This window comes from Ascaphus truei, chromosome 11, assembly GCF_040206685.1.
Source record: "Ascaphus truei isolate aAscTru1 chromosome 11, aAscTru1.hap1, whole genome shotgun sequence".
Classification (NCBI taxonomy): domain Eukaryota; kingdom Metazoa; phylum Chordata; class Amphibia; order Anura; family Ascaphidae; genus Ascaphus; species Ascaphus truei.
In genome coordinates, this window is record NC_134493.1 from 10,534,929 (window position 1) to 10,607,017 (window position 72,089).

The 72,089-nt window shown below is 44.3% G+C and overlaps 1 protein-coding gene across 1 annotated transcript; it reads right to left on the reverse strand.

Annotated features, from left to right (window-relative positions):
* Positions 1-25,734: 25,734 nt before the first annotated feature.
* On the reverse strand, positions 25,735-30,251 carry LOC142463038 (hemoglobin subunit alpha-3-like). The gene is made up of 3 exons (XM_075565247.1): positions 30,066-30,251; positions 26,927-27,131; positions 25,735-26,158 (listed from the first exon to the last, which is right to left on the reverse strand). The coding sequence occupies exons 1-3, from the start codon at positions 30,158-30,160 to the stop codon at positions 26,030-26,032; spliced, it is 429 nt and encodes a 142-aa protein (XP_075421362.1). The 5' UTR covers positions 30,161-30,251; the 3' UTR covers positions 25,735-26,029.
* Between the last annotated feature and the right edge of the window lie 41,838 nt (positions 30,252-72,089).

Genomic DNA, 72,089 nt, shown 5'->3' on the forward strand with positions numbered 1-72,089 from the left:
CCCATCTCCCCCCCACTCACCCCCCTCCCTCCCCCTTCCCCCTCTCCCGCTCCCCCTCCCCCCTCTCCCCCTCTCCCCCCCCCCCTCTCCCCCTCTCCCCCCCCCTCCCCCTCCCACCTCCCCCCCCTCCACCTCCCCCCCTCATCCCGACAGAAGCTCCTACCCACACCCTCACCAGAACGATGGGAAAACAAGCACCACAAAAAGGAAGCTAAGTGTGAACTAGCAAATGCCATGTATATGCTGTAAAAATCATTGTATACGGAACCAATAAATGCCATGCCCATACCGCAAATACTAAAGCATATAGAAAAGAAATGTATGATGACCCCCCACCTTCCCTCCGACCCCCCCCAACCCTACCCCCACCCCTCTTCACCCCTCACCCGTCCACTATCACCCCAGCAGAATTTTGTCAACCTGCACCAGGTAATCTATAGAGCAATATACTCCCTTATATGCCTCTCCGAATTGGTAAAACTGTCCGGACCATACAAATAGCGTAAATGGCGTAAGAGCACACAACCCGAACACCTCCCCAGATACTCCCCCTCCTCACCCCCTCTCCCCCCACCCTCTCACCCCCCCTCCCCCTCTCCCCTCCCCCTCTCCCCTCCTTTACCCCTACACACTACCCCCGCCTATGCAAATGTAATACAACACATACCAAAACCAAAACACGGTAACAGAAAGGGGGAAAGCGCAATACGCTAGCAATCTAGGGTCTGGACCCCTCGGTTGCGCACCGGTCCTTGGCACCGGAACCTCCCCAGATGGGCAAATTTGCCCAAATGCCGGCCATCATTAGGCCTGGCAACAGTATATTAGGACCTGGAAAGGGCCTAATCCTACCTACTCTTTATCCGCTGACCCTGTCCCAGCGGATCTTTACCCACCCTCCCTCCCCCTCCCCCCCCCCCCCCTTGGCAGCTCACAAGCAACCATCAAAGAAAATACGGGCAAGACACACCTCTACCCCATAAAAAAGGTAGCCCGAGACGTAATAAACCCCCAGGAAGTGAAAGCAAGATCTCCCCTAGTGGGAAAGGTGAGATCCCGAGTCCCCAAACCACAAAAAACCCACAATGACATCCACAGCCCCAATAAAGATCCATTCACTAAACGTCAAGGGACTACAAAATAATAGAAAACGGAGGCTAGCTCTCCTAGACATGAAAAAATCGGGGGGAGACATCATATTCTTGCAGGAGACCCACTTCACATCACAAGACCCCCCAAATGTATTCCAAAAAATATTCCCGACATGCTATTTTGCATCATTTAGTAGTAAGAAGAGGGGTGTGGCTATCCTTTTCAGACAAGGCACCCCATTTAATCATGTCAAAACAAGAATGGACCCAGAGGGTAGATTCCTAGTGGTATATGGCTCCCTGGCGGGCTCAGCAATCGCCCTGATTAATGTATACGCCCCGAACGAGAACCAAACATAATTTCTACAAACTGTTCTCGAGGGTATTGACCCGGGATATCTGTCATCGATGATAGTGGGAGGAGTCCTGAACATGGTCTTAAATCCCGCCGAGGACAGATCAACCACTATGGGTCCCCCCCGTACAACCCACTCCCAGATCAAGGGGAAAAGGTTTAGGGGGATCCTGAGCGAAAAGGTTTAGGGGGATCCTGAGCGAGTTCTCACTGGTGGATGTCTGGAGAACCCAGCATCAGGGCCAGAGAGACTACACATTCTACTCAGCACCTCACCAGACCTACTCTCGAATAGACCGTTTTTTGACCACCAAAAATGTGATGGCGGCAGCCATTGAATCAGACATTGGCTCAATCACATGGTCCGACCATGCCCCGATCACCCTGACACTGTCAATTCCCTTTGAAAAAACAACAAACTACACCTGGAGACTGAATGATTCACTTTTAAATCATCCGGAGAAAGAAAGAGAAATTAGATCCTCACTTAAGGACTATTTCTTCTTCAACATGGGAACAGTCTCCTCTCCAGCAATCCTATGGGAAGCCCATAAGGCAGCCATCAGAGGGAAATTTATTTCCATCGCATCCCACAGGAAAAAAGCCCGCCAAGCGCTAATCAAAGAACTTACAGACAGTATAAAAGCAATAGAGCAAGCCCATAAGGCAAACTCCTCAAAAAAAGTATACAAAACATTGCTAGCTACTAGAACAAAACTTAGGCAAACCCAGCTGGAGGACGTTGAAAAGGCCCTCAAATGGACCAATCAACAATATTATGACAAGGGCAACAAGGCCGACAGACTCTTGGCCAGCAAACTAAGAGGGATACAAAAAAGATCCCAAATAACGGCGATCAAGAGTAGGTCTGGCGAGATACAATATAGTGACTGCAAAATTGCAGCAGAATTCACAAAATACTATACAGAACTATATAACTTAAGAGATAAGAATGGCCGACCTGAACCGATAGCGTCAGAATTTATAACACAATACTTAGATAAATGCCAACTCCCCATACTGACGGAGGAGGAAAACACAGTCCTCAATGCTGAGATCTCAAAAGAGGAACTGGAAGAGGCGGTCAAATCACTAAAGCTCACTAAGTCTCCTGGCCCTGATGGCTTCACAAATGTCTACTATAAAAGATTCTTGCCTACCCTATCCACGCATCTCCTAAAAACATTCAACCATTTTATGGAAGGGAACCAAATCCCCTCAACAATGTCTCTGGCCAGATTGGCTATAATACACAAAGAAGGCAGAGACCCGATGCAATGTGGAAGCTACCGTCCAATCTCCCTCCTCAATAGTGATCTCAAATTATATAGTAAAATTTTAGCAAACAGGTTAAACCCCATATTACCGAGGTTAATTAACATAGATCAAGTAGGATTTGTCGCGGGGAGACAAGCCTCAGACAATACCCGGAAAATAATCAATATTATTGACCATGTCCACCTCACAGACACCAAAGCACTACTTTTAAGTCTAGACGCAGAGAAGGTGTTCGATAGAATAAACTGGCAATTCTTGGACCATACTATGCGTAAATTTGGCTTTAAGGACGCATACTTAGAGGGGGTCCGTAGACTATACCAAAACCCGTCAGCAACGGTAAAACTACCAGGGGGCAATAACCAGAGATTCGAGATCACAAATGGAAATCGGCAGGGATGCCCCTTATCTCCTCTCCTCTTTGCGCTAACGATAGAACCACTGGCATCAGCAATACGACTCAATAAAGATATCCAGGGAATAGAAATTGGAAACAGGCAGCATAAAATCTCCCTATTCGCAGACAATGTCATATTAACCCTTTCCAAACCCCAAATCTCCCTACCCAACCTTCAAAAAGAACTCCGGGATTTTGGAAAAATCTCTGGATATAAAATAAATAATGACAAATCAGAAGCCCTGAACTTAAGTCTGCCAGAGCCAGAGGTGAAACTCCTCAAACTAAACTTTAATTACCGTTGGAGCTCCTCTTGTATCAAATACTTGGGAGTTAAGATATCGAGGACCTACCAATCCTTATACCAACATAACTATCCGACCTTGTTCCATAAAATCAAACAAGATTTAGAAAAAGGGGAGGATACCAGATATCATGGATCGGGAGAATGATCTCGGTTAAAATGAACATACTCCCTAGATTATTGTACTACTTCCAGACTCTCCCGGTCCACATCCCTGGCTCGGAATTGAAAAATATCCAAAAACTGATTTTCCACTTCATTTGGCAGGGAAAAAAACCTAGAGTCTCCAGAACAGTTCTCTTGGCCTCAAGGGGGAGAGGAGGAATGGGAGTCCCAGATATCACAAGATACTATCTGGCCATCCAATTGCGGCAGGTGGTAGTCTGGAACGCTAACCCAAATCAATATTGTTGGCTGGATATAGAAACACAATATGCCGGGACGCCTTCACTGCCAGCCTGCCTTTGGTCCCTGAGCAAGGAAGACATGCAGAACAGCAAATTCAAATTAGGATCGATGAGACACACATGGGAGACCTGGACGAAAAGCAAACTCAAATATAAGCTCACAACACCACAATCCCAATTTATACCAATTCACAAAAATCCGAAATTCCCTCCTGGCTGTGAGCCCAGACAATTTGACCAATTCCAAGCCAAAAATATCAGAGCGATTGCCGACCTTTTGAGCTTCGGGGAGTTCCTGAGCTACCAAAACTTACAAACCAAATATGAAATAGTAGGGCTGAACGTCTTCAAGTACCTACAAATTCGGCACTTTATCCAAACATTATCCCCAACATTGGAATTTCCCCCTCTCACAGGTTTCGAGCGGCTCTGCAAAGAAACAGCCCACTAGAAAGGTCTGATAACGCAAATCTGTGCGGAACTAGAGAGGGCCACAGAAGCCCCCACACATGACTATATGCTGCATTGGGCAGCAGAATTGGACAGAGGATTGGGAAAGGATTTGGGAAAATGCCTCAGGGACCTCTATATGTATGTACCACAATCAAAGAAAATATATACAAAATATTATTTCGTTGGTATCTTACCCCAGTTAGAATAAATCAAATCTATCCTCTGGCCTCCGACTTGTGCTGGAGAGGCTGCGGTCAAAAGGGGGACATGGCCCATATTTGGTGGACATTTCAGAAATATTGGGAAACAACACAAAATTTAATAAGAGAAGTCACAGATCTCACAATACCCATTGATCCGCTGACCTACCTGCTGGCCAGACCTTTAGAGACACTGGACCGACCAACAGGTAAATTAGTCTCCTTCATTCTTACGGCGGCTAGATGTGCGGTGGCAGAGGCCTGGAAGAAAATGTCTCCCCCCTCTAAACAAACAACAACAAAAAGGGTACAGGATTTCATGGAGATGGAGAGACTGTCTGCCTTCCTGAAGCGGTCCACCACCTCCTTCAATAATACATGGGACCCATGGCTAACGCATATGGCTCACCTACGCCGAGTTGCCCCATAATAGTAAAAGAGTCTCCATGACTAAACAGAGACCCATGCTGTGGACTCCAAGGAAAAGGTGAACAATGCCCCCCCCCTCCCCCTTCCACCTTCTCTGTCCCTTTCTGTTTCCACACTCGTGTCACCCCGGCAGGCCCTAAGGGGTCAGGGGGACGTTGAGGCTTTCTCTCCCTCCCAAGATAACGTGAGAAAAACCTGTATTAGGCTCAATTACTGTAAAGCTGACGATAAATGTGAAATGTTATATATGCCTAATAAAAAAATTTGAAACAAAAAAAGACACAGGATCTTGACTCGCAGCTAGGGTGCGGCGATCAGAAGTAAACAGGTAAGGAAGGAACACACCGCAGGGGGCGTGTTCCGCGCATCGTTACAGTGATTTTGTGAGTGTCAGTCTGTGAGTGTCAGAGTCTGTGAGTGTCAGAGTGTCAGAGTCTGTGAGTGTCAGAGTCTGTGAGTCTCAGAGTCTGTGAGTCTGTGTGTGTCAGAGTGTTTGTGAGTGTCAGAGTGTGTGAGTCTGTGAGTGTTAGTCTGTGTGTGAATGAATACAGACACCAACCCACAGTCAGTCATAGTCACCCACCCACCCAAGTGTCAGTCACCAACCCATCAGTCACTCACCCAAGTGTCACCCACCCAAGTGTCAGTCAGTCACCCACCCACCCTAGTGTCAGTCAGTCACCCACCCACCCACCCAAGTGTCAGTTAGTCACCCACCCCCACGCTCTCTATCTCTCTGTGTCTGTCTCTCTCTCTGTCTGTCTCTCTCTCTCTCTCTCTTTCTCTGTCTCCCTCTTTCTCTGTCAAATCTTCCCCCCGGGCCCTAACAAAGTTTATCATCCAACGCCCATAGGGGTGATAGGTGCGCTATGGGTTGGGGGGGCTGCTCCTTTCATTTGTCCTGGGCCCCATGATTTCTGTTGGTGGCCCTGAAGGTAGGATATAGAGGTGGGCCAGAGGAGGCAGCCAGATATACCCTCTGGTCATAGAGTGGGGTGGTTATACGATATTACAGGCTGAGGGAGTTTTGGGCTACATTTCAGCTGCCCATGAACATTATTCAGGGTAGCCATACCTTCTGGTAGTTGTCGTATGTATCACTCAGAAAGCTACAGTAGTAATTAGCGGTATTGATGGTAGTTTGTCCTGTTTCCAGAGACCTGCTAGGGCTCACCGTGCCACGATGATAATATGGGTTATTAGCTTGTTTTCTGCTGTAGTGTGGCCCTGAAGTGGTTGTTTAGTAGAAACAGCCACGGATCTAGGGGGATGTCTGAGCTCATTATCTGGCGGATCCAGGATCTCACCTGCCTCCTTAGAGCCTGCACACAGGGGCATGACTACCACATATGCAGAAAAGAAGCCACGCCACCACAACCTTTAGGACACATAGGGGAGTAGCTTTGGACATATTTAGCTATATTTTCGGGAGTATTGTACCATCGGGTCCTTACTTTATACACATTTTCCTGGATGGTTGAACAAATTGAGCTTTTGGCTACCGCTTCGAATATGTCCTCCCAGTCCTCGTCCTCCAATTCCTCACCCAGGCCGGTTTCTCATTTTTCTATAAATTTAAGCTTAACTTGGTCTTCAGTTGGTAGGGAAAATTGGCCATATAGTTTCGAAATCAGCCTCTCGTGGGAGTCTGCTCCCAGGCGAAGTCTCTCAAACAGAGAGACAGGACTAGTGGGCTTCACTTTAGTATAAAAGGCTTTTAATTGGTGATAGCGAAAGATCTTTCCTGGTGTGACTCAACTATTTTTGACCTAAATTATCAAAAGGTGTCACTTTAAGATAAAGGCTAAATTCAATGAGTCTACAGATATTTGCTTGTCGCCAATCGCAAAAGATTGTTTGGGTAGTCACGGGGAGAAATCCCGGTTTCAAAAGAAAAGGGTCATCAGAGAGTTTAGATTGCTAATCTTGTAATTGAACTTGAATCTTTCCCACAGCCCGAGAGTGTGTGTGATCACTGGCAAGGTTGGTTGCCCCAACAGGCCTATCCGGTTAGATTGCCATAGAATATTTTCTATTGGGGTAGGACGTATTAGATGTGCCTCCAAGGCGACCCATCTCTTGAGTGACTGATTTGCGTGCTTTGCTATCCACTAACTTGCTTGAGCAGCCCTGTAATACAAGAGGAGGCAAGGAAGTGCCATGCCTCCTGCTCCGGTGGGCCTGGTTAACAGATTGCGGTTGAATCTGGGTCTTTTGTTATTCCAGATACATTTGGAGTTTGGTTATATCTGATATATCACATCCCTTGAAGAAGTACGCGCATGCGTACGAAACGCGTCGGGAAGTTTCCAGTGTTTTTAGTGCTGTTCCAGGTTTGGAGAAGTTTGGAGAAGTGTGTATCTGGCGATTTTTAGTCAAGTCAAGCGGTTGACTTTTGAGGACATTGCGGCTCACCAGTGGAGGACTAGTGCTCTAAGAACGTCCGGTGTGGATCTCCAGCGGACGTGACGTCACATCCGTTCGGAAGTTATATCACCTGAGGGATTCAGCCTTTCACCCCTGTCACGTGAGGACGCCAGTGAGAAGATCCCGGTCGCCATCTTGGAAGCCCAGCTGCATGTCCCCAGTTCGCTGCTTGTTTTATCTGGCATCTTGTGAGTAGGGTTGTAATTTTGCCCCTCCGGATGCGTGTCTCATTCACCCTCCACCTTATTAAATCAGCATTTCTTTATTAATAGGCCTGTGCTAGTGTTACGTTTCATGTGTGTTTGTCTTGGTTTGTATGTCCTGTCTGTCTTGTGTGTTTAGCCCACCTTTTCACCTCTTAATTTGAGTTACTGCACCATAATTTGTTTTTCTTCTTTTTTTCATATCACATCGTTGACGTGAGCATCCTTGATTACCAACTTTAATAGGACTCCATTTGGACATTACATTCTATTGGTTTGGTTTTCATTATTCACTGTGGCGCCGGTTCTTCTTTTTTTCTAATTGTGCTTTGACTGACTGTACTGTCAGTGTTTACCTGGCTGCCAGTTTTTTAACATATAAGTGTTTTAATTTATATACTAGCGCTGTTTTACACCATTCTTTTTTCTATATCTGATGTTACAATAGGTATAGGGAGGGTCTGGAAGAGATAGAGCAATCTGGGCAGTAAATTCATCTTCACTGATTGAACTCTCCCCATCCAAGATATATTAAACTTCCAAGCCCCTAAGTCAGCTTTTAATATCTTCAGTATTTTAGGATAATTAGCCTGATAGAGCGAGTCATAATACTTCATAAAGAAGACTCCCAGATATTTCAGTGAGGAATGCTGCCATCTGAAATCAAAGTTTCATTTGATTAGCTTAACTGTCTCCTGCCTTAGGTTGATATTTAGTGCCTCCGACTTACTATTGTTTATCTTGAAACCTGAAAGTTTATTGAACATAGATAGTTCGTTGAACAAGTTTGTCAGGGTTGTTAAGGGTTTTGATATCGTTAAGATAATATCGTCCGCGAAGAGGGCCAACTTATATATCTGCTCCCCAACATTAGACCTGAGATATTAGGGTTTCGGCATATGTGTGCCACCAGCGGCTCCATACAGAGGGCAAAAATAAGTGGGGAGAGTGGGCATCCCTGTCTTGTACCACTTTTAATCTGAAATTGAGAGGGAAAGCCCTGGCTTTTTACTATTGCAGTAGGATTTGTGTAGAGGGCCATGACTGCTTTGAAGAATATTCCTGAAAAACAGAAGGCCTTCAATGTTTCCTCCATATATATATCCAATCTATATATCTGATATCTATCCAATCACCTTTCTGTACTGCCCATGCCGTGAGGTCTATAATTCGCCTAATATTGTCTGCAGCTTGTCTGTTGTCTGCAGCTTGTCTGCCTAGAATTAAGCCCATCTGATCGGTGTGGACCAAAGAGAGGAGAATCTTTACTAACCTATTGGCCAAAATCTTAGAAAATGTGTTAATTTCAGAGTTATTTAAAGATATTGGGCGGTAGCTTCCACATGCTGAAGGGTCTTTCCCCTCCTTGTAGATAAGAGAGATCGAAGCTTGCCGCATATTTGTTGGAAAAACAGTTTCAGCCATAATAGAGTTGAACAATCTAAGCAGATGGGGGGAGAGAGTGTCACTACATTTTTTATAGTATAAGTTGGAGAACCCATCTGGGCCTGGAGCTTTGAGGCTTCAAAATTCTTGATTACTAGTTTAACTTCTAACGTTATAAATTGGTTCAGAGCTCCTTGTTGGGCCTCAGACAGAGAGGATAGATCGTCAGACTGGAGATAACTAGCTATTTTAGCCCTGGCTTGAGCATCGTGCAGTACTTTTTTACCATTGTATAATTTAGAGTAATAGTCTTGGAATTCTCCTACTATTGCTTTTGGGTTTGAGGTTAAGGAGCCCGACTGCAGTCTAATTGAGCGGATATTATAAGAGGGGCACCGGTTTCATAGTTTAGCTGCCAGGAGGGAGTCTGCTTTATTCGCTTTTTCGTAGAACTTCCTCTTTGACCAGTTAAGTGATTGTTCTGCTTTCGCAGTTAAAAACATATTGAGCTCTGCTCTAGTTTCCTTAATGCAGTGATTCCCAACCAGGGTTCCGTGGAACCTCTGGGGCTCCTTGAAGCAGTCTCAGGGGTTCCTCCTATGGACCACAGATCCCCCCTCCCCTGGGGGTAGGGTTTTTTGGTATTATTTTGTAGGGTGGATTGAGAGAGAGTGGGGTAATTGACGGAAGGTAGGGATGTGAGGAAAAGAGGGAGTAAGAGTGAGACACAAGGGATAAATACAAGCGAGGCAGGAGGGGGGAGAGTTAGTGAGATGGATGGGGAGAGAAATACATGGGTAAAGTGTGGGAAATAGAGGTGGCTCGTGAGGTGTGAAATGTTGTGACTGACCCTTGTTGAACCTAATATGTGTCAGCCAGATAGAGATATGTGTCAACAGAGATAAGAAAACCCCCGATTGTAGCCTTCTAAGCCTCCCACATTGTTGCCAGCGATGACACACTTCTCTTGTTGGTCTGGGGAAAAGCCTCTTCTTCCCTAATAACATCCTTCAGAACTTCTGGGACCTTGAGAAGGAATTCATTTAGTCTCAACGCTGCCCTCGGTACCATAATGTTCAGATTTGTGATTATGGAATCTACTGGGGCATGATCTAACCAGGTTAAATTGTGGATATTTCAGTCGGAGACCTGGGGGATCAGACCTGTACTTATAAAAATATAGTCGATGCGTGAGTATGTTTGGTGAGGGGATTAGTAAAATGTAAAATCTCTGGCCTGTGGGTTCACCTCTCTCTATATATCTACCAAATTAAGTGAGAGAAGGCCTTGTTTAAGGGCCCTGATCTCCTGGGACCTATTATTTTGAGGACCGGAGTTTGGGGCAGAAGATTTGTCTAGGCCGGATCTAGTGCAAGATTAAAATCTCCTCCCAGGATAATTTGACCTTTCGCCCATATACCTAAGGTAGTGAAAAATGAGTTGAAAAAGTCCACGCTATTCTCATTTGGAGCATACTGTGACTATGGTTATTTTCTTTTCATATAACTCTCCTACCAAAATTATATATCTGCCATCCCTGTCCACTTTCTTAAGTTTGTGTGGGAAAGCGACCCGATTGTGGAATAATATTGCCACCACCCTTCTTTTGGCCATCGCGGAGGAGAAGAAAAACTCCCTGTATTGTCTATCTAGATAGCTTGGGATATCTGGGATCTAAAGTCGGTCTCTTGTAGAAGGAGGATGTCGGCTCCTTTTTTCTTAAAATCAGCCATTGCCATTCTTCTTTTTTTGGGGCAGTTTAGACACTTCACATTGAGCGAGATTACCTTAATAGACATCATAAATATGGATTAGCGGCGCTGACGAGCATGGTCGGTCAGGTTTGGGCTGCCCAATCAAGCTTCCGTTATATTCATCACCTATTTGCTGTTCTGGGATAGGGGACAGGGATGAGGTGGGGGGGGGAGTGGGAACCTAAAAAGGATGGACAGGACAAACCGAAAATAAAAAAAGAATGAGCAAGGGTGTGCCTCTAGAGAGACACTCCTAATGCCCAACTGCACTTGGGTACAAAATCTGTGGTAAGGGTGAACCACCAAAAAAAACAGGGGCAACTGTGTCTTCACGGACACAGACATATTTTGGGGGCAATGGCCAAGACTCAATGGTCTTTCGACCCCTGCTCCCATCCGAAGCCTCCTTGGGCTTTGGGCATTTTATATAGAAGAAGCCATACAATACACACCCCTGGGGCAAACATTTCGCTTGAACCTGATTGTATCACTCTAATATTAACTTGACCTTTGGAACATAGTAAAATAAAACAATTTGTAGTATTTTAACACTTATTCTCGTCAGTCTGGGTCATCTGGCACCGCATCCATACCAACATCCATAAGCATAGCATAACATTTAGACCCTTAGAAAATCAGTCAGGTTATCCATATATACTAAACCTTCATGATAGTGAAGAACGGAAGAGTCCCCGTTCCTCAGCATCGAACTTCCAAACCTGCTTTCTCCATCTGAAGAGGGGTCTGTCCAGCAGACCCCCCCCCCCCTCCGGCTCAAATTTTTTAGAATGTCTGGAAACATCATTTGGAACAGGTCTGGATGGTAGTCTGGTGAGGGGGGGTGTGGAGTATCTCCTAACAGGAACTGTGTAAGGAATCCACTACTGGCTTTGACTTTTGCCTTGCAGACCTGTGCAGTTGCAGGCTTCCTCTGGCAATCTATGGCACAGGTGCTGCCTCTCATTGCAGCTTTTGCCCTGTGCTACTTCATTGGAGGAATTCTCACACACCCTCCTCCTGTGATTGGATCTCCGCCCTTTATATTCTAGGCGTTGGCTCTGAACCAGCGCCGAGCATAACTATTCCTACCTCTATGTTACTGTCTCTGCCACAAACCACCCCAGGCCTCTCTCCTAGCGTTCTTACCTTCCAAGTTCCTGAGTATCCAGAGGCCTGGTCCTGGACGTCTGTGCTGAAGCGTTGTTGCCAGCACTGGCCTGCTGCTATCTCCTTGCAGTGGCCTACCCTGGATGTCTGTGCTGAAGCGTTGATGCCAGCACTGGTAACTGCTGCATTCCCTCCTAGCAGTAGCTACCCTTCCTGTCCTGTGGCCTGCCGCTATTCTCCTGTAGTGGCCTATCCTGGACGTCTGTGCTGAAGCGTTGATGCCAGCACTGGTACTGCTGCATTCCCTCCTAGCAGTGGCTACCCTTCCTTTCCTGCGGCCTGCTGCTATCTCCTTGCAGTGGCCTGCCCTGGACGTCTGTGCTGAAGCGTTGATGCCAGCACTGGCCTGCTGCTATTCTCCTGCAGTGGCCTACCCGGGACGTCTGTGCTGAAGCGTGTTGCCAGCACCGGTACCTGCTGCATTCCCTCCTAGCAGTGGCTACCCTTCCTTTCCTGCGGCTTGCTGCGATCCTCTTGCAGTGACCTGCCTTGGACTTCTGCGCTGAAGCGTTGGTTCTTCCCGACGCTGCCCTGCGGTGAACTTCGGCCAGCCTGCTGTCTCCTCCTGCTGAGATCGGCGTCATGGGCCGAGGCCGCTCCTCGCGCAGAAGCCACCCCCGCGCTCACGCTCCTAAGCTGAAGCGGGGAAATCCTGACTACCTGTTGCCGAACTCCTGCTTCCATAACGACGATGCTGCCTTCTCCAATCCTGACCCTGCGATGTACGACTACGAACTGCGCACTCCGGATCAGTCTGCGTGGACTCAGGTCGGTGATTATATAACCCCACCTCAGCCCCGCGGTCCGGTCCCGGTTTGTGGCGAGCATCGGCGTAACAGTATGCTCGGCCCGTTAAAACCGGACCGCGCCGTGGCGGGGGATGGCAATTTTCCAACTGAAGTTATGTCCCGTCCTGCGTATCAGTCCCACTATGAAGGCCAGTATTTGTGTGAAGTACTACCCCTGATTGATGAACTGTGGACTTATGAAGGTTTAACCCCTTTGCAAAGACAATGCCGTTGTGATCTCTTTATTAAGGCTTACTGTATCCTGAACTTAAAACAGTCTCTAGCCGAATGTATTCGCTCCCCTGATTCCCCTTTAACCTGGGATAATGTGAACCCTATGGAACTGGCCGACGCCCAAGAGGCAATCTATGCCCTGGCCTCATCACTGGACATTCATCTAGTAGAACAGAGCGCCCTCCTCATGTTGGCCCAGTCTCAAGATACACTCCATGTACTTTCCTCAACACTAGACACTCACATAATAGAACAGGATCCCCTCCTTGCCAGCTATGCTGCTGCTTGGCAGATTCTCTGTGCTACCAGTCCTGTTACTAAACCTGTGGGGTTACCTCTCTCTCCTAAGAATGGTCAAACCATTTCTCTGTCGCTGCCCGCTAAGGAAGAAGCTGCCACGCTCCCTAATCCTGAGTTAACCTCCCTAAGTTCTGTCCCTGAGGTTATTTCGGTCTTAACCCCTGCTAGTCAGGCTTATGCGTTCCCCACTGTAAATCCCTGCAGTCCCCAGGTCAGTGTGTCTTCCCTAGCACCAGAGAATGAATCCTGTTTGCCCTCTTTTCCTAAACCAAAAATTCTAAGCTCTGTTTCCGAGGTTTTTTCTGTATTAACCCCTGCTAGTCTGCTCTGTGAGGTTCCTACTGCTAACCCTAGTATTCCGCAGTCTAATGATAGGTCCCTAGGGCAAGAGGCAGAACCCCCTATGACCCCACTCTCGGAGACTAGCTTCTATTTCTCTGATTCTCAGGTACAGAGTAATTTAACCCTTGGGGTTTTTCCTATGTTAACCCCTGCAGGTCAGCCCTGTGAACCTTCCTTGGTAGATCCCTTTAGTTCGTCAGTCAGGGACACCTCCTTAGCCTCAGAGGATCAACCCCTTTTGTCCTCTGACTCGGCTAAAATTCTCGGGGCTATGCCCCCTGAACTTTCGGCAAATATACTGGCTCCAGTAAAAAGTATTCTGGAGCCGTTTGTTTCTCTAAACCTGTTCGCAGAATCCCTACTCCTAGGTATTTCACTCACCCCGTCTGCCACTCAGAGAGCTGAGACCCCTGCTTCTGAGCATAGACCCCTTTTCGTGGAATCTGTTGTCGTTTCTGAAGTCCCAGACACTCTTTCCCAAATACCCACTTCAGAGGCCAGCACAGTCGTGGTTGCCCCACTTGCACTGTCTGAGTTCTCCTTTTCTCAAATCCTAGGGTTTAAAGCGAACAGTACATATTATGCTCCTTTCCAAGTGACCCCTACTGAGATCAGCGTATCTGCTGTTGCTCCCTCAGTACCATTAAAGTTAGGGCCCTTCTTTTTGAAGGATCAGGCTTTCAAGTTTGAGACTCCCTTTATCCCTGACTTTGTAAATCTGCAGTCCCTTCTCACTGTAGTTAAAAGTTCTCCAGCAGCCGCTGAGTTAAGCTTTGCCGCTGTCAAATCTTCTGTTATAGAAGCAACCTTGCCTAGCTTACTTCTGTCTGTCCTATCTGTGATGCCTATCACCTTTACTAAAATTTCTGTTTTGCAAGGTATTTCTCCTATTAAATCTGTGATACCTGCAATTCCTTTTATCAGTTCCAAAACTCCTGTCACTAAGTCTCCCATGGAGTCTGATGCCCTCACTAGGGATTCTCAGGGACCCAATTCTGTAACAAGCAAGATGTCCCTTGTGTCTGTTGAAGAGTTTTACCCAGTTTCTCTCACGGATCATGCCACAGCCTCCGGGATGATCAAAAATGACTTTAAGTCTGGGATGCCCATTCCTGTAATAATACTGTTTCACGCTGATTCGCCCACAGTATTCGGGGTATCCACTACTGACTGTATGTCTACTACCACGAACTCAGGGGTATCGCATTTGGAACGTTCCCTTTTTTCAGAAGATCCCGTCTTTAAAATGGACTTATTTTTCTCTGTGTCTTCCACAATACTTGGGGTACTTGCTATTGACTGTCCTGTCCCAAAACTAGGGTTACCTCTCAAAAAGGTGCCTGGAGCTACCGATGTTAAAGACCCTATGTTTAAAACAGTAACAATTTGCATTGCTTCTCCCACAGTATCATGTGAGACCTGGGTACCTGGGACCTCCACTCCGAAGCCAAGCTCTAGTTCTCTGTCTTCTTTCTCTGTGTTGGAGGCACCCAGCTTTAACCCCAAGACTTTTTTCCCTAAGGTTGATGCACCGCTTAACCGCCTGCCTTGTTTTTTGGATAAAATCTGTTTTCTCACCTTTCAAACAGACTCCTTACTCGCAGGTCTCTGTGCGGTGCCCAAAGTGCCCGATCTGTATGGCAATTGGCCTCTCCCTAAGACGAAGACACCCTTACTGGACCTCGTCGCTTTACCTGAAGCGTCCGTTCCTGTTCTCTATGGATCCACTATGGGTATAGACATGCTTATTATGTCCTTCGCCAAGGCCACAATTTCGGATTTGATTCTCTCTAAAGATCACAAACCAAAGGAAGCGGATCCTTCTTCAACTGCCAGTACCATGACCAAGAGTTGCATGCACACTGCTACAGACTCTCGCAATTTGCTTGGGATAGCAACCCTGCTTGGTATCAAAAGTACTGCTGCTATAGTGTGTAGTGAACCCTCCCGCCCCATTCCCTTGCTAACCACCACCCGGAATTCCTTGGAAGCTAAAGACTCTCGCAACTTCCTCCGTGCTGATTTCACCAAAGACATTGCCTTCTCTGAAGGTCCCTCTGCCATTTTTGTCCGACAATCTGTGTCCTGTGTCCCGTACTCTTGGACTATTACTATGCACCGGACACCTGGCTACTGTCCTTCCGATGTTCCCATTCCGGAGCCCTCAGGTCCCATTGTCCATGTACCAAGAACTGCAGTACCACCGCTGTCTTTCATGGCACTCGCCAATGTACATCTGGATTGTGGACCTAATTCTCGCCGGAGACACTTCAGGAACAACTCAATGTCTCCCAGACCTATGAATGGTCCTGTTCACCCAGGCTTCTCACCCAGTGGTGGGGGTACTGTAAGGAATCCCAACAAACTATGGTCTTTCAATGCCACCTCTCGCCTAAGGAGGTTTAGGAACAATTCCATGTCCCCCAAATCTGTGATGGATCTTGTTCGTCCGGAGGTCTCACCTGAAGGGGGGGGTACTGTAAGGAATCCACTACTGGCTTTGACTTTTGCCTTGCAGACCTGTGCAGTTGCAGGCTTCCTCTGGCAATCTATGGCACAGGTGCTGCCTCTCATTGCAGCTTTTGCCCTGTGCTACTTCATTGGAGGAATTCTCACACACCCTCCTCCTGTGATTGGATCTCCGCCCTTTATATGCTAGGCGTTGGCTCTGAACCAGCGCCGAGCATAACTATTCCTACCTCTATGTTACTGTCTCTGCCACAAACCACCCCAGGCCTCTCTCCTAGCGTTCTTACCTTCCAAGTTCCTGAGTATCCAGAGGCCTGGTCCTGGACGTCTGTGCTGAAGCGTTGTTGCCAGCACTGGCCTGCTGCTATCTCCTTGCAGTGGCCTACCCTGGATGTCTGTGCTGAAGCGTTGATGCCAGCACTGGTAACTGCTGCATTCCCTCCTAGCAGTAGCTACCCTTCCTGTCCTGTGGCCTGCCGCTATTCTCCTGTAGTGGCCTATCCTGGACGTCTGTGCTGAAGCGTTGATGCCAGCACTGGTACTGCTGCATTCCCTCCTAGCAGTGGCTACCCTTCCTTTCCTGCGGCCTGCTGCTATCTCCTTGCAGTGGCCTGCCCTGGACGTCTGTGCTGAAGCGTTGATGCCAGCACTGGCCTGCTGCTATTCTCCTGCAGTGGCCTACCCGGGACGTCTGTGCTGAAGCGTGTTGCCAGCACCGGTACCTGCTGCATTCCCTCCTAGCAGTGGCTACCCTTCCTTTCCTGCGGCTTGCTGCGATCCTCTTGCAGTGACCTGCCTTGGACTTCTGCGCTGAAGCGTTGGTTCTTCCCGACGCTGCCCTGCGGTGAACTTCGGCCAGCCTGCTGTCTCCTCCTGCTGAGATCGGCGTCATGGGCCGAGGCCGCTCCTCGCGCAGAAGCCACCCCCGCGCTCACGCTCCTAAGCTGAAGCGGGGAAATCCTGACTACCTGTTGCCGAACTCCTGCTTCCATAACGACGATGCTGCCTTCTCCAATCCTGACCCTGCGATGTACGACTACGAACTGCGCACTCCGGATCAGTCTGCGTGGACTCAGGTCGGTGATTATATAACCCCACCTCAGCCCCGCGGTCCGGTCCCGGTTTGTGGCGAGCATCGGCGTAACAAACTGGAACTGGAACTGCTAAACATTTCAAGCTTTGATCGCTTCAACTGAGGGCTGTTTCGCCGGGGATTCCAGGCGGGGAGATCCTCTCACGGGGACAGTTGACCAGGAGGGGTCCAGAGTGGAAGGGCTTGCTTCAGCTGAGGCAGTTCTCGGAGGGGATGAACCCAGACCTAAATGATTGAGAAAAGCTTTGCCATCTTCTGGGTTCCTGAGTGTCTGGGGTCTCCCGTTTGTAATCACCATAAGACCAAACGGAAATGTCCATCTGTATTTAACATTGCGGTCTCTCAGTCTTGCTGTTACCTCTCGCAGGTTTCTTCTTTTGGCAAGTATGGATGGTGCCAGGTCTGCGTCCACCTGCAATTGTATATTTTGGAACTTGAGATCCCTGGATCCTCTCGTCGCTGTGTTGAAAGCCACCTTTGTTTTAAAGTAGTTGAACCTCAGCCCCACGTCTCTTGGTTTATTGCCCGGTTGGAGTCTCAATGCTCTGTGGCATCTATCCAGGGAGAGGGATTCCTCTGTGAAATCTGGGAGAGCTGATGTTAGCCACTTGCCTATGAACCCTTCGACATCCGTCTCTGATTCCGGGGTCCTCCGAATCCTGTTTGTTACGGCGATCTCTGTTCTCTGTGTCTTCCTGTCTGTCTTTGACCTCCAGGAGCTGAGCCTTCACCTCTTTGAGTTTGGCGTCCATATGAGATTGACGGGTAATTGTCGCGTCTACCTTTGACTCTAGGGAGCTGGTCCATTCTCCAAGAGAGGATATTTCTTCTTTGAGATCTTTTACTGCTCTTTGCATTAGGGAATCTATTTTGTTATAATAGGCGAGCAAGTCGGTCTTTGTGGGTAGATTTTCGATCTCCACCCATGATTCAGAGTCTGAGTGTTCCAAAGAGGGGATGTCTTCCAGATCTGCTTTGTGTGGGGATGGCCGACCATGTTTTTTTAAAGTAATCTCATAGTTCGTTTTGATTCTTTTTCTTTTTGGTGGTTTTGGAGGCCATGGTAGGTGAGTCACGCTCGTGAGATGATTGGACAAGGCTAGTTTGCGGTTGCAAGCTTAGAAGAAAGCCGGGGTATTTCGGAGCATGAGCCGCAAGATGCCATCTTAGCTTGATCTATTCAGGCTTCTGTGTGCGCACCCCTTACTTTTGGAGGGGTACATAGTCCTCAGCGGGGAATCCCGGGGCTCACGAATTTGGGCTGACAAACCTATGTGTTTTCTTTCTCTATGGGGAGTGGGGTAGGCAGCAAATAGATTCCAGATTTTAGTCTTTCACTTTGTATCTTTGCGTGAAATTGGTAGCTTATGAAAAATATTGCTATCTGCCCTTGGCTGCTCACTCTTGTTGGTAGTGGCTGTCTGGCTGGTTGCCTGGATGGTTTCATTGTGGGTCCCCACAATAGCTTTGAGGGCTTCTGCCTCTTTCTTTGATGAAGGGGGCCCTCTTGGGGGTTGAAAGTCTATTCCCCTAGTAGATGGTTTCTTGTTTGATATGAGGGGGAGAGGAGCAGTCCGGCCCCTGCCTGCACTGGAGCGGCAATCCACTGTCCTCCTTATGGCGCCTGGCCCTGCCGGAGTCTTGCCCTCGGCCGATAGATGCACGCCGAATCAGGGGTAGATGAGTCACACGTGGATGGCGAACATCTTGGGTGTCTCAGCAGCTTGGGACTTTCTTTGGGTCTTGTGAGCAGCGACTCGGGCATAGGGGAGCCCGCAAAATGGGCCACCAGCCCGGGGCACAGTCCTCTCCTGTCTGGGACATTTTCTCCGGGTGAAAACACTCAGAACTGGCTCCTCTCTGTGGAGCTGAGCAAACCTGCGTCTGCTCTGTTCAGAGTCCCGGCCATGTCCCCCCCCCTTTTTTTTAAGGATCCGACGTCATCAAAAGGAAGGGAAGTCAGACAATCTGGAAGGCTCTTGTTCCCTCCCTTCAAGGTGACATTACCAAAAACGAAATGCCTGCCATCCCAAGGTACTAGAACCAATCGGATTGGGAGATATCCCATGTGAGACATCACATGGTACATCCCCAATCTGATTGGTGGAGTAAGCCATGTGACAACTTCAAATTTTTTTAAAGGATGGGACATCATCCCTGAATGATGTCACATTATAAAAAAAAGAATGGCTGCCATCACATGGTACTTCAACTATTCGGATTGGGGGTCATCCTATTGATTGAAGTACCATGTGATGGCAGCCATGTTAAAAAAAAAGGATGTGACTTCATCCCTTTAAAATGATGTCACGTCCTTTAAAAAAACGGAAGTTGTCACATGATTTACAACAACTAATCAAATTGGCAGAGCCTTCCGGATTGGCTGGTTTCCTCTCTTTTTATGACGTCACATCCTTTAAAGAAAAAAGGGAACCTGTCACGTGATACTTGGTACATGGAACAATCGGATTGGCTGGGTACCAATTGACACTCAAATGTGACGTTACAGGACTTATACAGATGTAGCCGCCTGTTCTCTTCTGTTCACGGGACAAAAGCAAAGCCATCTATCGTGTTTCAGAGGTAATATAATCAATATACATTCCATCTAATTCCTGGCAAGCTGTTGAGTTGTCAATCTCACATGTAGACGTCACACTGAATTCTGATTTTATTTGGTTGCAGTTCAGCACCTGTCTGGCAGATGGTAAAGTGAATGTCTTTGCCTATGTGAAGGGGGTGGGTCAATGTACATTTGCACTGTAGTGTCCAATGTCTGGAAGCAGGTGTCGTTAATGCCAGATACGATGGACAGACATTACAGTTATCCATTGTTAAATGACCTTGGTCACTTAAGACGTTATCAAATTTAGGCGTTCCACTTATTTTTACAAAACACAATGTGGAATACATTATTTTACATTGCTTTGACAGGTCACTGTTTGCATGGGACATAGATGATGTCAATATCTTAAATTGACCCAAATGCAGTTTCGCATACTTGATATTTTCAGCAATTAATGATGGAACAGATAAGAAGGTGACTTTATCAGAGATATATGCTATATCATTGACAAGTATGAATATTTCACATTCTCATCTAACCCTCGAGGATGGAAGAATTCTATATGGCATAATTTGTCAATGAATGATTGCTTTATTACAACACCCCCACGTGAAGGCAGCAAAAAAGGTTGTTGGTCACTGCTCCCCTCTTTTGCGGGTATGTTATATCATGGCAACTTCAAAAGGAGAAAAATCGGGACCACCAAGAGATTGAATAAGCTCTGAGAAACCCCAAACATTACCACATAAGAATTGGATCTGTCGTTTAGCCACGCCCACTAGCACTCCTTTTGACAGTTATATATTATGTGGTAATGTTTGAGGTTTCTCAGAGCTTGTTGGGAATCTGTGTGTTTATTAACTATGTGTAGCTGGTCTCAGCTGTTTTTTTGCAGGTTAGTGGCTCTCACCCCCAGGGTTATGCCCGCCCCGCCCCCCCCCCCCCCCCCAATTTCCAAGTTGGCAGGTCAATTTCATTTTCCTGGGTTACGACAGATCCAATGTTGATCATTCTTCACCTAATAATAGAGGTAAATAAGAATTTTAACTCGGGGAGTGTTAGGACCTGCTTACTGGTTATGCCTTGAAGTTGGCTAGCAGGCTTAGGATTCTTTGGCCAAAGGGTTAAACTAAATGACCCTTTACAAGAGAATATACAGTATAGGTATTGCACTGTGTATTTTTTTCACATTGGAAGTAGCTTTGGGCATCTTTGTTTTTTGTTATTGTATACATTTAAGCATGCCCACTAGCACTCCTTTTGACACTCTCCTTTTGACACATATACATATATATGTAACACAGTTTCCCCACCCCCAATGGCAGATAGAGTGCATGTGAGGGGAATCTATATGTATGTTACCAGGTGTGTGGTGCTTTTACCTGTCAGGTTCACAGGAGGCCTGAACATCCGCCAGTGAGAGCCTGGGGTGTATCCTCTGGAACAATCTTACATAAACAAAGTGCCTCCACCTGTGTAGGATTCTATGGGTAGAATTACCCCTAACACAGGATCCACATATATAAACCACATACACTAAAGGTATATATAAAACAGGTTTACTATAGGGGCAGAAAAACACAATACAACATACAGTACATCAACAACAACATTTGTGTCACCCTGTAAAACTACTAGGCACAACTACCCAGTCACCTCACAGGGCTTTAACCCACACAAACCCTGTGTACTCAGGAGTCCCCAAAAGTCACCAATAGTCCCACAACCTTACCCATGTGTGGAACAGCGCTGCTCACTAAAATGAGGTGTATAGGTGGTGCACTTGGTGATTTGGATAGTACCTGCCCGGTGCTCCTACTGCAGAACTGAAGAGGACCCATCTGTGTCCAGCGCCGAAGACTCAGCGATGGCGTCCTCCTCCTGGTGGATGTCTCCTTCTGAGCGAGCTCACCGCTCAGACAGTCTCTGTCTCTGCTCTGCAGAGAATGATTCCCTGCACACTGACCCTTCTTATCAGAGCACGCAGCACTGCAGCTGTGTCCCTGACTAAGCTGACTGCTAACAGGGCAAAGTCCCTAACTGCAGGGGCCTTCCCTAGAGCAGCCACAAACTGAAGGGCAGTTGGGCCTAGCTGGGGCCTAGGGGGTAACCTGGCCTAGCGTAAGAAGCCACTTGCTTCCTACACACTACCTCCCCCTACCTTATACCAGCACCAACTGACTCGCATTGTCTGTCCACAACAATGTATCTTTCTCCAGCAGAAGAATCTGCAAGCCCTGTTAGCTCCCTGGCGTCAGGTGGCCTGTCTGCCTCTGTGCATTCTGGGGGCTGTAGTCCCTGGACAAGCTTTTTAACATTAGGGCCGCGTGCGCCTGCTCCAATGCACATGCGCAACCCTGTAATGGCCGCCACTAGCTCTAGCTGCTCCTGCTCACCTGTAATGGCCGCCGCTAGCTTTGCCAACCTCTGCACATGGCCCTGCACATGCGCAAACTCCCATGCCAACCCTAACATGGCCACCGCTACTCCGTGGGCTACACTGCGCGTGTGCGAACTCCCGCGCACAAGATGGCGATGCCCTGTTGCTGATGTCGCCAGGGGCTCCCGGCGACGCACTCGCCCCACAGCATCCCCTACCTGAACGAAGGTGAGTGAGGGAGAAAGGAGAAACCGGGGAGCCAGATGGGACCTGGCTACATATATATATATATATATATATATATATATATATATATATATATATAGGCAATACTATACCGTGTTTGAGACGAATAACAAGAGGCAGCACTTCAAAAGGTTGTCAAAAAGCTTTGTATTATCAAGACATCATAACCAACGTTTCTGTCCTACACGTGGGACCTTTCTCACATCTCCTTGAGAAAGGTCCCGTGTGTAGGACCGAAATGTTGGTTATGATGTCTTGATAATACAAAGCTTTTTGACAACCTTTTGGAGTGCTGCCTCTTGATATTCGTCTCAAACACGGTATCGTATTGCCTATTTATTCTCTACAGGATTTGCACCCATCATCTTGAATTTCCCGACGGAGTGCCTATTGTTCTTGTTTATTTGCTATATATATATATATATATATATATATATATATATATATATATATACCTTTACCTTGGCTGTGCTCAAAGCTGTGACCATGCAGCAAGTTTAAGCCTATAGGGAACCATGTTAAAAATGGTTTTTGAAGCAAAAAGTGGCACTGTGTGCTCATTTGCATGTCATTTCCCAGAATCCCTTGCTGCAGTGGAAGTGCTGTGTGCTGGGTGATAATGGGGGAAGGCGGGGTAGCAGACCTGCCTAAGACATGCAGATGAGCATACAGTTGTATTTACATTTGTATATACAGTATATATATATGTGGTAATGTTTGGGGTTTCTCAGAGCTTGTTGGGTATCTGTGTGTTTTAATAAATATATCTTGCACTTATAAGGCAGTTTGACAGTAACTTCTAAGGTTTAAATGTAATTCCCAATGACACGCATACTTTATGCGTGTCAGGAATAGCCCAACATAGGGGCCTATGCAGTAAGCACCGATAAGTCGCTTATCGCCAAAAAAGCCTACTGCTATTCAGTAAGCCCTAATAAGTCAGCGACAAAAGAGATTTTCAGCAATTTTTTTTGCCGGAAAAAAATCTCCAAACGTGCGGCGATAAGCCACACCGCCATTTTTCACCATCTTTTAAAAAACGTGGTATTCTAATAGGGCCGATTAGCTTATCGCTGCTCTAGAATTGAGATTTCCTCTCATGATCGTCTCGCCAGGAAAAGTTGGCAAGAGGGTGGTGAGAAGCTGCCGAGAAGCTGAGAGACAGGACTTAGAGAAATAAATGCCATTTTTACACATATGTTTAAAGCATGGAGTCTTTGGAGCTGACACGTATTGCTTTGTAGTTGTGATGCTGTGGTCATGAAAAGTATGAGTTGTAATAAATATAAGCGTTTAACTTTATGGTCTTATTGTGTCACTGCTTAGGTTATGAGGGGGTTAAGAAAATGTTTTTGCCCTGGAGCCCGCGCATGTCTAGCTGCGCCACTGGATAAAGTCTAACTGTTCTGCAGCAATCTGGCAGAATATATACTATACAGTAGCAGAAGATGAAAAGATATAAGGGGAGCGCAGGTGTAAGGACAGATATAAAGTTCCCAAATGGGTTGGTTAATAGAACCACTGTACCAATGAGATCAGCACAAGTGCTGAAAGAGACACAGTCAATGCACACGCACAATGGTAAGTCACAGGTATAGGAATAGTGACATGGATGTGCAATAAACTATGTGAATAAAACTACTTACACGGCCATGTGTAAGCAAACAGTTTCAGCTCAAACTGTAGAATCATTTTGGAGCTTGGCGGCCGCCATAGCGGTCTATTTCGCCTGCGTTCCAGCAGCGTCTCTAGCTGAAGACAGGATGTGTAGCAAAGACCTGTCGGCGACGCAGCGAGTTTGGACCCTGCCGTGTCCGCTGAGGATTACTTTGATGTGAGTTTGTAAGTTTATTGCTTAATAAATTCATGTGATTGTATCTAAACACACTCTCCATACTAGCCCACTAAACTTCTGGGCGATCTCCCTGAGACGGGGCTGACTGGGACTCTGCTGCACCTGGAGTACAATTCAGCTTCCACGAGGATACCGCACTAACCACTCGGCGAAGAAAAGGAAAAGTGAAGATACCATAGAAGCACTGTTTACTTACACATGGCCGTGTAAGTAGTTTTATTCACATAGTTTACTGCACATCCATGTCACTATTCCTATACAGATGCAGCGGACGTTATTCGAACAAATCATGGCGCAGTTTTCGTGTGCGCTGCTGTACTCCACGCGGCATTAACGCAGCCAATCGCCCCAGGCACACGTGTTTATCGCGGTTGCTTTGTTTGAATACATGGATTCTGTTTCTTTGTGTGCAATGAAATGAATGAATTGTAATGTGTACAGTATTGTGCTACTGTGTCAATTTCAGGTGTTTAAACCAGAACTCCAAAATGCCATTTTCTGCACTCGCGTCTTAAGGTGGGAAGGTTGGAAGAAATCACGCGCCATGACAGGGGTATTCCGAGGTATACAACGCGTGAAGTGTTCGAATAACGGCCGCTGCCTCTGCACCTGTGATTTACCATTGTGCGTGTGCATTGACTGTGTCTCTTTGAGCACTTGTGCTGATCTCATTGGTACCGTGGTTCTATTAACCAACCCATTTGGGAACTTTATATCTGTCTTTACACCTGCACTCCCCTTATATCTTTTCATCTTCTGCTACTGTATAGTATATATTCTGCCAGATTGCTGCAGAACAGTTAGACTTTATCCAGCGGCGCAGCTAGACATGCGCGGGCTCCAGGGCAAAAACATTTTCTTAACCCCTTCATAACCTAAGCAGTGACACAATAAGACCATAAAGTTAAACGCTAATATTTATTACAACTCTGTTTTGGGGTCCCAGAAGGACCCTTGGGGTTGAGCAGCAGACACTGGGCTCCAAAGTAGTGCACGCAGGAGTCCTGTACCACGGTTGTATCAAAACCGTGTATTTTATTAATTTCTCCATCCACCTTGATTAGAGAAAGCACCGTAGTTATTTCTGTCACGATACTATACAGTAGGTCAGGCTGAGCTTTTCGTTTGCACTAGTGGTTGAATGAGGAGACTTTAGCAGAGCTTATACTGTATATATCCTACCGTACATTTAAACACAAACATTTCAGCTCACTAAAATAATACTTAACTATTTTATATGATGAATGAAGGCTTCACAGATTCTCCCTACTTTATGTTAACCATTGTAAATATGATACCACAGGCTAAAATATTTATCTTTGCTATACATGACACATTTGTTATGTTGCCTGGTAAATACCAGATCTGGGATATTAAAAGCCTTTTCTGGTATGGTTGAAATAAATGTAAATTGTGTGATTATTTACACATGTTGAATCGGTGCTGTAAGTGTCCCCACTGAGCTTGTTATGCTGTATAAATAGTATGCTGTGCATCGCTCTCTCTTTTAACTCAACATGGAGTCAATTTGGTGAAATTGAATATCAATTAAATAAACCTATTATGCAGCCAGAAAGAGAACCCATAAATAAAACAGTATGAGGCAGTACTGAAAAACAATACATTTTATTAAAGAAAAGGGTAACACCAGTTGTGACTTGTGATGGACTTGTCTACACAACTGGACGGTCACTTAAAGGCTGTGGTGCAACACTAGGCAGCCCTGTTTTGAAACTTTCCAACACCATCTTAAAGCCAAAAGCTACTTAATGTTACAAGGCCATAGTGATCTTGAAAGGACCCTCGTTATGCTGACAAACTTGTGCACATGGTTTCCAGTAAGCTTCCTACAGGTTGATATGCTGCATTCACTGATGTCATCTTCTCTTTAACATGCAAATGCATTTATCTGTACTTGGAGGTCAGAACAGTGGAAACTGCAGCAAGGAATTTGTCCCAAGCAGCCTGCGTTGCGGGGGTGAAGTCAGCGGGGTAGTGGACAGCCATGACCACCTGGATGGAGTGGCTCAGCAGCTGTAAAGATACATATACAAATATTTAGTTACATGTGAAGTACTGAATGAGGACCAATTACACTTTCTTTATTGATTGCTAATTAAAAAAATTGAAGCCAACTATACGATTTACACACACGCAAACATAAATATAAATAAATATATATTGTGGAAAGCGTAAATAAAAAACACAGTCTGAGGTTATTTTGAAACAGAATAACACGTGAATTTATTCAAGTCAAGTGCACAACGGAGAGAGCTACCGTCCTTGCCCACAAAGTATAAAAGGATGTGATAAAGGCATCAGAATGCCGGGAGCGGGCTTAAGACACTTATGGCCATGTCCATGATTAGCACGACCGCCCGTGCAACCACATGCGCGGGGCAACTAAACACATTAAAGTCTATGAGAGCGTCCATAGAGTGCGCACGTACACGGCGCGGATGTTTTTTTGCAAGACAAAATTTTTGTCTTTGTCTCGTGACGGCCGGGTCCCGTGAGTAGTTCGCCCAATGAGGGGGAGCCAGCTCCGTGACGTCATCGCCCACGTCTCTGACACGCCTACCCGTCGCGAGGATCTGTAGTCCAAAGATCGCTCGGCTGACAGGCGTGCGCGAGGTCATGCACGCCGTCGTGCGCACGCCTGCACCATGGACTCGGCCTAAGAATAATGCGTAGTAATCACTCCATGTTAACGATGGAACCAGTATTTGAGATTAGTGCATCTCCCCCATAGATCCAGTTATCTCATAGCCTGCTGTACTGTATTGTATTATGTATACTCACCTGGAAGTTTCCTGGGTCCACTCTCAGATTGTATGCATGCAGGTCACTGAGGTTAGACAGGCATCCTGAGAGGTTGTCGATCTGTTTGGTAGCTTCTCCAATAGCTCCAAGGATCTTTCCTCCCTGGGTACGGAGATCAGCAGATCCAGAAGTCAAGTCCATGTGGCTGAAGTACGTCTTGGTCTGGGGAAAGCTTAAGAAAAGCCTAGGAGAGACAAAAAGAACATTTACTTTCAAAATGGGAAGATACTTCATTGGTTTTGTAAACTGATGGAGAGAGAACATGGGATAAAAGCAGAAGAATGTGGGAAAAAATTTTCATTAACAGAGAAAGTGTGCAAAATTCCCAGACAACACAAAACTTTGGGGTTACTTATCAAAGCCTCCGTGTTGCAAAATTGGAGCGAAACACTCTACCAGATGTAGCAATTAGTAGCAGTATTGGAGTAGTATTTTTGCCCCAGTTTTGCAGCTAGGGGACTCCGATAAACTCCTCCCCCTACAACGTAGCAATATTAACTCTTACACTCATATTGAGGTAGAATTGTAAAATATTACTGTTTTATAAATAGAAAAGATTTCAACAGTTACTGATTTGTTACAAGTTCAAGCATTAATCCACACTTACAATTAATTGTTTTACTTACTCTGAAACACCGAGAAAACATTACAACATCAGAACCTGAGCACTAAGACTCAATAATATTTTAAAACTTACCAAATGGAAGTTAGGGGCTGCATTTGGTTTGGTCACACAAGCTCATGTTTATAAAAAAGGTCTAGTTTAGAAAACATATTAACAGTTTGATCTTATTTTGTCTAGCTAATCTTAATTTACTTTTGCACCTCAAATTGAACAAAATAAGCCTTTTTCAATATAATTTTCAGAAATGTGTGCATGTACTCCAATATACAGTAAGACTAAAATAAGGTTTTGATACATTCATATATTTGATATATTTATACTAAGCCAGGAGTTGCTAACTCCAATCATCAAGAGCTACCAACATGTTAGGTTTTCAGATGGCTCAATCAGTGGCTCAATCAAAGACGGAGCCACCTGTGCTGAAGCAGGGATATCCTGAAAACCTGACCTATTGGTAGCTCTTGAGGACTGGAGTTGGCAACCCCTGTACTAAGCAGTGCTAAACCACAAGGCACTTTAAGACGCATTCATGTGGATGGGTCATTGATTGTCCTATGGCTTAGCAGTGCTTAGTAAATATGGTGTATCTTGCATTATAATGTTTTAATGCTGCAATTTGCATCTGAACTGAATAAACTAGTACAGAAAACCCTACAGTATGTTATAGCTTGACTCAATATCATAATATATGTAATACTGTATGTATGACATCATATTATTTATTTATTTATAAAATATTTTACCAGGAAGTAAAACCTCTCGTTTTCAAGTATGTCCCTCTTTAGTTTAGACTTATGAATGTTAAAGTTTATATTATATGTGATGCTGTTTATATATATATATATATATATATATATATATATATATATATATATATATATATATATATTTTTTTTTTAACGTTTACACACTATGAAAATACCTTATGATAATATCACATTAATATCAGTGGCAAACACACATACGGTATTTTGCCTTCTGTTTCTGTGATCCAGACATATTAAGGTAAGAGGACTGGGGTTCTAATTAGTAAGGTCTCCTGGCTGCAACACTGAGACATCACTAATGGGAACGCAGCACATTAACAGAAATACATTGGGGGGAGATGGAGGGCGGGGGGGGGGAGATGGAGGGCGGGGGGGGGGAGATGGAGGGCGGGGGGGGGAGATGGAGGGCGGGGGGGGGAGAAGGAGGGCGGGGGGGGGGAGATGGAGGGCGGGAGGGGGAGATGGAGGGCGGGGGGGGAGATAGAGGGCGGGAGGGGGAGATGGAGGGCGAGGGGGGAGATGGAGGGCGGGGGGGGAGATGGAGGGCGGGGGGGGGGGGAGATGGAGGGCGGGGGGGGGAGATGGAGGGCAGGGGGGGGCGAGATGGAGGGCGGGGGGGGGGGGAGATGGAGGGCGGGGGGGGGAGATGGAGGGCGGGGGGGGGCGAGATGGAGGGTGGGGGGGGGAGATGGAGGGTGGGGGGGGGAGATGGAGGGTGGGGGGGGGGAGATGGAGGGTGGGGGGGGAGATGGAGGGTGGGGGGGGGAGATGGAGGGCGGGGGGGGGGAGATGGAGGGCGGGGGGGAGATGGAGGGGGGGCGGGGGGCGGGGTATTTAATAAAGCCTCCCAATGGCAAAACGTGGACAAAACTGCAACTATAAGTTTAAACAGCAGAAGTTTAACTTAAGTTTAACTTAACTTAAGTAACAGTAAAAGTAGAAGTAAAGAGGTAGAATATATATATATATATATATATATATATATATATATATTTTATATATATATATATATATATATATATATATATATATATATATCATGTAAAGAGATAGGTTATATATATATATATATATATATATTATATATATATATATATATATATATATATATACTAAATATATACCATGTAAAGAGACAGGTGATATAACTTATAAGCAGCACACACAGAAATTGCCATACAGATGCAGCCAGTGGTATTGCTCCCGCTGACGCGTTATGGGGAATATTCGGTGATATTCTGCGTTATCACTGCCATTGAATCTGTAGCAAATCTGTGATATTCTGCATTACAGTGCAATAGTCTGCGTTATGAGCATTGCAATAAACTTGGAAACACCTGTACTTAGCATCATATATATATCCGGCTATTGCAAAATTATCTTACTTTTTTAGAATCATTTTTTTTTACATCATTCGCTATCACAGACAATGCATCAATTGTATTTCATGGTCACATAAGGAATACATTTCTAATTAATGGCTTAACTTAACGACTTAATTAATTTCCTTCCAGCTGTGGATGCAGAATACTTAAGTGCGAAGCTGCTTTACCAAAAAGTAATTGATTTAATTACGGAACAGTTTGATAGTTAAGTATTTCCAAATAAATATTTCAGAATGACGAGAACATAGAAATATGCATTGCACAAACTATTAAATACTATGTATATTATTAGCTTAGAGTCTAATAATATGCAACAGTAAAAGTATATTATAGTACTGTACCTCTCCAAGGCCTCAGCTCCAAGCGCTTCAGCGCTGGAGGACACCTTGCTCCACATGGCAACAATGGCAGCTTTGTCACTGGCGGTAAGAGTCATCTTGCTGGTTTGGAGATGATGGGCTTTAGTTTGGCTTCAAGTGGAAAATGAGCACAAGTCCATGTTGTATGTTAGTTTCTGCCAGTCTTTTAAAGAGAAAAAGTACAGAGCAAACCAGTTGACATCTAATCCTATTGGCTATTACGGGTTCCACCCTGTGGAGTTATCTTGTCTACTCCACAATGCATGCAATATGGGCTGAGTGGTACAAACCTTATCTCACTATAGATATACATACGGTGCAAGCTTTGCAAAGCACATCACTTTTTGTTAATGATAACTCCCTTCCCACCAGTGGGGCCCACACATACAATAGGTCAAATTATTATTATTTTTCATCACATTTGAATCTTTGTGTAATGTTCAGTACAGTTTTGATTTTACTTTAACTAGTTATCATAAATAAAAAATATTTAAGATATCTCAAACAATGTTTTTTCTTTGCTTTAGGGATTAGATGGCTAGCCTACTTATCAAAGTCTCCCTATTGGAAAACTGGTGCAAAAACAGTATAAGAAAAACTATAGGAAGTTATGGCAACTTTTTTTCTCTTTCACATTTTTTTATTTTGATAAGTAACTCCCAAACTTCCAATGTACCCCCAACAAATTATGAATGATGCATAATATTTTCCTCGTATTAAAATGCTGTAATAGTTTAGCCAATGGTACTAGCAGATTTGTTGATGGAAAAGTCCCTTTGTTTTCTTCATTATGTACCAGATAATTTCAATACATGACCTCATTAACGTATGATGGAAATCAATTACAGATGTAGTACAAGTTTCTGCAAATGCCAAATTAAGTGACATTTCTGGCATTTGTCTAGTTATCATACAATGAATCTATAGAGTATGTAGAGAACTTTGCACTTAAATTGATGCTAAGAGAGGCATTTTTAACCTGCATCAATTAGCACCAGCATATCAAGCTATATTTTTTTATTTGTAAGGGTCAAAAGTCAGAGTACGATGATCATCTTACTGTACAATAAGATTAATAGACTTGTATGTCTCTGTCTACATGTTTCCCTTTCCTTGACATCAGTATACTTTGCAAGATCTGAGGTGACAAACAATTGTTAGTGATTAGTCAGAACTGCAGAAATCAAATACAAGAAATGTATTCATCTAGAATCAATTTGATGCAGATCTTAATGCAAACAGGTGTATGTCAGACTCAGTATTTTTTTAAAATCACAAATCAAAAAGTAATATATTATCCTACAACTTCCTACCATTAGAATGTGCATGTTAATGACTGACCAACTCTTCCTATAAACAGCCCTGGATGAACAATTCATGAAAGTCTCCCACGTGCAAACCTATTCCCATATTTATCGAGGTAAAAATGGTGCATTTCTGAGGAATAACAAACTGCCCCAGATTTATTCACGTGTTATTGATTTCTTACTGATACTTTTACTATATATTTTATTCCCCAGAGTGGAACCGCTTAGCCAGGTAAATAAGTGTCAGCGATTGGCATGAAAAGGTAAAAATTTAGGCGGTTATGGATCAACACAAAGAGTGTAAAGAGAAGGTTGTTTTAATGCATTGCTCCACTTCCTGCTTGTCTTTGCATCTAATGTACGAGATTTTCCCTAATGCAAGCACATTGTTAGCCAGAAAAGTTAACAACACTTCAAACAAGGAAGGAGATGTATCAAAGTCTCTCTGCTGACACAAGAGTTATCAAATAATAAGGCCCTTTAGGGTAAAATGGGATTTTTTTTAGTTTTGTTAAATTATTTCTTCCCTCCAGTTTTGTCTGGTTTTGCAGCCAAGTAACTTTCACACATAACCCCCAATCTGGGTCATCTTAAATCTAAAAGGCATAGTACATTATCAAAGCCTCCTGGCTGCAAAACTAAGGCAAAGAAACTGCACCAGAAACATGAAACCAATGGGAATTGTTAACTGGTGAATCTGGAGTAGAGTTTCTGCACTGGTTTTCCAGACTTAGGCGTGTAATATAGCGCACGCGCATTTATAATTGCAGGGCCGTACAGGCGCCCATCAAGCTCCCTGAGTATGGTTCCCCAGGAACCCTTTCCCTACCAGAACGGTCAGTAATGCAGTGAAAATAACCTGCTAATTTTCCCCTCAGCTATTTTTTGTTGTTGATGAACAGACGCAGGGCGTCGCGTCTCAAGGTTTGGATGCAGGTTGAGCTTGTTGTGGTTGTGTGGGAAGCCGGGTGTGATGTCATAGCCATGCCCACCTGTTGCTCACAGCACAGCACAGACCTGTACACACAACTATCAAACAAGCCTAACAAATGATCCCTAAAATGCAGCCCAGGGCTCAATTTATGAAGGCTATACCTCTCACTTGGATATACTTCCATTTTGTATTGTATAGCGGATATCTCTTTTGTATACAATCTTGTCATCTGTTCTATTGTATTATGGCTAGGTAATATTATTCTGGAGGCCAGGGTCATGTGTAAGATGATTAGCCCAGAGAGTTTCAACTCGGCCCTCTTTTCAAAGCACAACATTTCTGTTTCTTTTCTTTACTTTATTTGGGGAAAGCAGCATAAAGACAGGCACTTGTGAAGAGATGTTGGTGTTTAGATAATGTCTCTCTATGGGTGCTTTGTAGTTAAGGACAGATGAAAAGGGTAATCCTGCCACTAGAGCAGTTACAGCAGGGTACTCACTCAGCCATAGGTGAAGGTGGAAAAGGAAATCCCAATGTATGCTGGGTAGCAAGATAGCCTGGGGACAGACCATCTGTGGGCAGAGCAGAGTGGGAGAAAGCAGACTAGCTCATTTAAGAGAAAGGCTGGGGCTGCTATAGCAACTCACAGAAATGTCCAAGGGAGCCACAACATGTAGCAATAATGTAGCATTTTCTCACACAGCAAGCTGCTGGGACAGTGGAAAATGACAGGCAACTGAACAAGGGAGAAATGAATCCCATGACTAAAGGGGAAGACAGAGGAATATGGAATCTAGTTCCAGGACACTCCCCGTCTGGTATCTGGAGATACCACTATTCTAGGTATATGTGGAACATATGTGCAATATAACATAACATAACAATGCAAAATTCATGTCCACATAACGATGGGATACCGGCCGGTACCACCAGCTTGAAGTCCTTTGCCATCTCGGTAAGGTAGGTAGGTGGATGCACAGCTCTAGGTTAGCTTGATGCACCACAATGTCTCTCAGAATCCACAGAACCGGTAGTCAGTTCTTCCTTGTTATAGTCTGATTTGGTCATTAGGAGGATAGTCTCTGTGATAGGTCTTAAAAAGGTTTTAACGATCCCATTCTGGGTCACCCGAACTTCCACCTTGCGGACCCTTTCATCTTCGCTTGGGATGGTTTTGATAATAAGTCCCATGGGCCATTCGTTTCTTGACACCTGTTTGTCCTTCAACAGAACCACATCTCCTACTTGGATATCCGGTTTAACCGTTTGCCATTTATGGAGTTCTTGGAGTGTCACCAGATACTCGCGTCTCGAGCGATCCCAAAATGTGTTGGCCAAGCGCTGCACCTGTCTCCACTGTCGTTTGTACATATCCTTAGAGTTGAAACCTTCGACTGGGGTGGGGATGTTCCCTACTTTCTGGGTTAGCAGCATTGCTGGTGTCAAAATGGTTGGCGATTCTGGATCTGTTGACACTGGAATCAAAGGCCTAGCATTAATTATCGCTGATATTTCGGCCATAAATGTGGTTAACACTTCGTGGGTGAGTCGAGTTAAATCGTTTTTCAGCATCATAGAGTCCAAGATACGCCGGACCACCCCGATCATGCGTTCCCATGCTCCGCCCATGTGAGAGGAGTGAGGAGGGTTGAATGTCCACATACACTCTTGGTCACGCAAGTATCTTTGAATACTGTTGTCTCTATTATCTTTAATGTTTATTTGTAATTCCTTACATGCTCCAACAAAATTGGTGCCGCAATCGGAGCGTATTTGTTTAACTGGTCCCTCTGACTGCAAAGAATCTTCTGAGGGCATTTACAGTATCGACACAGCTTATTCTCACACTTCCCGTATGGCTGGATGCGTGCGGGAAGCGTGGAGACGCGGCCTGTCCACACGTCACAGTCACGTGTGCGCCCGGCTTCCCCGGCTTCCCCAGCTTCCCCGACACCCCTGAAGGTTTGAAGTGAGGTAAGCGGGGGTGCGGGGAAGCAGAGGGGCACAGCAGGAGCAGCTAGAGCCTTCATCACTATGGCACTGTTGGAAGCTATTTTGTGCAATCTTAGGTTGGCATTTGCTAACATCTTTTGTGTCCTTTTGAGTAGATCTATGGCTTCTTCTTCGTTGGGAACTGATTTTAATCCGTCATCCACATAGAAGTCTCTTTCGACGAAGTTCCTGGCGTCTTTCCCGAACTCTGCTTCTCCGTCTTGGGCCGTTATTCTGAGGCCGTAGGCAGCCACCGCAGGTGATGGGCTGTTTCCGAAGACATGTACTTTCATGCGGTACTCTGTGATTTCGTTTTCTATGTCGTCATCTTGGTACCACAGGAATCTTAGGTAGTTACGGTTGTCTTCTCGCACAAGGAAGCAGTGGAACATCTGTTGAATGTCTGCTGTTATTGCGATTGGCTCCTTGCGGAAGCGGATCAACACTCCCAGAAGACTGTTCGTCAGATCCGGCCCGGTGAGGAGAACATCGTTTAGGGAGACTCCCTGATGCTGATCACTGGAGTCGAATACCACTCGAATTTGGCCAGGTTTCTGGGGGTGGTAGATGCCAAACGACGGGAGGTACCAGCATTCTTCGCCTTCTCTCAGTGGGGGCGCCGACTCTGCATGGCCGCTGTGGAAGATTTTTTGCATGAAGGCCACAAAGTGTTTCTTGGTCTCCGGTTTCCTTTGTAGGTTATGGCGAAGTGAAGCGAGCCTAGACATGGCGTGGTCTCTGTTGTTTGGGAGGCGTCTTCATGGCGAGCGGAAAGCTAGTGGGGCCACCCAACTGCCTAATTCGTCCTTGAAGAGCTCCTTATCCATTAACCTCAAGAATTCTTTATCTTCCATTGATGACGCCTGTTTGTCGTCGTCCTTTGTTGTCTGGAACATTGTACTCCCTAGGTCATTGGGGTATTTTTCTGTCACAAGCGCGTCTCCATAGTTCCTTTTGGTCTCGAGCTTCCCGTGGACTTGGAAGTGGTTCGGACAGGGTTTGAAGTGGGATGTACGACCGTTCTCCAACAAGTTTGTTCGTAGGACGTCTACGTTGTCGGGTCCTCGTATCCTGTCTATGCATACTTCTCCTACTACCACCCATCCTAGATCGAGCTTTTGAGCGCTTGGGCTGTTGTGGTCCCTGTTTCGCTGTTCGCGGATCTTGTGTGCTCTCATGATGTCCCTGCCAAGTAGCAGCAAGATCTGGGCGCCTTCGTCTAGTGGTGGGATACGATCAGCAATAGCTTTTAGATGGGGATGGTGTGGCGCCATGTCTGGTGTGGGGATCTCGCTCCTATCTTCTGCCATGTGATTGCACTCGATGAGTGTGGGAAGGGGCATGTTCACTTTGCCGTCTATTGAGCATATGGTGTAGCCATTCACTCTTCTCCCTGTAGTCTCCATTCGCCCTGCGCATGTTCTGAGAGTGTAAGGAGAAGCGCTGTCTTGTATGTTAAACATGTCGAAGAATTCTGACCTGACCAGCGATCGGTTGCTCTGGTCGTCGATGATTGCATACATCCTTTTAGCTCTTTGGGGTTTTCCCTCTGGGTGCACTGCTACCAGACATATTTTAGAGCTAGATCTACCGTCGTTTCCTTCTCCACATACCTCTGTGCATTTGGACGCTACCGACATCGTGGGGGGTGTATCTCCCACTTCTTCCTCCCCGCCCTGCTTTGTCGAAGGGTTAGGGGCTTTGCTTGATTTGGGTTTCATAGCTTCCGGGTGTAAAGCGGCTATGTGCCTGTCGCTATCGCACTCTGCGCATTTCATAGCTTCTTTGCAGTCTTTGAATAAATGAGTTGTGGAAGCACAACATTTGAAACAAGCTCCCCATTCCCTGAGTAAGTTCTTTCGCTCCTCTATGGGTTTCATTCTGAATCCGATACACTTGTTAAGCGGATGCGGTCTTTTGTGTATGGGGCATTCTTTGTTAAGGTCCCTTGGTTTCTTGTCCCTGTCAGCTGCCTGGCTGGGACTTGCGTGGGTCGTAGGGGGCACGTCCGTCCTGTGGACCAAGATGGGTGTTCTGGTGTCCTTGTATCTCGCTGCTGACCTTTCGTTCCTCGGGTGGCTGGCACTGGATGTGGCCTGTGCCCCTAAGATGAAGCTGGGGTCGTTCCTCGTCCTTGCTGCTTCGCGAATGAAGCTCAAGAAAACTGAGAATGGGGGGTAGGCGACTTGTTTCTCCCTTTTGTATTTGGAGCCTTGTGAAATCCATCTTTCTTGGAGGTTGTAGGGTAGCTTCTCCAGGATGGGTCTCACGCCACGAGCTGAGTCCAAGACGTTGAGACCTGTTAAGGAATGGTCTTTCCTTGCGAACTCCAGCTCTTGCAGCAGGTCCCCGAGCTCTCGTAACTTCGAGTAGTCTTTAGTTGTGATCTTGGGGAAGCTGTCGACTCTTTTGAAGAGCGAATCCTCGACTGCTTCTGGACTGCCGTAGCACTCTTCTAGCCTTTCCCACACTAGGTCAAGACCTACTTGGAGTTGGATCGCGTTTGCCGCCCGAAGTCTCTTCGCGTGCTCCCTGGATTCGTTCCTCAGGAACTTGAATAGCAGGTTGAGCTCTTCCCTTGCTGAGAAGTCCAAGCTGTTGATTGCGTCTTTGAACGTGAACTTCCACGTCCGGTAGTTCTCAGGGCGGTCGTCGAAGCTGATGAGTCCTGCTTGCACCAGGTCACGCCGGATGATGTATTTGGCTACGTCAGTCAGGCCTGAGGAATCAGCGTGTTGGTCGCGTTCTGAGGTAGTTGCTGGGAGGGTCCGTGCGGTCGCCTCTTCCTTGGTGTGGACGCGAGATGGCTGCTGGCCAGTGTGAGGGGCTGTGTTCTCCCGTGTGTGTGTACCTGGATTGCAAGCCTGTTGTGGTACATCTGTGTGCGTGCTGGCGTGTGGATCACTGTTGCGGCTGTGGCTATCCCAGGCAGCATGTCCCACTGAAGGAACAGCACCTTCTCCTCATGGAGCTAGAAAGTCTTCGGTGTCTGTGGAGTCACTCCCTCCGTGTTGAGATGGCGCGCTGGTGTTTACACTGAAGAGGCTCCTTACGTAGTCTTCAGTGCGTTGGATTGGATCCTCTGAGGCTATCCATCTGTACGGTAGCTCCCCGCCATCCTGTCTCACAGCTGCTTCTAGGACTTTGGCTTGGGCTATGGTGGCAGCGGCATCCTCCTCTTTGCTTAGAGCTTCTAGATCCGCGTCAATTCGGCCTTTCTACATGCAGCGGCATTGGCAGCGGCGGCGGTAGCAGCGGCGGCATAGGCAGCGGCGGCGTTGGCAGCGACGGCGTTAGCAGCGGCGGCATTGGCAGCGACGGTGTTCTGCTCCTCGTCTGCTGTGCACGCTCTTTCTGCCCTTATGGCTGCCTCTCTCCGACTATATTCAGCCCTGGCACATGCGGCCTCTGTGGCGGCTTGCGCCTTGGTAGCGTTTGTGCTTGCGCTGGACGCGTTAGATTGCGCTGATCTTGCTGACCTTGATGAGTGTCTGAATGTGCTTTAGCGCTGCGATGTGGTTTCCAGCAAAAGTCCTTTCTCCTACTCTCAGCTTCCGTGATGGCGGCCTGCGCGATGCCATCACGTTCCAGGTCAATCGCCTTTTGCAGACCGCGCTCTCGCAGGCTGTCTTCCGTGTTAGTTCTTGTTAGATAGGTGAAGTATGCCTGTGACAGCGCTTGGTAGCCGGAGCGGTCTACCTTCAATTGAGTTATCGCCTGCTCGAGCTGTTGCACATAATTGCCAGCGCCGGCAACATTGCGTACCCCAAGTGTGGTTGTTTCCCAGGCCAACTGTAATTTAGCGCGGTGCGCTTCAATGTTAGTCTCATATTTTTCACGGGCCTTTTGTGTCAGTGTGACTGTCCGTTTGGGCCTTGCGCCTGCCTGCGCCTGTTGCAGTTGCGCAGCGGTCTCTGTGTCTGAGTGATCACTCTCCTGCATGATGTCTGGTGAGGCTCTGAGTTCTGCCATGCTGTAGGTGTGTGTAGGCCTTTAGCCAGTGCGTGTGGCGTGGGGTCTTTTACCTGTGTCAGCGATGGGCGACTGTCTCAGATGATGCCGAGCGGTGTCCTGCAGCATTTAGCGTAGGGGTAGCTATTCTCACAGGTGTCCAGTGGCTCTGACCCATGTCAGTCATCATCACCGCCAGCAACGAGTTAAGTGAAGATGAGGGCCCCGGGCCCTGTATTTTCCAGAATCTCTACCACGGGTTGCCGCTTGTTTACCCCGACCTACCCATACAGATGGAGGATTTCAGTCCCTGACCAGCATCAGCGGGGCCTGCACGGCCAGCCCCTGAGAATAGCCCCAGACACAATGAAGCTCTCAGAATCAGCTCACAGCAGTTGAGTGCGTTGCCACAGTCGGCGCTTGTCCAGAGGCACAGACGTCTAGGACGTATTACAGATATTGGCTGTCAAATTTGCGCAGTCCACCCAGGGTCATCACTTTCACAAGCTAAAAGCTCTTCTGGGGTGCGGCCCACACCGCTAGGAGAAGAGGAGTTTGCGGAGTGGAGAGACCATGTGGTGCAAGTGTTGCCAGAATAGACTTACACGGATGCTATCAAGAGACAGCGAATCGTGGAGTGTCTGGGGCCCCCAGCCACCAATATAGTGCGATTATATAATGAGTGCCATGCAGAGGCCAATGCCCAAGATCTGATTTGGGCCTTAACCAAAGCCTATGGCACTAAGGACACCCCCATTGCATTGTTGGCCCAGTTCCATGCTCCCAAACAGGCGGAGGGGGAAGAATTATCGGAAATTCTTCGACGGCTGCAACTGGCGCTTTAGACCCTGATCAACAAGAAGGTAATCCGTTTGGCTAAACTAGATGATTATCGAACCAAGCAATTCCTGCAAGGAGCGTCGTTCACGCACCCCGTCGTGGCCAACATCTGATACACTCTCTACAGAGAATCCTCTTAACTTTGAAGACCTAATGGATCATATGCACTAACACCTTGGGGACACTGAGCACTTTCAACTCCGGGCTTTTACAGACATCAGGGCACCAAGCCAGCGGGATATCTTAGAATCCCAGAGCTGCACATTCTTATCTGCTTTTGTGAGTCACTAGACGCACACTTAGTGGGGCTACAATTAATGAGCAAATCCCAAATGTGCCCAACATGTTTGATACACTATTTGAGAGGGACTTTCATTCAACAATTTTTATACAAACTTATAAAAATTATGTTATGGGTGTTTTTCATGTTTCTCACTGAACTTCGTGCACAGCAAGTTTCAGCGCGCTAGGAGCTTTCTAACCAAAGTTAGCACACAGCCGCTTTAATTCCTCAAGCACTGAGTTTAAAAAACATTTTTTCCTCTCGCCACCTTATACCTGATGGGAAAGACACTGAACCCCTACACTGAGTTCTGGGGGTTTGGGCATATACCGGGGGACCCTGGAATAGGTCTTACTGTTCTGGTCTGTGCTGAAGCAGGGAAATCCGGCAATGAGCTGCAAACTGCTTCCTAGGGAGGATTTTGTCCGGTGGTCTGTGTCTTCATGTCCCTAGGAATCTGGTAGGATTCCTGTGTACATGTTTTGGGGTAACCAGCAAGTCTGGCCCCCTTCTACCCAAACACACCCTGACAACATTTTACCGTAAAATCGTCCCTGAAACTCACGCCCTGCGAATCTCCGCTGGTTAGCGCTCCTGAAACTCACGCCCTGCGAATCTCCGCTGGTTAGCACTCCTGAAACTCACGCCCTGCGAATCTTCGCTGGTTAGCACTCCTGAAACTCACGCCCTGCGAATCTCCGCTGGTTAGCACTCCTGAAACTCACGCCCTGCGAATCTCCGCTGGTTAGCACTCCTGAAACTCACGCCCTGCGAATCTCCGCTGGTTAGCACTCCTGGAACTCACGCCCTGCGAATCTCCGCTGGTTAGCACTCCTGGAACTCACGCCCTGCACATCTCCGCTGGTTAGCACTCCTGGAACAGTAAAACACACACATACATCTTTATTGAAACACAGTGCACATGCCATAACTGGGTTGCAGAGCTGACACTTCAAACTCCCCAAAATGGCTCAGGGGTACCCAGCCAGGCATAATACCTTTATTATTGGCCTGGGTATCCCCTCACCATCACAAGGACGAAGAACAAAGAATTAGACTAATCGGCGCTCACCCAAACACAGTTAAAACTGGTATAGCAGCACCACCTAGTGGTGTAATAAATTAAGACAAAAAGTGTTCATCAACATTAAAAGGCAATGCTCAAAATGAAGAGTAGAAAAAAAATGAAATAAATATAATACATATATACACATAAAAAATGTAATTAAAAAAATTATATATATATATATATATATATATATATATATATATAAATAAAAAAAGACAGATTACAATCAGCGCAAATTCCAAACACTTAGTGGGGTTGTAGTCAAGATTATATTAACTACCCCTGGCCAATCAGTCAAACAGGAGGTGTTATACCTTACAGTCTAACCCTGCTTGAATGCTGCCAATTAGGTCTGCGGCTCCACACTTGCCGCAATGGATAATGTAGAGAAGAAATGACCTAGGCGCAAATGAGCCAGGAAAGAAACAAAGAGAAAAATATCATAGGGCAGTATGTCTGTAACTTTCAGAGTCAAGGTGGTAAGGTATACACTTACACTTAGTCAGCCAAATATAAGCCTTTAATCCACCACTGGGATTCAGGAACACTGCTACTGGTATTTCTTTGCTGTTTGCATGGGTCTCAGACTCTCCACGTATGCTGCTTGCTTCAGGGGTCACCTTCTCATCTGCAGCTGCGTGTCTCCTTAATATGGGATAGAGCTCACCGGGAGGGGGAGGGGGGGGGGGGGAAAGGGACAATGGAACAAAGATAGTATAAAACCTTTTATTGTAAAAAACTATCTAAAAATAACAAACAGTATCTCACTCACATGGTGTGAAATAATATCGAGCAGTTGAGAGTTTAAATTGAGTCTCTCACACTCGTAGAGTTTGGTGTCCGGTCCACTGCACTGATGCTAGCCTGGTTTACTTCCGCGTCACGTGCTCCGGCTCCAATTCTCGCGAGACTTCGACCTCCGATGACGTCACAGCGCTATCTCCACTCCGTTCTGCAGCGCGTCTCACTCTGCTCGGTTTGCAATGTCTGCAATGTCTGCAGGGTCTGCCCTACGCGTTTCTCCTCTAGAGCTTCCTCAGGGGCATAATACCATTGTATCTCCCCACCCCTGGTATATATACCCACCTCCTGTGACTGATTGGATGATTGCATACAATTACAAAAAGGACTTCAACTCCGTGACGGGTTATAATTAAAAACGAATGGTGAACACATAATGGATAATAGACCAAATGTCCCTATTACCCAGACAGGCGATATCTATGTGTACTAGAGGAAGGAAAATTACAGAATAAATACATATATTAGTACTGGTCTATGCTTTAACTTGTAGGCTCAATTAGTGGTAGTGCCATATTTTCTGATTGACCTAATCTAATCAGGGGTCATATTAAAGAGCATAAGTTTACCTCATATATGTGAGGTCCAATAAATAATAGACTAAAATTTACAATTCTATATATGTTACATGACAACTAGAATCGCTAGATTGGGTAATAGAAAGCATAACAAAATTCCATACATACACAAAAACAATTAGAAGGTGAACTTAATGGAGCTAAATGCCCCTACAAATAGGACAAGTTATAGATACTGTTAGAGATAGGATATGCCTATATACAATTTCCAAATGCTGCCAATACTCACTATATTGGCATAGGCTATTTTTTGTTAGATAGTTTAAAGCCAACTCTTTAAGTGCCAGCAATAAAGAGAATTGCACTTAGGACTAGAGGTCATTAGTATATTATATTTGAATAGTATATTAGCAAATCATCATAATGACACATCAAACTAATTTGTAATGAAGGGACCCGAAAATTAGTTAAATCCGATAACATTAGTATTACTCAATATTAGATTTAAACTATATATACAAAGGAGAGATATTGAGTCAGGGGTTAATAGATTGGGACATTCATAGATCTATATATAACTATATAAAACAAATAGAGACTTGAATACAGATGAGGGATTTGGGGGCTGTTATCTTTAATAAATAACGAACCCAAAATACATGCTGTAAATGGGCATAAGAATACCTCATTTCATATTGGAGATAGTACATATTACAATTTTCTAAACCTTATGGAAAACATTTTTAGGTCATGAGAAAGTTTAATTAATACAGTATTGAACATCGCGAACATAATACAGATTGCTTATATGATTGGTATGATCATCATTAATAGACCCTCCTAGATCTATACTATTGGTGTACTTGATTGTTAAATGGGACACAGTAAAGAGTGATTTCACTATATATTCCACTATGTCATAAGGAGCATCATAGTGGTACTATTGGCATGGATTAGATGATTTCAATGGTGATACAACCCACAAATACAATGGGAAAAAAAAATTGCTGCACACTAATACTAAACTTAAATGCTTCCATAGGGGACAAAATCGATGAGAAACCTGTTGCATGATCTTCCTATAAGCTAAGTGAGTTAGAGTCAAGAAAAAGCGGCACCTACAGTAAACAAGAACACCAAAGGCCATTGAAAAATAATTACATTCTTCCTACTTCAGAGCACTCCAACTACTGTAGATAGAAGATTTGACTTATCCTCCTTATCTAGGCAGAGGCTGACAGTCTGGGGTTTGTACAACAAATCAAAAGATTTTAGTGGGCATCTTACAGGTTTACATAGGGAAAGATGGAGTATAGACAAAAACACTCGATGGAATACAATACAGAGAATATAGAGGTATGTCGAGTAAGATATTAATATTACTCTCTCAGGAAGGACCCCAGGTCAATGTCAATATTCATACCCAATGGTGCTAACGTTTTTAGGGTATAAATCCAGAAAGTTTCTTGTCTGGATATTTTTATGACCTGGTTCCCACCCCTCCAATTGGGATGAATTTTGTCTATTCCAACAAATTGCAGACCATTTGGCTTTTGACCATGGTATTCCTTAAAGTGTTTTGATACACTGTGTTGGACAAAACCTCTTTCTATATTCTTCACGTGTTCAGCAATTCTTAATTTCAATTTACGTGTTGTCCTCCCTATGTATTGTTTATTGCATGGACACTGTAGCATGTATATTACGTAACTTGAGTTGCAGTCAATAAAATCCTTTATTTCAAACTCTTCATTTGTTGTTGCTGATATTATTTGTTTATAAGACTTTGGTGTATTCTGGCATAATTTACAGCCTCTGCACGTCAGACACTTATAGAAGCCATTTGTGATACTTACAGGTTTAGTGCATTCTTTTTTCAAACAGCTGGGAGCTAATCTCTGTTTGAGGTTAGGGGCCTTGGTGAAAATGATTTTGGGTTTAGTTGGTAAAGTCCCTTGCAGAATAGGGTCTTTTTGGAGAATGTTCCAATGCTTTTGGAATATCTTGCTAATATGTTTGGAGGAACTCGTAAATTGTGTAACGAAGGGCACAGATATTTTACCTTCCTCACCTCTATTTTCCTTGTTTTCTTTTGATTTGTAAGTTAACAAGTCTTTTCGCTCCATCTGTTTGACTCTGTTAAAGGCCTCATCTACCACTTCTTTCTTGTATTTTCTATCTAAGAACTTATCCATTAGTTCGTGTGCTTGTTCCTGGAAAACGTTGTCTTGAATACAGTTGCGTTTTACTCTTTGTAGTTGGCCCAGAGGGATGTTATTTATCCACCTATCTAGATGCCCGCTATCCCCCATCAGGAAATTATGGCAGTCCACCTCTTTAACATACGTTTTAGTTTCCAAAACCCCATTCAACACATAGAGCTGTAAATCCAAAAAGTCGATGGTCGTTTGACTATATTTGTATGTGAACTTTAGGTTGTAGGGATTGTTATTAAGTGTGGTTAGGAATAGCTGGAGTCTCTCTAGGCTCCCGTCCCATACAAATAGAATATCGTCAATGTACCTCTGCCAGGACACCAGACTTGCCCCAAACTCATGGTTGGACCAGATGTATTCGTCTTCCCACATGCCCATAAAAATGTTGGCATAGTTTGGGGCAAATCTGGTGCCCATAGCAGTGCCCCTGATCTGCAAATAGTACTTGTCATCATACCAAAAGTAATTATGGCTGAGTATATGTCGAATACAGTCTACAATAAATCTTGTTTGTATTGGGTCTAATTCCCCATTTCGAAGAAGGGTATCCTTAACTGCATTACATCCTTGTGTGTGATCTATCACCGTGTACAATGTGCACACATCACATGTGACCAAAAAGTAGTTCTCGCTCCATGTCATATTCTGTATGGTGTTCATTATCTGAATGCTGTCCTGAACATAGGATCTTAAATTCCTAACTGTACTCTTTAGAAATGTATCTATATAGCCCGAGAGGTTAGCAGTTAGGGATTTTATCCCTGAGACTATAGGGCGTCCTGGGGGGTGGGTGGTACTCTTATGAACTTTTGGTAAGTAATAGAAGATTGGGACTCTTGGGGACTCAGTGTTTAGATATTCCCATTCTGATTTTGTTAGAATCCCATCCCTTAATCCTTCATTTAATAATCCCAATAGTTCTTTTTTGTATTGTTCTGTTGGGTTACCTTGTAACAGTTTATATGTTTCACTATCACCTAATAATCTGTGGGATTCTATATCATAATCTCTTCTATTTAAAATAACCACCCCCCCCCCCTTTATCTGCCGGTTTGATTACAATGTCCTGTCTTTTTAACAACTCGTCCAGTTGTCATGTAACATATGTCATGTAACATAATGTCATGTACCATATATAGTATGTAAATTTTAGTCTATTATTTATTGGACCTCACATATATGAGGTAAACTTATGCTCTTTAATATGACCCCTGATTAGATTAGGTCAATCAGAAAATATGGCACTATAACTAATTGAGCCTACAAGTTAAAGCATAGACCAGTACTAATATATGTATTTATTCTGTAATTTTCCTTCCTTTAGTACACATAGATATCGCCTGTCTGGGTAATAGGGACATTTGGTCTATTATCCATTATGTGTTCACCATTCGTTTTTAATTATAACCCGTCACGGAGTTGAAGTCCTTTTTGTAATTGTATGCAATCATCCAATCAGTCACAGGAGGTGGGTATATATACCAGGGGTGGGGAGATACAATGGTATTATGCCCCTGAGGAAGCCCTAGAGGAGAAACGCGTAGGGCAGACCCTGCAGACATTGCAGACATTGCAAACCGAGCAGAGTGAGACGCGCTGCAGAACGGAGTGGAGATAGCGCTGTGACGTCATCGGAGGTCGAAGTCTCGCGAGAATTGGAGCCGGAGCACGTGACGCGGAAGTAAACCAGGCTAGCATCAGTGCAGTGGACCGGTCACCAAACTCTACGAGTGTGTGAGACTCAATTTAAACTCTCAACTGCTCTATATTATTTCACACCATGTGAGTGAGATACTGTTTGTTATTTTTAGATAGTTTTTTACAATAAAAGGTTTTATACTATCTTTGTTCCATTGTCCCTTTCCCCCCCCCCCCTCCCGGTGAGCTCTATCCCATATTAAGGAGACACGCAGCTGCAGATGAGAAGGTGACCCCTGAAGCAAGCAGCATACGTGGAGAGTCTGAGACCCATGCAAACAGCAAAGAAATACCAGTAGCAGTGTTCCTGAATCCCAGTGGTGGATTAAAGGATTATATTTGGCTGACTACAGTAAGTGTAAGTGTATACCTTACCACCTTGACTCTGAAAGTTACAGACATACTGCCCTATGATATTTTTCTCTTTGTTTCTTTCCTGGCTCATTTGCGCCTAGGTCATTTCTTCTCTACATTATCCATTGCGGCAAGTGTGGAGCCGCAGACCTAATTGGCAGCATTCAAGCAGGGTTAGACTGTAAGGTATAACACCTCCTGTTTGACTGATTGGCCAGGGGTAGTTAATATAATCTTGACTACAACCCCACTAAGTGTTTGGAATTTGCGCTGATTGTAATCTGTCTTTTCTGTATCCATCCACTACACAGTTAGCAGCATTTCCTATACACAGTGTATAAGATGGCCACAGCAATAGAACATGATTCTATATTCTAAATGAGGAAACATAGAGGCGGAGAATTAGATAATATATTTTCAGACGATATAAGGTTAGAAAGTGTATCAGGAGATGATGAGGACTTAGACACTTTATTCTTGAAATTGGAAAGGTTGATGATTAAGGATACTAAAGCCTACTGGGAGGTGATTGCATTAGAACAATATATTTCAGTAGACAGGATACCGAGAGGTTTAAGGATCTTTAAAGACCCAACCTCGGATCAGGATGACATCTCATTCATGACAGAATGGAACAAAATTTTAGACAAAGCATCAATGGAGTTGATGAAATTTTTAATAACACATAGGAACAAGGCTCTAGTTACTCTAGAAGCTGATATTCAGGCGATAGAGAAAAAACTAAATGACTTAGATAAAACTGAGAAACACAAAGAGATTGAAAAGAAGGTTAAAATAAGAACAGACAAAATTGAAAGGGAAACTAAGTTGTCCAAACAAAGGAAGTTTAGGAGAGATAAAGAGGACTATGTGAATAATTGTTATAGATCTTGGAAAAAGAATCAATCAGACAATAAAGTAGAGGTCAAGGAGACCAATTCCAATGAGGCACAACAGGGACACCAGCATGTAAATGAAAATAGATACATGGGTCCAAGACCAAATATGCAGTATCACAAGGATAATAGATATTGGAACAAAAATAAATATCATCATGATAGGGATAGACGAGGGTCAGGGAACTATAGGGATGGGCAACATAGTTGGAAAGGTCAACAGAGTAATCATACTACCAGACAAGAATATGCACCCAAAGAGAGAGAAAGGGAGGATGTTTTTGTGAATGAGGAGAGGCCATCCACATCAGCGTCTTCTTTTTTAGAATGGAAGCAACAGAGAGAGAGACCAGGGGAAGTAATAAAAGCACAACTGAAGGAGGACACCAAATCTCACACTCCTCAGAAAAGGAAGATAGAAAGCCCACAAAAAGAGGAACGAGAGGAGGGACAAAAACCAGCATCAAAAAAGCAAACAGTGTAAGAAAGCAGCAGACTGGTATATTTAATTTAAGCGATACCCCCCTCACCCAAGAGCATATTAACATATTGCAAAGAGGCTTAGCTTTTGCCACCACAAATAAGATCAACACATTCAATACATATATTGATGTGAATAAGTTTGCAAGAAACCTAACCCTCAAAAAATACTTCTTAAAACAAAACTTGACACATGAGGTTACTCAGGGTGGAATCTCCACTTGTGAGAGATTTGTTCATACAGCATGCAGAAAGAATTCCATATTCTTTCCAAGCTATTTAAAAGGAGGACACATAGATACATTTACAAAATCCGTTCAAGAAGATATTGAAAAGCTAGAGAGAGACAAGAAACCAAGAACTCTGAAAAATCTAACGAAAAGTGAATTGAAAGCAGTTGACGAGTTGTCCAAAAGACAGGACATTGTAATCAAACCGGCAGATAAAGGGGGGGGGGTGGTTATCTTAAATAGAAGAGATTATGATATAGAATCCCACAGATTATTAGGTGATAGTGAAACATTTAAACTGTTACAAGGTAACCCAACAGAACAATACAAAAAAGAACTATTGGGATTATTAAATGAAGGATTAAGGGATGGGATTCTAACAAAATCAGAATGGGAATATCTAAACACTGAGTCCCCAAGAGTCCCAATCTTCTATTACTTACCAAAAGTTCATAAGAGTACCACCCACCCCCCAGGACGCCCTATAGTCTCAGGGATAAAATCCCTAACTGCTAACCTCTCGAGCTATATAGATACATTTCTTTTTTTGTAACAATTTCTTTTTATTGGTCACATTCACATATTAATGTACATACATTGTTGTCATGAGCCCATGACCTTTATCTTAGATACATCATGACCAACATCTTTTTATTTTCTCGTTTTTCTAGTGTGAAGGAAGAGGTGAGAAAGAAAGTATAGAGCAAGGAAGAGGTGTGGAGGGGTAGAGGAGAGGGGGAGGGGGGGAAGGCAGACTAACAGAGGGGAACAGGGGGTGGGAGTGCGGGGCCCCGAGGCCTTTCTAGGATCAACGTCTTGGGTTCCTACCAAATTTGACTAGTTCGGGGTTTCCTCCGCTCATCATTCTTAGAGCTTATCTCTCTATCCATGGGTCCCAGGTATTTTGATATTGAGGCATCTTTTTCTGGAGCATTGCTGTCAGCTTCTCCATAGACATCACCTCCTCTATTCTCCTGATCACTGAGGTTCTCGAGGGGGCCCTGATTTGTTTCCAGGCTGCTGCTATAGAACACCTGGCTGCCGTTAGTATGGCCATGATGAGCCTGGACATTGGGGAGGGGATATCTTCTATTGGTTTGTTCAGCACCAGAGTCAGTGGATCGAGGGGTAAGGAAAGTCCTGTCACTCCAAAAATCAGCGCCTGGATCATGGTCCAGAACCTTTGTATCTCCAGGCGTGACCACCAAATGTGGGCCATGTCCCCCTTTTCACCACATCCCCGCCAGCAGAGATCTAGCGTGCCGGGGTAGATTTGGCTCAGTCTAACTGGAGTCAGGTACCACTGATACATAATTTTATAGATGTTTTCTTTTGTTATTGTACAGATTGAGGTTTTTGTTGCTTGCTCCCAGATCCCTGCCCAGTCTTCTCTATCTATTTGGAGGTGGAGGTCTTCTGACCATTTTTGCATATACCTATGGTCTGGGTCTTGGAATGTAATCTCCAGACCTTTATAAATCTCTGATATCAGTCCCCTTTGATATGTGGTCTTATTGCAGAGAGATTCAAATCTGGTGAGTGGAGGGAATTTGGCTGTTGGGGCCAGTGCCAGTAGAAAGTGGCGAACCTGGAGGTATTTAAATAGGTGGAGGTCTTCTATCTGATATTTGCCTTTTAGCTCTTGATAGGTCAATATCCTCTCTTTCTGCAGCAGATCAGCAACCAGCTTAATATTGTGACCCTGAAATTGGTCAAATTGTCTTGGGGAACACCCTGGAGGGAAGTTGGGGTTCCCGAAGAGTGGTGTGAGCTGGGAGGGGGATGCTAGCAGACCGTACTTCCCTTTGCTTTTAAGCCATACATTCCACGTGCATCTCATTGCTCCTAGTTCATACCTCTGTGAACCCATCCCGCTATTGTTCGGGGACCACATTGCCACCTGAGGGGGGTTGTGACGCGCATAGTAGGTCTCTATTTCAAGCCAAGAAGCCAAGGCCGGGTCGCAATTCCAAACTACAGCCTGCTTCAATTGCGTCGCTTGGTAATATTTAACTATGTCGGGGACACCCAAGCCTCCTCTCTCTTTTGGCGAGAGCATCACTGTTCTGGGGATTCTAGGTTTTTTGTCGTTCCAGATAAATTGGGAAAATTGGGATTGGACGTTTCTTAACATTGCTTGTGGGACAGGGATTGGGAGCGTTTGGAAATAATAAAGTAGTCTTGGAAGGATATTCATTTTTAATGAGACTATCCTCCCAAACCACGATATCTGATACCTTTTCCATGCTTCTAAATCTTTTTTGATTTGATCGAATAGGGGGGGGTAATTATATTGATAGAGTGTATTATAGGAGTTGGATATTTTAACTCCCAGATATTTTATACAGGTATTGCTCCATTTATACTTGTAGTTGGCTTGAATTAGTTTCCATGTTTGATCAGATAGGGACAAATTTAGGGCCTCTGACTTGTCCATGTTTACTTTGTAGTCAGAGACTGTTCCGAATTGGGTTAGGGCTCTTTGGAGATTAGGGAGTGAGACATGGGGGTCTACAAGTGTCAAAATCACGTCATCCGCAAACAGGGAGATTTTATGTTCCCTGTCTGCTATTGGGATTCCTTTTATACTTTTTTCGTCCCTAATTGTGGCTGCGAGGGGCTCAATGGTTAGGGCGAATAAGAGAGGTGATAATGGACAGCCCTGTCTAGTCCCATTCCTGATTTGTATTGGGTCTGTGAGGCCCCCTGGAAGTTTTACGTGCGCCGTGGGGTTTTGGTAGAGGGCTCTCACTCCCTCTAGGTAGGGTCCACAGAAGCCAAACTTCTGCATGGTTTGATCTAAAAATGACCACTTGATTCTGACGAATGCCTTTTCGGCATCCAGACTCAGAATCATTGCTTTGGAGCCTGTGAGATGCACGTGATCAATTATATCCACAATTTTGCGGGTATTGTCGGAGGCCTGTCTTCCCGACACAAAACCAACTTGATCAACGTGTATAAGTCTAGGGAGAATTGGGTTTAACCTGTTTGCTAAGATCTTGCTGTAGATCTTGAGGTCTGTATTTAGTAGGGAAATGGGCCTATAATTCCCGCAAAGGAGCGGGTCTCTACCCTCCTTGTGAATTATAGCTAGGTTAGCAGCTGTGATTGTTGCAGGGATTGGTTCACCCTGGAGAAAGGAATTAAACATTTTGAGTAGGTGAGGTGAGAGGATGGACCTGAACACTTTGTAATAGGAGTTAGAAAAGCCATCTGGGCCTGGGGCTTTGGATAATTTCAGGGAGCTTATGGCTTGTTTTAATTCTTCCTGTGTTATTTTTTTATTGAGTGTCTTTATTTCCTCATTGGACAGTGTTGGGAGGGAACATTTCTCCAGATAATGGGAGATTGCGTCAAGACTGACCTGGTCTTGCCCCGGGGGGTGTAGGTTATATAGATCGGAGTAGAAATCCGCAAATTCCTGCGCTATTTCTTTTTCGATGTATGTAACCTGTCCCTTTTTGGTCTTAATACGGGTTATCTGGGACTTAACTCTAGTTCCCCTAAGTTTGGCGGCCAGCAGTCTATCTGCCTTGTTGCCCTTGTCGAAGTATTTTTGTTTGGTCCACCTGAGTGCCTTTTCAACATCTTCCAACTGGGACTGTTTGAGGGCCGACCTAACTAGGTTTAGTTGTTTAAATATTTTTTTTGACATTGTGGCTTTATGTTGTTGTTCAAGGTGAGCAATTTTGTCTATTAGTTCTTTTTGGAGTTTGTTTTTTTTTTGTTTTTTATATGAGGCTAAAGAAATTAAATCTCCTCTAATTGTGGCTTTATGGGCCTCCCAGAGCATGGCTGGGGTGGAGGCAGACCCCGTATTCTGCTGGAAGTATAATGATATTTTCTGTCGGATAGTTGTCTCCGTGTCTGGGTAGTTTAGCATGGAATCATTTAACTTCCATTTGTATTGCGTATTTTTAACAAAGGGTAGGGATAGGGTGAGATAGGGGGGGGAAGAGGGTTGGGAGGGGAGGGGAGGGGGGTGGGGGGGAGGGGTGGGGAGAGGGGGGGGGGTGGGGGGAAGGGGGAGAGGGTTGGAAGGGGAGGGAGGGGGGGGGTGAGGGAGGGGGAGGGGAGGGAGGGAGGGGGGGTGAGGGAGGGGGAGGGGGGGAGATGGGGGGGTGGGGGGGAAGAAGGGGGGAGGGAGGTGGTGGGGGGGGGAAAGGGGAACACATTGCTCTGTTTTTTACATTTGGGACGGACATTTTTATCAAACAGTGCTAGTATATACATGAAGTGGTACATTTACAAGGTTAATCTTCAAGGACGTGTGCCTTGGCATGGTCTGTATCCAGCAGACATGCTTGGCGGGTATTGTATATATCCACGTCTGAGGGTGTATTTATCACAGTTGACATTCAGTTCAGGCCTGGAATATTTCCAGCGCCTCAGAAGTACACAATTTGTCTTGGGGAACCTTGGGGGGAGGGGGGGGGGTTGGAGGGAGTAGAGAGGGGGGTGGGGGGGGAAGGGGAGGGTGGGGGTGGGGGGAAGGGGAGGGTGGGGGTGGGGGGAAGGGGAGGGTGGGGGGGGAAGGAGGGGGAGAGGGGAGGCATGTTGCTCTACCGTTTACATTTGAGACGAACATTTTTATCAGACAGTGCAAGTACATGCATAAAGTGGTACATTTACACAGTTAACGTTCAAGGACGTGTGCTTTAGCATGATCTGTATCCAGCGGATATACCTGGCAAGTATCGTATATATCCATGTGGGAAGGAAAGGGGAGGAGGTGGGAGGGGGGAGAAGGGGCAGGGGAGGTGGGGGGGGGGGGTGGTGGAGGGGGGGTGGGGGGGGAAGGAGGGGGAGAGGGGAGGCATATTGCTCTACTGTTTACATTTGAAATGAACATTTTTATCAGACAGTGCAAGTACATGCATAAAGTGGTACATTTACACAGTTAACGTTCAAGGACGTGTGCTTTAGCATGATCTGTATCCAGCGGATATACCTGGCAAGTATCGTATATATCCATGTGGGAAGGAAAGGGGAGGAGGTGGGAGGGGGGAGAAGGGGCAGGGGAGGTGGGGGGGGGTGGTGGGGGAGGGGGGGTGGGGGGGGAAGGAGGGGGAGAGGGGAGGCATATTGCTCTACTGTTTACATTTGAAACGAACATTTTTATCAGACAGTGCAAGTACATGCATAAAGTGGTACATTTACACAGTTAACGTTCAAGGACGTGTGCTTTAGCATGATCTGTATCCAGCGGATATACCTGGCAAGTATCGTATATATCCATGTGGGAAGGAAAGGGGAGGAGGTGGGAGGGGGGAGAAGGGGCAGGGGAGGTGGGGGGGGGTGGTGGAGGGGGGGTGGGGGGGGGAAGGAGGGGGAGAGGGGAGGCATATTGCTCTACTGTTTACATTTGAAACGAACATTTTTATCAGACAGTGCAAGTACATGCATAAAGTGGTACATTTACACAGTTAACGTTCAAGGACGTGTGCTTTAGCATGATCTGTATCCAGCGGATATACCTGGCAAGTATCGTATATATCCATGTGGGAAGGATAGGGGAGGAGGTGGGGGGGGGAGAAGGGGTAGGGGAGGTGGGGGGGGGGGGTAGTGGGGGAGGGGGGTGTGGGGGGGGGAGGGGGAGAGGTGAGCAAGTTGTTCTAGTTTTTACATTTGAAGCAAACATATTTATCCAACAGTTCAGCTATATGCATAAGGTGGTATATTTTACATGGACGTGTGTTTTAGCACAGTCTGTATCCATCCGGCCTGCTTGGCAGGTGTTATGTATATCCCCTCCCGAGGATATATTATCAACGCTGACATTCAGTTCAGGCGAAGATTCTCTCAAACGTCTTAGGAGTACAGAATTTATCTTGAGCAACCCTGGATAGAGGGAGGGGGGGATGGGGGGGGGAGGGGGGGGGAAGGGGCAGGGGGGGGAGAGGGGGGGGTATTGGGGTTGGGGGGAGGGGGGGGGGGAAGAGGTGAACATATTGTTCTAGTTTTTACATTTTGAAGCAGACATATTTATCAAGCAGTTCAGCTATATGCATAAGGTGGTACATTTGCGTAGTTAACATTCATGGACGTGTGTTTTAGTACAGTCTGTATCCAGCAAGCCTGCTTGGCAGGTATTATGTGTATCCCCACCTGGGGATGTATTATCGGCGTTGACATTCAGTTCAGGCTAAAAAGTACACGGTTTGTCTTGAGCAACCCTGGGGTGAGGGAGGGGGGAGAGGGGCGGGTTGGGGGGAGGAAAGGGGGGAAAGGGAGTGGAGGGGGGGAGCGGACGTTTTAACTTTGTTATGCCCTCTTGGTCTGTTGGCAAATGTGTCCCTTGTTCGATTATTATAGGGGACAAAGTCAGGCTGTACTCTGGTGAGTCGGCTCAACCCTGAAAGGGACGTACATTTCTGATTGCCTCTTTGAATGCGAGTACTTGCTGGGGAAAGCAATGGTTTGGCCATAGGAGAGAGGGAGGGGGGGGGGGGAGGGGCGCTCTCTCGGCGGCTGGAGCTGTGCCTTTTTTCCCTTGTCACTCAGTAGTGACTTCTGGGACCGTTCTCATGGGGGGGGGGGGCTTTTTGAGGGAGCAGTACTTACTGTTCGAAGTCTTCCGCTACGATGTTGCGGGTTCCACCACCTCCCTCCCCCCACCCCCCAGGCCCCAACCTCCGGAGCCATGCTGGTCCCATAACCGTGGGAATCTGAGCCGGGCGGGCCGCCTCCCCAAGAGGAGAAAACTGATTAACAATTAACTGCAAACTTAAACATCTTTGTGGCTGTCCGACCACGAACTTTTATGGGAGCCTCTCCATCTTGGGGCGCCTGGTCGCAGGCTTCTGGGCTCCCTCGGTGTTAGGCTGTGCCCTCGGCGGTGAGGGAATTATTCCCGCGTTGTATGCGCTGGGAGATATCGCGGTAGTATAGGCAATGTTGGATCGGGATCGACCTCTCTGCCGGTCCCTTCAGCGTTTGGGCGTCTTGTTGCGTGTTGAGGCGTCTCTTCTTCTCGGCTCGATGTTGCTGTCCTCCTCCTCGCTTTGGGCTGGGACTTGTTGTTGATCCTGCATCCACGCCGCGAACGGGGTCAGCCCCAGCGCCCGCGCAAACGGGCCCATGTCCTCAGGAAATCTAATCGTGAGATACTTGCCCTTGCTGTTGCTGGCTGAAAGCTTAAAGGGAAACCCCCAACGATACTTGATCTCGTTATCCCGTAGTAGGGTCGTTAGGGGTTTCATCTCCTTTCTCCGCAGCACGGTTTTACTGGACAGGTCGCTGAAGGCTTTTCGTTGAGGAAGGTGAGTGGTTCTTTTTCTCTGCATGCCTGAAGTATCCTCTCCTTTGCAGAATAGCTATGCAGCCTTACAATTACGTCTCGCCTTCTTCCAGGGTCCTCAGATCTGGGCCCTAAGGCCCTATGGGCTCGGTCTATTTCCAAGTCCTCATCTTTTACTGTGTCACACACAGACTTAAACATGTCCAAAATGTATGGACGGAGGAGGCCAGGAAGAACTGTGAAAATGTGCCCTTGTATTCTCCAACGTCTTAGCGTGAAAATACACCGTCTGCCGACTCAGGATGACTCCAACCTCCGGAGGATTTACCACACTCTTATAGCGCTGATGACCTGGGAAAACAAAATGGCGGACGAGCTCGGGAGAAGACAGTAATTGAGTCAGACAACCAGTGAAGCTTTGTCAAAAACTGTTCTCTCATTTATTGAAGGGTATACAGCCAGTTTATATAGCAAACTTGAGCATAGAAAAAACACACATATGAGAACATACTTCCCCTTTTACTTCACAGTCTGTCTATCTCAGCAAAATGACAGTTAGACAGTTTATGGTCTGGGAAAGGGGCTCAATACCGAGTTAGGAGGCCGTTAAGGAAATGGCAGTATGTTGTGAAATGCATTGTTGTGTAACTTATGCCCAATATGGCTGAAGACAAGTTCCTGTTTTCTACAGGGCAAAATAAGTCTGAACAAATACAGTTCAGCTAGCGATAAGTAGGTGACAGGTCAGGTCACATTCTCATACCTGCCTGCACAGCACAATTACGTATGGCATATGGCATGTGATTAGTTCCTGAGACTTAAACGTTAGTACAGAATAGTTATAGAAAAATGGTTATCCAGCAATCAAAATGGAGTCCCCCCTTATATGCACATTTACAATCCCCCCTTTTGTCATCACAAAATGACAATTAACCTCTAGGATATGGGGGTCTCGTATTGGATTTGAATGTTATCATAATCCATCAAAGGTATCTGGACTCTAGTGGCAGTAGGTCCAGAGTTACATATCATATTTGGGAAACTGTGAATGGGGGCATTAACGTCCAGTGATGCATATGCGTGATCAATGGACTTACCAAAAGGCATAATCATTTTACATAAAGATAAGCACATAAATTTGTAACATGAAATAATAACAACTAATACTACAAATATGCAAACGATAAATATCAGTCCCATAACAATTCTCTTTCCCTTATTTTGTCGTGGGTCCATAACCTAACAACTACTATATTGTTTTTGATATTGTTGATATATTTTGTCGTACTGAAATAGTGGTGCAGGTTTTGGGGGTCCGAAGAAAATAAAAATATATATATATGGCCACAGGAGTTCTTGTTTGTAGAGAGATATATATCGGTGTGGCTGGTATGATATCTTTTCTGTTTACCAGGTTGACTATTACTACAAAAACTATTACCAATTTCTAAATTACTATTCACACTGCTCTTCTGTAACTATTAGCACATTATGGCGGCTAAAACTTGTGAAAATTGGTGGGGGCTAATTTCTACCGGGAGCGATTGCACAAATATCCATCTTGCACGCATCTTTCATACTGCATTTATTCAGAATGGCAAAACAGAAAAATGGCTGCTATGGTAAAAAATGGCTGACTTATGATCCTTTCCTTGTGGCTGACACACGCCTCTGGGTGACCTCCCACTTTCCTCATAGCCTCATATCCAATCTTCTTAGTCCCCTCTTATTCTTTAGAGACAGTCTATTTAAAGAACAGTTAACCATTGCATAGTCCTGCTGGATCAGGAGATTGTCCAATTGTGCCTTGTCATTCTTTTTCGGCCATTATATCGGCACAGTTGATTTCTTCTCGGTCTTTTCTTCTGGGGGACTGCTGACATCACCGAAAAGAGGCATAGCGTCGGTGGGGGTGCAACGCACTTCTGGATCAAAAATTACTGCATATGACACATACATAGAGAGTGATGAGTAGGACAGACACACACACAAAAGCATCCAATAGCTTCGCTTCCAGAGAACTAATCCAACCACCAAGTCCCAACAAATCCCATCCGTCATCTCTACCTTTAAACACTGGACTATTTTCCCCAAATAACATAAACTATTCTAGTTGCAGGGTAATGTTCTATCTGTCCTCCTATCACAGAGTCAATAACTTCCCTATGGCAAACTCTTATTTCTACACCCTTCGTAACCAATTTCTTATAGATGGTTCTACAAATGTCTTATTTCATATTGTCTTTTTCTCAAGGGGTTAAATATAACACTCATTTTTCCTGGGGTGCAACCTATTGAATATAGATAGTATATTGGATTATATTATACATAAAATATGGGCTTTGTTTACTAGGATTCCATTGTGTGACAAAAGGTGTGCATATATGCTATACACAAATCAATAAAAACAAAATAACAATTACTAAACAAAATATACCTGTTCCTACCCTATCGTCTTTGTGTGCACACTATTTACAAAAACCTAATAGACTATACATTTATAATTAAAATAACAAAACCTGTAAAGAAAAAAAAATTATTAAAAAGTTCAAAGTTCATATGTTGAGGCCTGGAATTTTGGCTGTGTCTCTAGGCTTTTCCACTTTGGATACGGTGCAGATTGAAGCAACTGTGGGTGGTGCTGGGAGAAGTTTCATATGCGTAACGTGGATCCAAAAAGAGACCTCTGCCACTTTATTTGCTGTAGTGGTGATGAGTAGTACTTTTAATAGTAGTAGTAGCGCCTTTTCATCTGGGATGAAGAACGTTCTTGCGTAGGAAATGCTTGACCATTAACCCATCTCTCGTAGGTGCACTTTCAACTTTGACATGTGCCTAGAGAGACTCAAAAATATATCAGTTGCATACAATACTTACTAATTGTTTTACTACACAGTCACTGTGGTCTTGACTTTGCTACAATCTAAATTCATTAAAATTGGTGCCTCAGCTATTGCCTAACCAAAAGAAAAAAATGGCTAAAATAATTCTGTATAGAACTCCAAACTAATTACTTGTAATATAATTTCTTTGAAAAGTGCCGAGCACACTGCCAACCTTAAAAGGCACTCAGCATTATTCTTAAAAATAAATAAATGATAATTTCAGATTTCGTTCATCCCGGGCACTAACCCATCTAACTTCTGGGCATAGACAGCTATATGATAAACAGCAATAATACCCCTCCTTTGTTCACATAATTTTATATATGAACAATATTACAGAAAGGATAACAGCATTCAAAACATAACTAACTATTGTTGTTTGATCTGTAGCTAAACTAACTTGAATCCTTTGGGTATAAAATTTGCATTAAAAACACTGAAAACACTACTGAATATAAATATAAGCAACTATTGTCTTCTGACAGAAACATCCTGTAATATAAGAAATTATGACACAGATTTAAAAACTTTTTTTTTTTTCCTCGGATTGGAACAAGCTTGAAATAGCTTTCTGGGCATCCTGCCAAAACCTTGGAACAAAACAGATAAGAAAAAAAAACAAAAAAAACTGTTAATTACATTACAATATAATTTGGGACATCTAAAAATGCAGCTCCTCACACGGCCTGATAACAGAATAAAACGTGACACACAAAAGAAACAAAAATAATACAACAAAAATTACCAAGACAAGGCAATGCAAAACTGTTTGATCCTGCTCGCAAACTATATTAATAAAACAGTTAAACCTAATTTGTAGCTACAGAGCTTCGGTTAATTTTCGTGTCTCAAATGTATCTCCGCACATTTTTTTCAACTGGAGAAGGGGGGCTAATTATTTTAGATTGTCTGGGCTGCTATTCTGATTCTCTCTCTCCCTCTCTCTCTCGACATGGAAATAGAGAAGTTGGAAAAGGATGTCTTTCTGGTTTTTAAGAAATCATCGTCTGGCCAGAACGAATAAATCCTCAAAATATACCAATGACTGGGCTGAATTATATATTTTTTTTTCTTTTTTCTGACATTTGCCCATCTTTTTGTCCTTTTCTCTATAACCAGTCAAACTCTCCCTTTCCCATTATTGATTAGTTTGTGTTATAGTGCGGGTGTTTCTTACCTTTAAAATTTACGCTTAACATGAGCAATTAATTATGTTCTTATTTCAGAAACAATTGCAAGTACCTAGATAAAATTGTATATATACAATAAACCGACATTCATATTATTCAATGCACATAAAACTTTCACATAGTTAGGATTCACTCAGATTATACAAGCACACAGGGATTACTCAATCAACCTTTTTACCATATTTATAAAATTTAATAAAACATTCTGGGGAAAAACTAATTTTCCTACCTTGAATTTACACACAAAACATATTTTCCACTAAGATTTACACTACTTGAGAATCTCAATACCGGCGGGATAGACCCGTCTGAATTTAGACAAAAATATTCTACTAAAAAAAATTCTCTGGTTCCCTTCTTAGGGGCTGGTTTGCAATTACTGGAAAAATATCTTGTCTCTTTACAATCATAGCACTTCCTGTCCTTTCTTTTCCCTTGCTTTCTTAGCTTCTCTGCTCTTTTTTTTTAGCGTTGTTTGACAGACCTGCATAAAACTGTGCCACAGTGTCAGTATCTGATTCTGATTCATCCTGTGACTTTTCCCTGTCCCATGAACGGTCCCTGACAGGGGTTAATTCCTGCCTAGAGTCCGTCTCTTCCCCATCCGTACCGATCTGCCTGGCAGGCATATCAATAGGGAGTGGTCTAGGGAGCCTATTGCTTCGGGTTCCCCATGAAGCCATAAGAACTTCTTTATCGGAGACTGCCTCAGAGCCTGTGACCGAGGAAAGGTTAAGGGATCAGGGTTTTTTTTTTTTTAGAACAGGGACACTGGGGTAAATTGGGGCTACCTATGGAAATGGTAATTGTCCCAATGCCATAGGGGCAGGGGGCAAATATGCATTTTGAGAGTTATATATATATAAAAAAAATTCAGTTGACAGCACTTAAAAGATGCAATTTTGACACAGGCTGCAGCGCATTCCGTATCAGTTTTAATAATGCTAAAATCAACCTCTGCTTCAGCACAATCCTGTGTGTCAGCTAACAATGATTCATATTCGCGTTTTTTTAGCAGTGCGAATCAAATCGTTCCTAGTAGTTATTTTAGGTAAGAAAACAGATGATTGCGGTGTAACTAGGACAGGTTTGGCATTACTATGTGCGGGAGTTAATGTTACAGCACATGAATCAGTCAATACCTCTTTAAATTCCTCAGCTAGTTCCCTTACAGAAGCACAAAAATCCTTAACTCTATGATTGCTGGCTCCTGCAAATGACTCAGACGTCACAGAACCTGCTGAAGCAGTGGTTTCTTTAAGTTTTCTTAAAGGCAATTGGTTACGGGGTGATGGTATATCGGAATGAGACGAATCTGAAGTATCGTCTTCCCATTCACTCTCCCTGGAGACAGGGGGTGAAACGAGAGATGAAACTTTTGTGGAGCTTACGGCATTGGGAAGCTTTCTGTTTGGGCTTTCTTTACAGGACGACTTATGATGCTCAGATTCAGATAGGTGTGCCACCTCTGATTCTGCATCGTCTCTCAACTCCACATAGGTGGGTAGAGAGGGCTGTGGGCAAATGCCATTACTCTCCTCCCTGCGTACGGATGCAGGAGGATTGGGGTGATGACTTGCAGCATAGTGTGATAACGCTGCCAACATGTTAGGATCAAAACTTGGAAAATAGTGGCACAGGTGTGATAGGACTATACGGGGGTATTTGTAACATCACAGAAGGCGGTGGCGGTGGGGGTAACACATCTGGAGGTAGAAACTCCTGTGGGGGTGCATTAGGGGCTTGGGAATACATTGTAGTGAGATTATCAGGCGGGGGTGGCCAAATTGGCTCCTCAAATTTTGGGTTATTATTTTGTTTAGCCTCATCAATGTGAGGTGCAACTTTTACCCAAATGCGGCCACATAATGCCATATAATGCATGTCCCACTCGGGATCAGGCTGAAACCATAGCCATTCAGGATCTCCACCCAAACATAATCCTTTTATCATTGTCATATGAAATGCGGCAAAACTACCTTCCCATCATTTAGACAATACAATACACACTTGATTAAAATAACCAAAATCAAGCAAGCACTGCACTGTAAAAATATATGAGCAACACAGCGTGATATCATGCACTTATATACTTAGAACTTATATACTTAGCACTTATATACTCAGCACTTATATATCCTACGCACTGATATACTTATCACGTATATGTCTTATGCACAGATATACTCAGCACTTATATACTTATGCACTTATATATACTTAGCACTTTATATGTCTTATATATCTTATTTTATATATATAACGACATGCCCATGCACAATAATACAGAAAAAAGAAAAAAAATCCCTTAAAAATCCCGTACAATCCTCCTCCCCCCTTAAAAAAAAATACACTTTTCCCACAGACACTTTAAGAGTTTTTCAAGCAGATACCCAACTACTGCACCGACACACTTTATTCGAGCAAATACCCAGTATGTACCTGGCAGATACCTGGAATGCGCCGCTCCTCACCTCTGACAAGCCCCGTTGCGTTTGCCTTCCCAGCCTGGGTTCATGCCTGGCTGACGGGCGGCTGATCTGTTAAATGATAATGATTAGGATTTATTAGGCTGCAATGCTTCGCGTGTCTACCAGATGGCATAAATTCATGAATTGTAATGCAGTATATATATATATATACTGTGCAGTATTGCAGCCAGCGGGAATAAAATGCTTCAATCCCTGCCTGGAAAATACCTTAATGCACTCGGGCAGAAAACAGTCACAAACCTCAATACACCCGGGTATACCCGAATTCGTGGGACTAGCCGAGCTCGAATAAAGTGTGTCGCCAGTGTATATCGCTTGTTCCTATCTCTCAACAGGGACTATAACCCTGTGTATATACTTCTGTCAAGGATTCATGTAATCCTGACTTCACTTTGAGTCCTTTACTCAAGTGTCTCTATGGTTTTTCCTTAACCTTGGATCATCCGGTGCAGCGGTAACGCTAAAAAACTTCTAAACTTTAAAACCTTATGGGCTCTTTGGGCAAGGAGACACAGACGGATAATATACAGATAAAATATATATCTTGTATGCTTACCCCGAATGTGGCTTCTTTCCCAACTTCCGACACCATGAAAATGTGCCCTTGTATTCTCCAACGTCTTAGCGTGAAAATACACCGTCTGCCGACTCAGGACGACTCCAACCTCCGGAGGATTTACCACACTCTTATAGCGCTGATGACCTGGGAAAACAAAATGGCGGACGAGCTCGGGAGAAGACAGTAATTGAGTCAGACAACCAGTGAAGCTTTGTCAAAAACTGTTCTCTCATTTATTGAAGGGTATACAGCCAGTTTATATAGCAAACTTGAGCATAGAAAAAACACACATATGAGAATATACTTCCCCTTTTACTTCACAGTCTGTCTATCTCAGCAAAATGACAGTTAGACAGTTTATGGTCTGGGAAAGGGGCTCAATACCGAGTTAGGAGGCCGTTAAGGAAATGGCAGTATGTTGTGAAATGCATTGTTGTGTAACTTATGCCCAATATGGCTGAAGACAAGTTCCTGTTTTCTACAGGGCAAAATAAGTCTGAACAAATACAGTTCAGCTAGCGATAAGTAGGTGACAGGTCAGGTCACATTCTCATACCTGCCTGCACAGCACAATTACGTATGGCATACTGTATGGCATGTGATTAGTTCCTGAGACTTAAACGTTAGTACAGAAAAGTTATAGAAAAATGGTTATCCAGCAATCAAAAAGGAGTCCCCCCTTATATGCACATTTACAAACTGTCTCAGGGATGTTACGAATACGGAGGTTTTGCCTCCTATCCCTGTTCTCCTGGTCCTCTAATCCGTCTTTAAGCATGGCGATTTCCTCTCTGAGCCTGAAGATCTCGTTCTCCGTTGCTGTCTGGCGTGTGTGGGTCTCCTCCATTTCGCCTTCCAGCGTGGCGGTTTTGTCCGCTAGGCCATTAATCTGCTGCGTGAGATCATGGACCGCGGCTTTTATTTCCATTTGGAGGGATGTGTGCATTTTGGTGTGTTGAGCCGCCATCAGCTGCTCCATAAAGGCCCTGGTTAAAGGCTGTTCCTGTGTGGAAGTCTCTTTAGCTTTGGCAGTCTTGCCCTGTGCTGCTTGTTCACCGCGTGCGCCGCCGCCATCTTGTGTAGTAGGCTGCTGTTCGGGGCTTGTCTGCTGCGGGGAGAAGTACTTCGTTACTACTTGTGATGCCGGTTTCTTTTGTTGCCTGGACATCCTATCTTTGTTTCCCCCACCAGAGGATATCTTTTTGGTTGGAAATTTTAGGCGGAAGGGTGTTTATTTTAAGGTTTATTCGGGTGAGTCCACGGAGCTCTCGGGCTGCTACTCCATACCAGGTGACGTCACCGGAAGTCTCCATATAGATACATTTCTAAAGAGTACAGTTAGGAATTTAAGATCCTATGTTCAGGACAGCATTCAGATAATGAACACCATACAGAATATGACATGGAGCGAGAACTACTTTTTGGTCACATGTGATGTGTGCACATTGTACACGGTGATAGATCACACACAAGGATGTAATGCAGTTAAGGATACCCTTCTTCGAAATGGGGAATTAGACCCAATACAAACAAGATTTATTGTAGACTGTATTCGACATATACTCAGCCATAATTACTTTTGGTATGATGACAAGTACTATTTGCAGATCAGGGGCACTGCTATGGGCACCAGATTTGCCCCAAACTATGCCAACATTTTTATGGGCATGTGGGAAGACGAATACATCTGGTCCAACCATGAGTTTGGGGCAAGTCTGGTGTCCTGGCAGAGGTACATTGACGATATTCTATTTGTATGGGACGGGAGCCTAGAGAGACTCCAGCTATTCCTAACCACACTTAATAACAATCCCTACAACCTAAAGTTCACATACAAATATAGTGAAACGACCATCGACTTTTTGGATTTACAGCTCTATGTGTTGAATGGGGTTTTGGAAACTAAAACGTATGTTAAAGAGGTGGACTGCCATAATTTCCTGATGGGGGATAGCGGGCATCTAGATAGGTGGATAAATAACATCCCTCTGGGCCAACTACAAAGAGTAAAACGCAACTGTACTCAAGACAACGTTTTCCAGGAACAAGCACACGAACTAATGGATAAGTTCTTAGATAGAAAATACAAGAAAGAAGTGGTAGATGAGGCCTTTAACAGAGTCAAACAGATGGAGCGAAAAGACTTGTTAACTTACAAATCAAAAGAAAACAAGGAAAATAGAGGTGAGGAAGGTAAAATATCTGTGCCCTTCGTTACACAATTTACGAGTTCCTCCAAACATATTAGGAAGATATTCCAAAAGCATTGGAACATTCTCCAAAAAGACCCTATTCTGCAAGGGACTTTACCAACTAAACCCGAAATCATTTTCACCAAGGCCCCTAACCTCAAACAGAGATTAGCTCCCAGCTGTTTGAAAAAAGAATGCACTAAACCTGTAAGTATCACAAATGGCTTCTATAAGTGTCTGACGTGCAGAGGCTGTAAATTATGCCAGAATACACCAAAGTCTTATAAACAAATAATATCAGCAACAACAAATGAAGAGTTTGAAATAAAGGATTTTATTGACTGCAACTCAAGTTACGTAATATACATGCTACAGTGTCCATGCAATAAACAATACATAGGGAGGACAACACGTAAATTGAAATTAAGAATTGCTGAACACGTGAAGAATATAGAAAGAGGTTTTGTCCAACACAGTGTATCAAAACACTTTAAGGAATACCATGGTCAAAACCCAAATGGTCTGCAATTTGTTGGAATAGACAAAATTCATCCCAATTGGAGGGGTGGGAACCAGGTCATAAAAATATCCAGACAAGAAACTTTCTGGATTTATACCCTAAAAACGTTAGCACCATTGGGTATGAATATTGACATTGACCTGGGGTCCTTCCTGAGAGAGTAATATTAATATCTTACTCGACATACCTCTATATTCTCTGTATTGTATTCCATCGAGTGTTTTTGTCTATACTCCATCTTTCCCTATGTAGACCTGTAAGATGCCCCCTAAAATCTTTTGATTTGTTGTACAAACCCCAGACTGTCAGCCTCTGCTTAGATAAGGAGGATAAGTCAAATCTTCTATCTAGTTGGAGTGCTCTGAAGTAGGAAGAATGTAATTATTTTTCAATGGCCTTTGGTGTTCTTGTTTACTGTAGGTGCCGCTTTTTCTTGACTCTAACTCACTTAGCTTATAGGAAGATCATGCAACAGGTTTCTCATCGATTTTGTCCCCTATGGAAGCATTTAAGTTTAGTATTAGTGTGCAGCAATTTTTTTTTTCCCATTGTATTTGTGGGTTGTATCACCATTGAAATCATCTAATCCATGCCAATAGTACCACTATGATGCTCCTTATGACATAGTGGAATATATAGTGAAATCACTCTTTACTGTGTCCCATGTAACAATCAAGTACACCAATAGTATAGATCTAGGAGGGTCTATTAATGATGATCATATCAATCGTATAAGCAATCTGTATTATGTTCGCGATGTTCAATACTGTATTAATTAAACTTTCTCATGACCTAAAAATGTTTTCCATAAGGTTTAGAAAATTGTAATATGTACTATCTCCAATATGAAATGAGGTATTCTTATGCCCATTTACAGCATGTATTTTGGGTTCGTTATTTATTAAAGATAACAGCCCCCAAATCCCTCATCTGTATTCAAGTCTCTATTTGTTTTATATAGTTATATATAGATCTATGAATGTCCCAATCTATTAACCCCTTACTCAATATCTCTCCTTTGTATATATAGTTTAAATCTAATATTGAGTAATACTAATCTTATCGGATTTAACTAATTTTCGGGTCCCTTCATTACAAATTAGTTTGATGTGTCATTATGATGATTTGCTAATATACTATTCAAATATAATATACTAATGACCTCTAGTCCTAAGTGCAATTCTCTTTATTGCTGGCACTTAAAGAGTTGGCTTTAAACTATCTAACAAAAAATAGCCTATGCCAATATAGTGAGTATTGGCAGCATTTGGAAATTGTATATAGGCATATCCTATCTCTAACAGTATATATAACTTGTCCTATTTGTAGGGGCATTTAGCTCCATTAAGTTCACCTTCTAATTGTTTTTGTGTATGTATGGAATTTTGTTATGCTTTCTATTACCCAACCTAGCGATTCTAGTTGTCATGTAACATATATAGTATGTAAATTTTAGTCTATTATTTATTGGACCTCACATATATGAGGTAAACTTATGCTCTTTAATATGACCCCTGATTAGATTAGGTCAATCAGAAAATATGGCACTACAACTAATTGAGCCTACAAGTTAAAGCATAGACCAGTACTAATATATGTATTTATTCTGTAATTTTCCTTCCTCTAGTACACATAGATATCGCCTGTCTGGCCTAATAGGGACATTTGGTCTATTATCCATTATGTGTTCACCATTAGTTTTTAATTATAACCCGTCACGGAGTTGAAGTCCTTTTTGTAATTGTATGCAATCATCCAATCAGTCACAGGAGGTGGGTATATATACCAGGGGTGGGGAGATACAATGGTATTACGCCCCTGAGGAAGCTCTAGAGGAGAAACGCGTAGGGCAGACCCTGCAGACATTGCAGACATTGCAAACCGAGCAGAGTGAGACGCGCTGCAGAACGGAGTGGAGATAGCGCTGTGACGTCATCGGAGGTCGAAGTCTCGCGAGAATTGGAGCCGGAGCACGTGACGCGGAAGTAAACCAGGCTAGCATCAGTGCAGTGGACCGGACACCAAACTCTACGAGTGTGAGAGACTCAATTTAAACTCTCAACTGCTCGATATTATTTCACACCATGTGAGTGAGATACTGTTTGTTATTTTTAGATAGTTTTTTACAATAAAAGGTTTTATACTATCTTTATTCCATTGTCCCTTCCCCCCCCCCCCCCTCCCGGTGAGCTCTATCCAATATTAAGGAGACAGCAGCTGCAGATGAGAAGGTGACCCCTGAAGCAAGCAGCATACGTGGAGAGTCTGAGACCCATGCAAACAGCAAAGAAATACCAGTAGCAGTGTTCCTGAATCCCAGTGGTGGATTAAAGGCTTATATTTGGCTGACTAAGTGTAAGTGTATACCTTACCACCTTGACTCTGAAAGTTACAGACATACTGCCCTATGATATTTTTCTCTTTGTTTCTTTCCTGGCTCATTTGCGCCTAGGTCATTTCTTCTCTCTCTCTCTATATATATATATATATATATATATATATATATATATATATATATATATAACAAACAAAGAAGGGGGCTAAGCTGCGCCTCTGCAAATTAAATACAAATAAGTATAAATGATAAAAAAATCAAATACAATAAAACCTGTAACCAAACAATGAATAAAACAAAATGTTAAACAATGATTCAGCAAATAAATGTCTCCAAAAATGGAAAAAAGAGTATAAAAACCAGTCCTCAGATAAGTCCAATAGATTATATAAATTCTGGTATAGAGGGTCTCCGGCTGCTCTCAAAGTGGACAAACCACATCCACAGGGAATCTAGAAGAAAAGGGGGAAGAGAGAGCGCACACCCATAGAATAAAATTGTAAAATTTAATGAGGGAGAAGGGAGAGGGGGGGATAAGAATTGCACTTACAAAGGTACAATATAAACAAGCATTCTGTGATATATAATCACCACCATCCGGTTTAGAACTGCAGCCTCGTTGTCTTTGTAGTCCTTGGATGACGTCCCAGTCAATGTCCAGGGTAAATGATCTCCTCTGCATCGATTAGGGAGTCCTGTAGAGTAGCTCCGAGCTGGGAAGCCTCTGCAACAATCGCGCGGGTCAGTGAGTCCCAGCGCGCGGTGATGACGTCAGTGTCATGCGTCTGACGTAATGACGCTCCCTGACGCGTTTCGTCACTCAACGGGTGACTTTCTCAAAGGGAAGTCAGGAGAGGGGAAAGGTCCGGTATTATATACCCTGTCTGATGATAAATTGACTAATTCCGAACCCCTCTCAGCTGAAACGGTGCTTGTTTCAGTGGATACAATCGTACTGCCTAATTGTTTTAATAAAACTATGGAAACAAGCGGAATTGAACTATAAAAAAGCAAAAATACACAATCAAAGTTAAAAGATTAAAAAACAATACAGACCGCCACTCATTTAAGTTGGAGATGGATAGACCTCCAACACAATACAATACTTAAACAATTATAATAACCCATCTACGATTGATATAGAAATCTCACATATACCCAAACCAATACAAAATATAAAGCTCAATAGATCAAAAATATATATATTTTTTTGTGTATACATATAAGGTGGATAATCCTGCCATTACCTACATCAGAGCCATACCTGTCTAATGCATGTTAGACAGTGGTATATTAAAACATAGTACATAAAAACTGAAAATCAGAAGTATTATTATTAGCAGTAGAAAGCACAGCAGGAGAGCACTGTAGCCATTTAAAAACTTATATTAATCGAATTTTCTATCATAGGTCCTGCAATGAAGCAGACATCTAGGAGAGTAGATGGTACAAGCCACGAACAAAGAAGATATCAAGAAATGAACCACTAATGGGAGTACTACATATGGTGAATAATGTGTAAAACAGTGAAGGAATGTGCTAGGGTATGTAAGACCTTAATAGGTATTAGTGTGCTGATCAAATGTGTGTGCTACCACCCATGAACCAAAGTGTGCATAATTTAAAAAAAAAAAGGAAAAAACTAATGGGTGTTAAAACAATCTAAAGTGTATATAAATATAATTATAAATGTATATAAAAAATGTTTTATATATGTATATGTGTATCAATAAATGTGTATTTACCCAATAATCTCAATCCTATAAAGTTGTGTGAAATAAAAGGATAGGTGATATCTGACTCCGAGCTGGGAGAAGGGTGAGAGGGAAAGGGATAGGAAGGATGGGGGGGAAGGGGGGGGGAAGGGGGGGGAAGGGGGGAGCGGGAGGGGGGAAGATAGGGAGGAAAAGAGGGAGGGGATGGGGTGAATCCAGGAGGGATCCAGACAAAAGATGGCAGAGTGCAGAGGCAGTTTGGCAGGAAGAACCGTCCAAGGAGACATCATACAAAAGTACTAACATCCAGGCATTCATTAAGTCCACCCAGACTCAAAGTACCCATCTGGTGGATCCAGATTTATTATAGGTGGTAATGAACCTCAAAGTGGATGCCTCCATCCCTGAATGCACTGATGATGTACCATAACCGAGACGAGTCCCTTTTTGTAGTTGTTTCTTTTTGGACTGATTCAATAGGGTGATACGGTCGGATGAGCTCACCTTGTTAAATGAATCAGAAATCAGGCCCGGATCATACCCTTTTGATAAGAACTTGTTTTCAAGTGATACAGACTGGCTCCTAAAATCAACATCCCTTGTGCAGTTCCTACGTATTCTGTGGAACTGCCCCAAAGGAATATTGTCGAGCCATTGCTTGTGATGATTGCTGGACGCATGGACGTAGCTATTCACAGACACAGACTTGAAATGTGTGGTGGTGATAATATTCAAGTCTGTGTCTATACTGAGAGCCAGATCCAGAAAGATGGTGGTTAAATTACTAATTTCGAGTGTGAATTTTAAACCCAACAGATTCTCACTGAAGGAACTCAAAATGCCAGATAACACCGATTCTTCCCCATCCCAAATAATGATGATATCATCTATGAAACGGCCATAGTATACGAGACCCGCCCCGAGCAGGGTGTTTTGCCATATGGTAAACTCCTCCCAATACCCCATAAAGAGGTTGGCATAGCTAGGAGCGAATCTCGTACCCATGGCCGTTCCACAGATCTGTAAATAAAAATTATCTTCAAATAAAAAATAATTGTGTGTGAGGATGAAGTGAATGCATTCTAAAATAAATGACTTGTGTTTGTCTGGAAATGACAAGTCCCTTTCCAACCAGTATTTGATAGCTTCTAGCCCCCTGGCATGTTCAATACAGGTGTAAAGCGATGTGACATCGCATGTGGCCCATAGATAGGTTGGTTTCCACCTAATTTCAGAGATAGAGTCGATGACATGGAGCGTGTCCCTAATATGGGACATAAGCGTGACTACATAGGGATGGAGAAAATAATCAACATACTGGGACAGGCTCGATGTCATCGACTCCACCCCCGATACTATGGGTCTGCCAGGGGGATTGGACATGGACTTGTGCACTTTGGGTAAGTGATAAAAGATGGGAGTGCGGGGATGTGTGGAATATAAAAACTTAAATTCAGCTTTAGATATAATACCCTCACCCTGTGCAATGTTAAGGAGTTCCTTCAGTAACAACTGATAGGGGTCCACTGGATCGGACTCTAACAAGGTGTAGGAGGCCCGGTCACCCAGGAGTCTGTACGCCTCAGCAAGATAGGCCGACAGATCCTGGATGACTATGCCTCCCCCCTTGTCGGCCTGTCTAATAACTATACCGTGATTGGCCTTAAGCTTGTCCAGTGCGTCCAGTTCACCCTTAGATAGATTATGATTAAATTTTTTGGGTTTAGCACACAAAAGCTCGAAATCACGTAGGACCAGATTGTAGAACGTGTCCACAAATCCCCCCTTGGATTGGTATGAGAAGAAGACTGACCTGGGTGTAAATGGTGAGTGTATAATATTACAATCCTCATCAACGCCAACTTCCACAGACCTGGTGGGATGAATGGACCGCTCGAAAGTATCAATAAGTTCTGGTGATCCGGACAATGAATCCGATTCCATCAATAACGAGGTGAGCGCATCAATACAGACCCTCTCCTGTGTATCAAAAACAATAGTAGAATCAGTTCGTTTGTTATTTGTCTCCTGGATATTATAGTGTCTATTCAATGTCATTTTCCTAATATAACTATTCAAATCGATGAATAGCTGAAATAGATTGGGGCCAGTGTTAGGAGCGAAGGAGAGACCCTTCTCTAATAACAATTTGTCAGAATCTGTCAATATAGTAGTAGATAAATTGAATATGTTACTGCTCTCTAAGGCACCAGTTTCCCTTCTTCTGTTTTCCTTTTTCCTCTGGACAATTCTGCCTGCCCTAACTCCTCTGCCCCTCTCGGTCCCAAAGGGGATATTGTTTGTCTGGATCCTTCCCTTTCAATCTCCCCTCCTGTCTCGGAGTCCTGTCCAAAAAATGAGCTGACCTATGGGTGGTAACAGGTTCTTTGGACTTGGGCCCTCCACCAGTATCAGCTGACACCCCTTCCGCACCCCGCACCTCAGGACCACCAGACCTGTCCCCAATGTCCCCAGGAAGAGGATCGACCTCAAGGGCCGTATAACCTCTCCCAGTGTGGAGCTGTGGGGGACCCATGGAGGAGCCCTGTGTGGTCTGCTGTGACGTGTGACTGGAGGGGGCATGGCTGGATGTATCTCTGGATTGGTGGCGGCCACCCCTTTCAGACCTAGAACCTGACCTATACCTACCACCCTTCCTATAATTGAAATTGTGGGTCCGTTTCCAGATCCTAACTTTATCCGTGGCATAATCCTCTTTATCACGGTTGAGTTTCATATCTTTCCTGTCAATAACCTCTTTTTCAAAGGTGAGAACTCTCCTACTGGTTTTCTCATCATATTCTTTAAATTCCTCTGTGTCACAGTGCGGTTTAAGTAAAATTTGGATTTTCTCTATCTCCAACTCTAACTCTTTGACTTTTGTATCTCTAAAATCTATTAGGAGTTTCATTAATGAAAATGAACACCTATCTAGTGTCTCATTCCATTCCCTTGTAAAATCTGGGTTAGTCTCAAATGTAGGGGATTTGGTCACCCTTAAACCTCTGGGAATTATCTTGCGGTCTATGTAATCTTGTAGGGAACAAGCGTCCCACCAGTGCCTCATTTCTTCTTTCATAAGCGTTTCTAATGTGAAGAAATTGCCTTTAATGTCTATTTTTTCTTCACTATCCATATCAATCTCTATGTTTGCTAGGGGAATTAATCCACTTCTCCTGGAGTACCTCTCTTTTGCTGATTGCATCATATTTACAATATGTATGAACCAGAGGCAGCAGCTAAAGGGTTAAATATAGAACAAACAAAGAAGGGGGCTAAGCTGCGCCTCTGCAAATTAAATACAAA

Bases quoted from the DNA above. Each gene is read 5' to 3' on its own strand.
- LOC142463038 (XM_075565247.1), bottom strand. From the start codon at position 30,160: ATGACTCTTACCGCCAGTGACAAAGCTGCCATTGTTGCCATGTGGAGC. The intron at 27,132-30,065 runs GTACAGTACTAT...TGTCTCTCCTAG, and splicing joins GGAGCTGAGGCCTTGGAGAG to GCTTTTCTTAAGCTTTCCCC. The intron at 26,159-26,926 runs GTGAGTATACAT...GTATCTTTACAG, and splicing joins TGGACCCAGGAAACTTCCAG to CTGCTGAGCCACTCCATCCA.